Raw genomic sequence first — 72,089 nt, 5'->3', positions numbered from 1 at the left:
CGCTCCCTTAACAAAATTACTGCTAAATATCAGTATCCGTTACCCCTGATTTCTGACTTACTTTCTAGAGTTGAAGGTGCTTGCTGGTTTACCAAGCTTGACCTCAGGGGGGCGTATAATCTTATTCGCATTAAGCATGGGGATGAATGGAAGACAGCGTTTAATACTCCGGAGGGACATTTTGAGTACCTGGTGATGCCTTTTGGGCTCACTAACGCCCCTTCTGTCTTCCAGTGCTTCATGAATGATATTTTCCGGGACCTTGTGGATAAGTTTCTGATCATCTATTTGGATGATATTTTGATCTTTTCCAGGGATTGGGACTCTCATGTGGAACATGTTCAGACTGTGTTCCGGATTTTGAGGAAAAACTCCCTGTATGTTAAGGGATCGAAATGTCTTTTTGGTGTACAGAGGATTTCATTTTTGGGATTTATTTTGTCTCCGTCAACTATTGAAATGGACCCAGCCAAGGTACAGGCCATTTATGATTGGGTGCAGCCCACTTCTTTGAAGGCTCTCCAGAAGTTTTTGGGTTTTGCTAACTTTTATCGTAAGTTTATAGCCAATTTTTCTGTTATTGCCAAACCATTGACTGATTTAACTAAGAAGGGTGCTGATTTGCTGAATTGGTCTCCAGAGGCTGTTTCTTCTTTTCAGAAGCTGAAGCGGAGGTTCACTTCTTCTCTGGTTTTGCGACAACCCGATGTCTCACTTCCATTCCAGGTGGAGGTGGATGCTTCAGAGACTGGTGCAGGAGCTGTTTTGTCCCAAAAAGATCCTGTAACATCTAAAATGAACCCCTGTGCCTTCTTTTCCCGAAAGTTCTCTCCTTCGGAACGCAACTATGATGTGGGGACTCGAGAATTGTTGGCCATGAAGTGGGCATTTGAGGAGTGGAGACATTGGTTGGAGGGAGCTAGACATCAAGTTGTGGTCCTCACTGACCACAAGAATTTGATCTACCTTGAGTCGGCTAAATGCTTGAATTCCAGACAGGCCAGGTGGGCCTTGTTTTTCACACGTTTTGATTTTGTGGTCTCCTTTCTTCCGGGCACTAAGAACGTTAAGGCTGATGCCCTCTGTAGGAGTTTTTTGGCCGATTCTCCTATTGTGACCAAGCCTGCTACCATCTTAGGTGAGGGGGTGGTTCTTTCTGCCATCTCGCCTGATTTGAGATGTGCTATGGAGAAGTTTCAGGAGGATAAGCCTGAGCGTTGTCCCAGTGGTAGGTTATATGTTCCTGACCAGTGGAGGAGGAAAGTGATGTCTGAGGTTCATTGCTCCGCGTTGGCTGGTCATCCAGTTATTTTTGGTACTAGAGATTTAGTGAGTCGGTCTTTTTGGTGGCCTGCCTTGTCTCGTGATGTCAGAAATTTTGTGCAGTCCTGTGGGACTTGCTCCCGAACTAAGCCTTGTTCTCGTTCTAGTGGGTTGTTGATGCCTTTGCTGGTGCCCAGGAGGTCATGGACCCATATTTCAATGGATTTTATTTCTGATCTGCCTGTCTCTCAGAGGATGACTGCTATCTGGGAGATTTGTGATAGATTCTCTAAGATGGTCCATCTTGTACCACTCCCTAAGTTGCCATCTTCCTCAGAGTTGGTGCCCTTGTTTTTGCAACAGGTGGTTCGCTTGCACGGGATTCCTGAGAACATTGTATCGGACAGAGGAGTTCAGTTTGTCTCTAGATTCTGGAGGACCTTTTGTTCCAAGTTGGGAATTGAGTTGTCCTTCTCCTCTGCATTTCACCCTCAGACCAATGGGCAGACGGAGAGAACAAACCAGACTTTGGAGGCTTATTTGAGATGTTTTATATCTGCTGATCAGCATGATTGGGTCTCATTTTTACCCTTGGCCGAATTTGCTTTAAATAATAGAGCTAGTTCTGCCACTTTGATGTCACCCTTTTTCTGTAACTTTGGGTTTCATCCTCAATTTTCTTCAGGGCAGGTGGAGTCTTCTGCCTGTCCAGGGGTTGACACTGTGGTGGAAAGAATGCAGCAGATTTGGGACCAAGTGGTGGATAAGTTGTCTCTTTCCCAGGAAATGGCCCAGCGGTTTTCTAACCGGCATAGGACCATTGGTCCTCGGTTTAAGGTGGGTGATATGGTCTGGTTGTCATCAAAGAATATCTCTATGAAAGTGGCTTCTCCAAAGTTTAAACCTAGATTCATTGGACCTTACAAGATTTTGGAGATTATTAACCCCTTCACCCCCAAGGGTGGTTTGCACGTTCATGACCGGGCCAATTTTTACAATTCTGACCACTGTACCTTTATGAGGTCATAACTCTGGAACGCTTCCATTGATCCCGGTGATTCTGACAATGTTTTCTCGTGACATATTGTACTTCATGTTAGTGGTAAAATTTCATTTAAATAACTTGCGTTTATTTGTGAAAAAAATGGAAATTTGGCAAAAATTTTGAAAGTTTCGCAATTTTCCAACTTTGAATTTTTATGCCCTTAAATCACAGAGATACGGCACACAAAAAACTTGATAAGTAACATTTCCCACATGTTTACTTTACATCAGCACAATTTTGGAACCAAAATTTTTTTTTGTTAGGAAGTTATAAGGGTTAAAAGTTGACCAGCGATTTCTCATTTTTACAACACCATTTTATTTTTAGGACCACATCACATTTGAAGCCACTTTGAGGGGTCTATATGATAGAAAATACCCAAAAGTGACACCATTCTAAAAACTGAACCCCTTAAGGTGCTCAAAACCACATTCAAGAAGTTTATTAACCCATTAGGTGCATCACAGGAATTTTTTTGAATATTTAAAAAGAAATGAACATCTAACTTTTTTTCACAAAAAAAATACTTCAGGTTCAATTTTTTTTATTTTACCATGGGTAACAGGAGAAATTGGACTGCAAAAGTTATTGTGAAATTTGTCCTGAGTAGGCTGATACCTGATTTGTGGGGGGAACGACTGTTTCGGCGCATGGCAGAGCTCAGAATGGAAGGAGCGCCGTTTGACTTTTTCAATGCAAAATTGGCTGGAATTCAGATCGGACGCCATGTCACGTTTGGAGAGTCCCTGATGTACCTAAACAGTGGAAACCCCCTACAAGTGACCCCATTTTGGAAACTAGACCCCCCAAGGAACTTATCTAGATATGTGGTGAGAACTTTGAACCCACAAGGGCTTTACAGAAGTTTATAACGTACAGCGGTACAATTAAAAAATCATATTTTTTCCACAAAAATGATCTTTTCACCCCAATTTTTATTTTCCCAAGGGTAACAGGACCCTAAAAGTTATTGTGCAATTTGTCCTGAGTACGCTGATACCCCACATGTGGGGGTAAACCACTATTTGGGCACATGGCAGAGCTCGGAAGGGAAGCAGCGCCATTTGACGTTTTTGGCTGGAATTGAGATCGGACACCATATCGCGTTTGGAAAACTCCTGATGTACCAAAACAGTGGAAACCCCCCACAAATGACACCATTTTGGAAACTAGACCCCCTAAGGAACTTATCTAGATGTGTGGTGAGCACTTTGACCCCCCCAGTGCTTCACAGAAGTTTATAATGCCCGGGCGTGAAAATAAATAATTTGTATTTTTTCCACAAACATGATCTTTTAGTCACCATTTTTTTATTTTTCCAAGGGTACCAGGAGAAATTGGACCCCGAAAGTTGTTGTCCAATTTGTCCTGAGTATGCTAATACCCCATATGTGGGAGAAAACTACTGTATGGGCACACGTCGGGGCTCGGAAGGGAAGTAGTGACGTTTTGGAATGCAGACTTTGATGGAATGGTCTGCGGGTGTCATGTTGCCTTTGGAGAGCCCCTAATGTACCTAAACAGTGGAAACCCCCCACAAATGACACCATTTTGTAAACTAGACCCCCCAAGGAACTTATCTAGATGTGTGGTGAGCACTTTGAACCCCCCAGTGCTTCACAGAAGTTTATAACGCCCGGGCGTGAAAATAAAAAATTCGTATTTTTTCCACAAACATGATCTTTTAGTCACCATTTTTTTATTTTCCCAAGGGTACCAGGAGAAATTGTACCCCAAAAGTTGTTGTCCAATTTGTTCTGAGTATGCTGATACCCCATATGTGGGTGAAAACTACTGTATGGGCACACGTCGGGGCTCGGAAGGGAAGTAGTGACGTTTTGGTATGCAGACTTTGATGGAATGGTCTGCGAGTGTCATGTTGCCTTTGGAGAGCCCCTAATGTACCTAAACAGTGGAAACCCCCCACAAATGACCCCATTTTGAAAACTAGACCCACTAAGGAACTTATCTAGATGTGAGGTGAGCACTTTGAACCCCCAAGGGCTTCACAGAAGTTTATAATGCCAGGGCATGAAAATAAAAAAATCGTATTTTTTCCAGAAACATGATCAATTAGTCCCCAATTTTTTCATTTTCCCAAGGGTAACAGGAGAAATTGGACCCCAAAAGTTGTTGTCCAATTTGGCCTGAGTACGCTGACACCCCATATGTGGGAGAAAACTACTGTATGGACACACGTCGGGGCTCGGAAGGGAAGCAGTGACGTTTTGGAATGCAGACTTTGATGGAATGGTCTGCGGGTGTCATGTGCGTTTGGAGAGCCCCTGATGTACCTAAACTATTGAAACTCCCCACAAGTGACCCCATTTTGGACACTAGACCCCCCACGGAACTTATCTAAATGTGTGGTGAGCACTTTGAACCCCCAAGTGCTTCACAGAAGTTTATAACACTCGGATGTGAAAATAAAAAAATCATTTTTTTCCACAAAAATGATATTTTTGCCCCCAATTTTTTATTTTCCTAAGGGTAACAGGAGAAATTGGACCCCAAAAATTGTTTTGCAATTTGTCCTGAGTAGGCTGATACCCTACATGTGGGGGTAAAACACTGTTTGGGCGCATGGCAGAGCTTGGAAGGGAAGGAGCACCATTTGACTTTTTCAACTCAGAATTGGCTGGAATTGAGATCAGACGCCATGTTGCATTTGGAGAGCCCCTGATGTGCCCAAACAGTGGAAACCCCCAATTATAACTCCAACCCTAACCCCAACACACCCCTAACCCTAATCTGAGCCCTAACCCTAGCCCTAACCCTAGCCCTAGCCCTAACCCTAACCCTAGCCCTAACCCTAGCCCTAACCCTAGCCCTAACCCTAGCCCTAACCCCAGCCCTAACCCTAAGGCTGTGTGCACACGCTGCGGATTTTGCTGCGGTTCCGCAGCGGTTTTGGCTGCTGCGGACCCCAGTACCATGATTCCCTATGGGAATCAAAAACCGCAGTGCAGACGGTGCGGAATTTTCCACGCGGATTATCTGCGGTTTTCAATCCGCAGAAAGAATTGACATGTCAATTCTTTCTGCGTATTCTCCTGCGGTTTGCCATCTCCTCTAATGAGGAGATGAAAAACCGCAGGACAAAACCGCAGAGCAATCTGCAGGTAAAACCGCAGGTCTTTTGACCTGCGGTTTCACCTGCGGATTTTACAAAATCCGCGCTGATGAATCCGCACCTAATCCGCAGCGTGTGCACACAGCCTTACCCTAACGGGAAAATGGAGATAAATACTTTTTTTTTAGTTTTATTATTTTTCCCTAACTAAGGGGGTGATAACGGGGGGTTTGATTTACTATTTATGTTGGTTTTTATGTTTGGCGGCTGTCACACGCTAAAAGACGCTTTTTATCGTAAAATAGTTTTTGCATCACCACATATTGAGAGCTATAATTTTTCCGTATTTTGACACACCGAGTCATGTGAGGTCTTATTTTTTGCGGGACGAGTTGACGTTTTTATTGGTACCATTTTCGGGCACGTGACATTTTTTGATCGCTTTTTATTCCTATTTTTGGGACGCAGAATGAACAAAAACCAGCGTTTCATGAATTTCTTTTGGGGGGGTGCGTTTACACCGTTCCGCGTGCGGTAAAATTGATAAAGCGGTTTTATTCTTCGGGTCAGTACGGTTACAGCAATACCTCATTTAGGTCGTTTTTTTATATTTTTGTCGGTTTTATGCAATGAAAACTATTTTATATAAAAAATAATTATTTTTGCATCGCTTTATTCTGTGAGCTATAACTTTTTTATTTTTTCGCTGATGATGCTGTGTGGTGGCTCATTTTTTGTGGGACAAGATGACGTTTTCAGCGGTACCATGGATATTTATATGCGTCTTTTTGATCGCGCGTTATTACACTTTTTGTTTGGCGGTATGATAATAAATCATTATTTTTTGCTTCGTTTTTTATTTTTATTTTTTAAGGGGTTCGCTAAAAGGGTTAACTAATGGGACAGTTTTATAGGGCGGGTCATTACGGACGCGGCGATACCTAATATGTGTACTTTTATTGTTTTTTTTTTTATTATTTTCAAAAAATGAATTTATTGGGGAATATTTTTTTTTTTTTTTACTAATTTATTTGGCGATTTTTTAAAATTTATTTTTACATTTTTTTTTAATTTTTTTTTTACTTTATTACATAGTCCCAGGAGGGACATCACTGTCCTGTGACAGATCGCTGATCTGTCACATCACAGATCACTGTGACAGATCAGCAATCTGTCACAGGCATTGAAGCAGACTTCCTCTTGCCTGCGCTTTGCAGGCACTGAGGAAGCCAGCTTCCTCAGGTCCCCGAAGGCCCCCGTCGCCATCTTGGATTCGGGGGCCTGGAGGATAGGAGCCCCCCGCAGCAGCGCTGCACATTGCGCTGCCGTGGGGGGCTCAGGGAAGCATGGAGGGAGCCCCCTCCCTGCCGATGCTTCCCTTTAACTCCGGGTACACCGCGATCATGTTTGATCGCGGTGTGCAAGGGGTTAACGTGTCGGGGGCGGTCCGTGACCGCCCCTGACACATAGTGCCGGGTGTCAGCTGTGATAATCAGCTGACACCCGGCCGCGATCAGCGGCGCTCACCACGTGGGCGCCGCTGATCGCGGTAGACGTACTATCCCGTCCACGGTCATACGGGCCCGGGTACCGTGGACGGGATAGTACGTCGGATGTCAGGAAGGGGTTAATCGGTCTCTTTTCGGTTGGCTCTTCCTGTCACATTTAAGATTCATAATGTGTTTCATAAGTCCTTGTTGAAGAGGTTTGTTGAACCAGTGGTTCCTATGGCGGCACCTCCTGACCCTGTGTTGGTTGAAGGTAACATGGAATATGAGGTAGAGAAGATACTGGATTCCCGTCTGGCTAGACGGAGACTCCAGTATTTGGTTAAGTGGAAGGGTTATGGTCAAGAGGATAATTCCTGGGTCTCTGCCTCTGATATTCATGCCGAAAGATTGGCGCGTGCTTTTCATCAGGCTCATCCTGATCGGCCTGGTGGCTTGGATGAGGGTTCGGTGATCCCTCCTCAAGGGGGAGGTACCGTTGTGAGCTCATCTGTTCATTCATCTTTTGTGTCCGAGGATCTCCCTCTTCTGGTGAAGGAAGGTAGTGAGGATGATTTGGATGAAAGAAACCAAACACCTGATCAGGTGGATCGTGACTGGGTAACGGGAACTACAGACTGGATATAAGGCAGCCGACGCCCTTCTGAGTCACTGGTGATTTCTCTGCTGGATTCTTGGAGACCAGTCTGATTCCTGCTTCCCAAAGATAAGTTTTTGCTCTGCTATTTTACTTATTAGTTTTGGTTTTGTTTACCTTGTTTTTTGAGTTCAGCCATCCCCGGCCGGGGGTGTGCTGGATTCTTTTTCCTTGATCAGTGTTCTCTTTTGCTCTGCTTCCAGAATATTCTGAGTGCTGATATAGGGTTTGAAGTCTAGTGACTTGGGTCCTTTTTGCTTATCAGTTGTGTTGGTAGTATTTTTTGGCAGGGTTTTCTCGGATTGCAGACAGCAGCTTTTCTGTCCTGTCCTTTTTAGTTAGCTTGGGCCCCATCGTTTGCTCAACCTATCTTTCTATCTGTGTTAGTGTTTTCTTCTTGCTTCACCGGCATTATATGTTGGGGGCTGCCTATTGCTTTGGGATCTGCTCTGGGGCAGTCAGTTTTTCTCTTTTCTCTCTTTAGGCTTGTGTAGATCTCCGGCTGTGTCGAGGTGTCTAGGATCACCGTAGTAACACTCCACGGCTACTGCTAGTTGTGTAATAGGATCAGGGGTCTGCATTCCGCTAGTTTCCAACCTCTCTGATTTTCTGGGCTGAGCTTGTGTTTTGTTTTTTTCCTCCTCGGTGACTCAATCATAACATAGATCTGAGAGGGAGCAAGAAGGAGGAACTTCAGTGTGACACAGTACTGGATGTACCTCAAGTAAGCGCTAGGAAGGAGACTACACAACCTATCTGTATAGAGAGATTCCTGAGTTGCTTCCAGGCTAATCAACTCCTGTGCCATCTGTAATCTGGACCCTGGACTGCACTTACAAAGTAAAGGTAAAGAAACTACATCCCGCTGTGTCCTTGACTTCTTTCTGCAACTTCTCCAGCACTGCTACATCTCTGTGCCGGACACTGCACCCTCTTCCCCAACACCGATCTACACTGCCCTGGGACTACAGCCCTGCCTGTGGAGGGCTACACCATCATTGTGTGGTGCCCCTGAGGGTTAAGTCACCACAGAGGTACTGCACCTCCTCCTGAGGTGTGGTACCCCACCATTCAGGTAAGGTGGAGACACCTGACCACACTCCAACACCTGCATCCCACACAACATAGTAGTGTAGCAAAGCACCCTTTGGTGGCTCCCTGCTTGGAACACAAAGTGTGCTGGGAGGCGGGTGGAGTTTAGTCTGCACTAAAAGAGCGGGAAGAGGATAGGATTTAGTCAGTTGGTCACAGGAGTCTGACAGAGTCAGAGGAAGAGTGAAGATCCCCTGAGCGGGATGGATGAAGGAGGTGCTGCAGCCAACCTCAGTGACCTGGGTCCGCTGGCACGGGAAAGGAACTTTGATAGAAAGCCTGACTCTCCATAAGAATGAAAGGATTAGTACGGAAAATGAGGAGAAGAAGAGAACTAAGGATCAGGGTTGGAGGAGAACCCTTCCCAAGTTCTAAGCGCAAGGCCGGGGTCCGGTCCCCGAGGTTGTATGGATACTAATGGTCCTGCAGCAGACACCGGAGGAATAGAAGTTGTCACCACTTTATTCCCACACAAGACTTGGGGGCACAACAGCAACGTGAGTGAGTCAGAACTGGTAGTAAGGAGTCCCCGAAGCAGGCTACAGCTGTCTGCCGTACAAGTAGAGTTAATAGGAACATCTGAATGGAGGAACTCCAGTGTAACTCAGTACTGAGTACTTCACTAAAGGCGCTAAGAGGGAGACATTCAGAAAAGGCACATATGTTGGCAGAGTGTTGGAAAGGAGTACTTCATCTTGCCTGGAGGTTGGCTGAGCTCCTGACCCGGAGGACACGGCACGGATGCGGGCTCTTGTGCCACAACAGACTGTGAGTAAAGCTATGGAACTACATGCCCTGGTGTCCTCCACTTATTCTTGCGTCAACCTGCTCGGCACTGCTACATCCCCTGCGCCCGACACTACACCATCAAAGTGTCACTTCACCTACTCTGGCCTTGGACGAAAGCCCTGCCTGTGGAGGGCTATAATATCATTGCCGCACCACACCATCTGTCCCAGATGATCTGTCTGCAGCGTCGGCTTCACACCTTCATTGCCGAACACCACAGGTGGCGTCACAACTCATTCATTCTAATCATCATAAGCACACTGAACATTCCCCCTTTTACAATGGGCGCCCAGGGCTACGGGCCGGATTCGAGCTGCCGTGACATCTCCCATTGAAGCTTATTGGGCCCGGTACCGAGTACCCCACGGCCCTGGGAGGGCGACCCAATTGCTGCACCACACCATCTGTCCCAGAGGATCTGTCTGCAGCATCGGCTTAACATCTTCATTGCCAAATACCACAGGTGGTGTCACGAATCACTCATAAACTTTATTCCACCACTCAACCCCTTTTACATGGGCGCCCAGGGCCACAGACCGAGTCATTGCTGCTGTGACATCTCCCTCTGAGAGAGACCGGCCCGGTACCGAGTACCCCACAGCCCTGGGAGGGCGACCCATTTACATAGTTCAATAATACAAGAAAATACAAGGTGGCCCATGGAAAAGTAGGCGGCCTCCAGTACCAGTACCATGCTCTTTGGAGGAAGCCGATGCCCCTTGTTCTCTGTCTGGTGATGTAGTATCACCCTGTGGGCAGCATTACAGCCTCATTTTGCCATCAGAGGCAATTTACCAACAAGTACCAAAGAATAAAACCACCAACTAAACGTTGTATTCCCAGTCTGGTTCTGAAATGTTGTCAATCCAACTGTCGGCAACATGAAGACAACAAGCTTCCATCGGTCAGGAAGTCATGCATAAGATTCAGCAGCAGATTGTGAGAAGCCCCCAAAAATCAACTCGAAGATGGTCTCAGCAAGTTGATGTATCGCGAAAAATGTGTCACCCAAACTGTGCTGGATAATATGTGGAAGAAGTGAAAGAGGCCATAATTCAAATGCCTAAATTACTCTACGTGGCTGCTGACTATGGTTTCTGATGGACATTTGGACACATTGCTGTACTTCATGAAGAATGAAGCTTGGTTCCATTTATCAGGTCATGTTAATTCCCAGAATACTTGATATTGGTCCACTGAGGGACCCCATTTGACTCACTAAACACCACTTCATGACCAGAAAATTAGCAATTGGTGTGCAGTGCCAGGAATACAAAAAGTGGGCCCAATTTTCTTAAAATCAACTGTGCGGTTTACCTGGACTTCTTTGAACAGTTTTTCGAGATACTAACAGGAGAAAAAATGTCCTGCTTTTTCCAACAAGATGGGGCAACATAACATACCTTACGTGACTCACTGATACCGGTTTATGAACTGTTTTCGGAGGAGTGAAGTGTGAGCAGGGAATTTTGGACACCACGTTCCTGAGGCTTGTCCACATGCAATTTTTTTTATCTCTGGGGAAATTTAAAACAGAAAGTGTACATCAACATTTCACACACCCTGGATCAACTCAAGGGAAACATCACAAACACTATCCGCAGCATCAAGGGCCCCAAGCTGCATGCACATCAAAAAGGGACCACTTTAAGCATCTGTTGTGACTTGTGGGTAAGTGAATAAATACTATTGCTGGAGGCAGGATACTTTTCAATGGGCCACCCTGTATAAGAAACTCTGTAGTTCATCTTATGAGAGAAATATGCTTTTTTCTCCACTTGTGAGTCTCTTCTACCACCTACTGAATTGATCATTCCTGTTGAAATGCAACTAAGGCCTCCTTCACACATCCATGTCTTCAGTACGTGTGGTATTCGTTTTTTTCAGATACCACATGTACCCATTTTAACTTATGGGGCTGCTCACATGTCCATGCTTTTACACATTGTGTGTCTGTGCAAAATACGGAGACATGTCCGCTATCTTACGGTAGCACTGATAACGAGGGCCAATACCAATCTATTGGTCCTTGAAAAACATGTACAGCACACGGTTGCTAATGCAAAAATTCGGAGAAGCGTAATTTATTTCTTTATCCATACCGGAACAACATTTATGACACACTGTTGGAATAATGCTTATTAATGTATATATTGCATCAACTACGGTTTACTACTGTTTAATAGTGAATGAGTTTCTGTCTCGTCTCCAGCAATATTGTTATATTGACAGTAAAGCACTATTAAAAAAAAAAGAAAACAGGAAGTTCCTGCTCACTGTGTGTGTGTAGCTGGAGCACATTTTACTTTCACTTTGCAATCTGACAGACAAACATGATGAGATCCTAAGCTATCAGAAATACCAGTTGTAAGCTGTGTTATCTTTATTCTTGAATAAATATATATCCACTTTTGAACGGCTGAACAATACAGAGATTAATCCGCTACTAACAGGTTATGGGTCCAGAAACCTAAAGACTCAGAGAACAGCCCAGAAGAGAGAGAACAACAGTGAAGAAGAAACAAAGATTGCCACCAGCAGCAAGTCTGTGACGTTCACAGTGTCAAATCTTGCAGCGACAACTGGAATTCTCTGCAGATATATGGAAAAACTGAGACTGTAATGCCGTTAAGAGACTTCTTCGATATTTGAAAGAGACTCAAGACATAAATTTAAGGATATATCTGTAGCAGGAGATCTAAAACTTACAGACTCTGTGGATGTAGACTGGGCTGATGACTTAAGTTGACTGTAAATTGACAAGCGGCTACTTGTTCAAGCTTGGAAAAAGTTCCATTTCTTGGTCTAGCAGAAAACAGGTGGCAGTATCCTTGTCATCTACAGAAAAGGGGGAGACAGGGCGCTTCCAATGCGTAGGTCTGTATGGAAAGTAGATGAGTGCACAGCAAGTGTTAGGCTCACCTGATAGGGTTGTGAGAGTCACAACACCTATAATCGCATAAAACAGCTGCAGCAGTCTGCACGATGTCCAAGGACGTGGTACAAAGAGAAGGCTGGTAGTGCAATAAGAGACTGCGCTGCTGTGGTAGAATTCAAGGTATCTTTATTGCCAACGCGTTTCCTGAGCCAGTCCCAGCTCACTTCATCAGGGCATGTTACAGAAGTTCATTGCAGGGGTATATATACACAAAAAAAAAAGGGGGAGGCGCCAAGAATAGTGAGGTGACACGTCAGCATGGATACATATACATGAATCATACAAAACAATAAAATTTTATTACAACCATATTAAAAACGATGTTTAAAATGCCATAAAAAGAGTGTTGGTATAAAAAACATGATTAAAAAATAAAAAGACACGGGGGGGATCACGAGGTAAAAGATTAAAAAATGGCTCTCGAGTCCTGGATTAGAACTTGCCTCATAGGATATAACTCATGGTATTAGTCCACTATGCTACATGTGAAACTGGAAAGTAAGGAGAAAATGGTTAAAATCATGTGTAAATAGCTAAAACTAGTCTCAAATATCTTTTTTCTAGGTGGAGAAAAGAGAAGAACAACAAGAAGAAACTCTCTGGAATAGGTGATATAAAAATGGTTAAAAATTGAGTGTTAAGACATAATAAAAAAAAAAATAAATAAATAAATACAAAATTTTAAAAAAATAATAAAAATTAAAAAAAAAAATTCATGGGTGAAAAAAAAATGCATAAAAAATTTTTTTCTTTAAAAAAACGAAGATAATGATATAAAGGAAATGAAAGGATAAGATATTAAAACACAGGGTCAAAATAAAATCAATAAAAAACATCATTGATGCTATTAAGACCATTGGGCTCAATAGATTTGAGTTTGTAGATCCAAAAAACTTCCTTTCTGCATAGTGATTGAAACCTATTGGGGATGTGGTCTGGTATGTGATCAATGGGATAAATGGTGGCTTTACTGAAATCTCTGGAGTGACGTCACAATATCAAAACAGGCTTCCAAAAACATGGACTTTCACGACACTTTGACACCACACACTCCAGAGATTTCAGTAAAGCCACCATTTATCCCATTGATCACATACCAGACCACATCCCCAATAGGTTTCAATCACTATGCAGAAAGGAAGTTTTTTGGATCTACAAACTCAAATCTATTGAGCCCAATGGTCTTAATATCATCAATAATGTTTTTTATTGATTTTATTTTGACCCTGCGTTTTAATATCTTATCCTTTCATTTCCTTTATATCATCATCTTCGTTTTTTAAAGAAAAAAATTTTTATGCATTTTTTTTTTCACCCATGAATTTTTTTTTTAAATTTTTTTATTTTTTTTAAATTTTTTATTTTATTCTTTTTTTTTATTTTTATTATGTCTTATCACTCAATTTTTAACCATTTTTATATCACCTATTCCAGAGAGTTTCTTCTTGTTGTTCTTCTCTTTTCTCCACCTAGAAAAAAGATATTTGAGACTAGTTTTAGCTATTTACACATGATTTTAACCATTTTCTCCTTACTTTCCAGTTTCACATGTAGCATAGTGGACTAATACCATGAGTTTTCTCTTCTGAGGCAAGTTCTAATCCACCCCAGGACTCAAGAGCCATTTTTTAATCTTTTACCTCGTGATCCCCCCCGTGTCTTTTTATTTTTTAATCACGTTTTTTATACCAACACTCTTTTTATGGCATTTTAAACATCGTTTTTAATATGGTTGTAATAAAGTTTTATTGTTTTGTATGATTCATGTATATGTATCCATGCTGATGTGTCACCTCACTATTCTTGGCGCCTCCCCCTTTTTTTTTTGTGTATATATACCCCTGCAATGAACTTCTGTAACATGCCCTGATGAAGTGAGCTGGGACTGGCTCAGGAAACGCGTTGGCAATAAAGATATCTTGAATTCTACCACAGCAGCGCAGTCTCTTATTGCACTACCAGCCTTCTCTTTGTGTCATCTACAGAAGCAGAGTATGTGTCTGCAGCCCACACAACTCAAGGGGTCATTTGGTTTAACGAATTGTTAGGTGAACTTGGTAAGCCATCCACAAAACCAAAGGTGATTTATGAAGACAACCAATGATGCATTAAACTTGTAAGCAGTGAGAAGATCAATGCGAGATCCAAACACATTGTCATTACACATCATCTCCTGCATGGCATAATTCAGTTTGTTTATTGCGACACTGACCAGATAATAGCTGATGTTATGGCAAAGCAACTACCAAGAGCCAAATTTAAAGAATTAAAAAGCACTACGGAACAAACAGGATAAGTAATTGTTGAATGGAGGGTGTTGTAATCATATTATTGAATATAATACATCAACTACTATTTACAGTCATATGTTAAAGTTTGGGCACCCCTATTAATGTTAACCTTTTTTCTTTATAACAATTTTGGTTTTTGCAACAGCTATTTCAGTTTCATATATCTAATAACTGATGGACTCAGTTATATTTCTGGATTCAAATGAGGTTTATTGTACTAGCAGAAAATGTACAATCTGCATTTTAACAAAATTTGACCAGTGCAAAAGTATGGGCACCTCAACATAAAAGTGACATTAATATTTCGTAGATCCTCGTTTTGCAAAAATAACAGCCTCTAGTCGCTTACCGTAGCTATTAATGAGTTCCTGGATCCTGGATGAAGGTATTTGTGACCATTCCTGTTTACAAAACAATTCCAGTTCAGTTAAGTTTGATGGTCGCCGATCATGGACAGCCCGCTTCAAATCATCCCACAGATGTTCAATGATATTCAGGTCTGGGGACTGGGATGGCCATTCCAGAACATTGTAATTGTTCCTCTGCATGAATGCCTGTGTAGATTTGGAGCGGTGTTTTGGATCATTGTCTTGCTGAAATATCTATCCCCTGCGTAACTTCAACTTCGTCACTGATTCTTGCACATTATTGTCAAGAATCTACTGATACTGAGTTGAATCCATGCGACCCTCAACTTTAACAAGATTCCCGGTGCTGGCATTGGCCACACAGCCCCAAAGCATGATGGAACCTCCACCAAATTTTACTGTGGGTAGCAAGTGTTTTTCTTGGAATGCTGTGTTTTTTTAGCCTCCATGCATAACGCCTTTTTGTATGACCAAACAACTCAATCTTTGTTTCATCAGTCCACAGGACCTTCTTCCAAAATGTAACTGGCTTGCCCAAATGTGCTTTTGCATACCTCAGGCGACTCTGTTTGTGGCGTGCTTGCAGAAACGGCTTCTTTCGCATCACTCTCCCTTACAGCTTCTCCTTGTGCAAAGTGCGCTGTATTGTTGACCGATGCACAGTGACACCATCTGCAGCAAGATGATGCTGCAGGTCTTTGGAGGTGGTCTGTGGATTGTGCTTGACTGTTCTCACCATTCTTCTTCTCTGCCTTTCTGATATTTTTCTTGGCCTGCCACTTCTGGGCTTAACAAGAACTGTACCTGTGTTCTTCCATTTCCTTACTATGTTCCTCACAGTGGAAACTGACAGGTTAAATCTCTGAGACAACTTTTTGTATCCTTCCCCTGAAAAGCTATGTTAAGTAATCTTTGTTTTTGGATCATTTGAGAGTTGTTTTGAGGAGCCCATGATGCCACTCTTCATAGGAGAATCAAATAGGAGAACTACTTGCAAGTGGCCACCTTAAATACCTTTTCTCATGATTTGATACACCTGGCTATGAAGTTCAAAGCTTACAAAACCAATTTAGTGCTTCAGGAAGTCAGTAAAAAGTAGTTAGGAGTGTTCAAATCAAGAAATATTAATGTCACTTTTATGTTGAGGTGCCCATACTTTTGCACCGGTCAAATTTTGTTAAAATGCAGATTGCACATTTTCTGTTAGTACAATAAACCTCATTTGAATCCAGAAATATAACTGAGTCCATCAGTTATTAGATATATGAAACTGAAATAACTGAAATAGCTGTTGCAAAAACCAAAATTGTTATAAAGAAAAAAGGTTAACATTAATAGGGGTGCCAAAACTTTAACATATGACTGTACTACTTTTTAATAGTGGATGAGTTTCTGTCTCCAGCAATAGTGTTATATTGACAGTAAAGCACTGTTAGAAAAAAACCCAGGAAGTTCCTGTTCACTGTGTGTGTAGCTGGAGCATACTTTTACTTTCACTTTGCAAGCTGACAGATAAAATGCTAAGATCTTAAGCTATAAGAAATACCAGTTGTAAGCTGTGTTTTCTTTTTTCTGGAATAAACATATATTTACTGTTGAATGACTGGCAGGACAAAGATTAATTCACTGCCAACTCACACTGATGGTAAAAATGGACACACTGATTGACAACAGTGAGGACAGTGGTATTGTTTTTTTACGTACGGTACGTGTTTTATACTGACGTGGGAAGGAGGTCTAATATCCATCTTGTTCAAGAATAGACTGACTCAAAGAGGGATCAGTTTACAGCTTATTTGAAGAGGTGGTCCCATTATTGCTTTTCAGGAGCATACTGCTCCTCAGTTTCCCAGTTTCCTGCTTGCTAGGGGGAGGTGAGCACCTGCATAATTGACAATTCAGATTAGCAGAATTATTAAGCTGCCAGACGAAACTGTGTTCTTCTGATGATGCTGTATGAAGCAGCTTTACCTTTGAGACATTGACGGAGTGCAACAGAACTGAAGCTGGTGGGGATCCAAAAGTGCGTTCCAGCAATCTTAGTCAGCTTCAGTGCAGATCTTACAAGCTCAATAGAAATTAGATAAATTAGCTTGTAAGGACTGTGCATATCCGGCCACTGCTGCAATTCAAAGAGATGGGGTGGAGAGTGGTTAAAAAATAAATTGGAAAGTTGTTTGTTATTTGAGATGAAAATTACCCTATGTTTTTGAAGAAAAGTAGAGGCAGAGAGGAGGAAGAAAGAGATAGGTTAGATGAAGGGGAAGGAGTAGCAGTATGAGGCTGAGACAGACAAACACAGGCAGCCCTGCTTTCTAGTAAGTGTTTTAGCTCACCTAAGTATTTTATTTACTGTACAGCTACACTGCTCAATACTGCTATATAAGAAGAATATAAGAATCCCTGCAATTGGGAAACACTGGACTAACTGATTGCAATATTAAAGGGGTTGTCAAATCTACATTTCTCATAAAGATTGACAGTTCAGCCCAGAGTCATTGTCATGCCATTGGTCTGAACTGTGGGCTGTCTCATGCTGCAAGCAGAGAACTAAGCTGTAAAATTAGAAATCCCTCCATTCCTGGGAAAGGAAAATATTTTTAATAAGAGGTCAATTGCAAAGGTGAATTCTTTTTACAGATACTTTAGAATGCTATCCATTTAAAAAGCCGAAGCAACCCCCTTTAAAGAGAACTTAACAGCTTAGCTTTGCATGTTAAAGTAAAAGCATGGTCGTATTGGTGCCGTTAAACAGATTCAGTAGGTACCTTTAGTGAAAAAATCTTTGTGGTGGTTCTTTAAATCCGAATTTGAAGATTTGGTGTAATAAGCTTTAGGTGCATAGAGGAGGTGGGACTGTGAGTAGTGTCTTGTATCATCTTTAATATTAGCCCTTTTAGAGATCATTTCATCTTCAACTTGCTTAACTGTTCACAATAACAGAAATTTTGATCAGGGGTGTCCAAACTTTTTCATGCCACTGTACAGCGGGAACGTTTCATAGGTTACATTTTCAAAAGCCCCCTTAAGCTTCTGTTGGCTTTCCTAAGCGTCATATATGTTGACCCATGTGTTTTAAATCCTGCCAAAAAGGACATTCTTCCGATGTCTTTGTGATCAGATATGCAATTCCTGTGATAAACCATCACCCGGGCCATTTGCTTATGTCGGACAGTCCTTTGTGCAGCTGTCCTCGAGCTAATGCTCTTGACTTCAGTCACTGCCTTGAAGTCTTGATTTCCACACTCACAGCTTCATCAATCAAATCAAGTCTCACATTTATAAAACAAAAGTATTATTGGAGTGATACATATATAAGCCAGCCAAAAATATGATGATTCACTAGAGAAGGACCTCATGGTCGGAAGAATAGAAGGAACAAGGCGAAGAGGAAGACCGGCAACCCAATGGCTTGATACTATCATGATAATGGTGGAGAAGACCATGGTGGATCTATCTAGGCTTGCGCAAGATCTATCTTCCTACAGAGCACTCATCCATCAAGTCACCATGGCTCAAGATCAAGCTGAAGGCCATTCAATAATATCTGTATTATGATTGCCCATACATGTAGCTGTTAGGCTGCGGCATTTCCCGCACAAGCTGAGAACCATCCTCCAATTGTCAAAGTTTTACTATACGACTAGGCGAAGAAAAAAGAGGGAAATTTGTCATTCCACTACACCAGATTTATAGCATCAAAGACTTGCAAAATTTGCTCAAAAATTGTGCGACCTTTGTCTCTGTGCACCTGCATGTCTACTTATATAGGTTTTCTAGTTTCAGTAAAGGGGGCTTTACACATAGCGAAATCGCTAGCGATATCGCTAAAGCGTCACCGATTTTGTGGCGCAACAGCAATATTGCTACATGAGACACTTACCTCCAACCGGCCCCCCCGCTGGATATCGCTGATCGCGCACGAACGTCCTGGGCCATTTCTTCCTTGTTGGCATCTCGCTGGTGCCGACTAGCAACGCATGGACGCAGGCGGAAGTCGTCATCATCGCTGCGGTGTGACAGGTAAGAGCGACCGCCGAGCATTGCTGGATCGCTGCTGCGTTGCTGGTGAGATCTGCCTGTTTGGCAGCTTACTAGCGACCATTTAGCGATGCACCAGCGATTCTGACCGGGTCGTATCGTTTTTGAGATCGCTGGTGCATCGCTAAATGTAACGGAGCCCTTAGACTCTCTCCCCTGGCTGCAGTTTGTTTAAAAAAAGGCAAAAAAACTGACTGTGGTCTACTCAATCTCCGCAGTCTAATGCCGAATCTCTGCTGCTGCTCTTGGGGGTTTGTCACGTCAACAGCGCTGCAACCAATCATTGCGCTCAGCGGTTCAACGTGCGTAAATGGCACAAATCTCTTAGAGCTGTTGAGCTCATTTGTTAGCTTTGCCGCTGTCAAAGAGACATCAGCACTGCAGACAAAGACAGACACTCGTGGCCTCAGTGGAGGTTCAGCACCGGATCTTGGGAGGGTGAGCGAAGCACAGTTGTTTATATCAAACATTACCTGGAGATAAAGGTTTTATGAAACCAGAAAATTCCTTTCAGTAGACCTGCTCAGTACAGCTATGCTCAATGGGATATAATAGTAAGCAAATTAGCAGTCTCCAGGGGAAAGAAACTGTCTGACAGCTGGGACTCATTGGAGTCATGATAATGAATAATATAAAGAGATGGTGAACAATACCAAAGAAAAAGAGAAGAACCACATACCGGAGGCAAATTGTTTCAAAAAAGTATATTGCACACCACCACAGATAAGTAGACCTTGTGACCAATTACTAATAATGTCTGCTTGAACAGAGTCACTAATTAAACAGCTGCAAAAGGAGATAGTAACAAGATGTCATGGTGGAAATAACAATATAACAATAATTGCCTCAGGTCTGATGGTGCCACGGCCTCTACGCGCGTTTCGGCTGCGTGTGCCTTCGCCCCCGGAATTTGCCTCCGGTCTGTGGTGCTTCACTTTTTCTTAGTTATTGTTCACCATCTCTTTATATTATTCATTATCATGATTTTAATTGTTATTATCAATTAAAAATATGTGTTTTATTGATTTTAGTTCTCGTGTGCCAAGTTTTTCTATAGGGTACAACTACTTCAGACGTACATACTGTTAAATCTCTACAGGCCTGGAGTAAATTTGAGCCAAAAATGTAGCAACTTTTTAAAAAAAAATTTGCACTTATTAAATTAATTGAAATAAACATCTGGAAACTCCAAAATTTGCCCGCATTGCTGAACATAAAAATAACAAAAACTGGCGAACACATATAAAACAGACTTTAAAAAGGCGCAAACTGAAAGCAGTTTAAAGCACAAATAATAAAAAAAAAGCAGACGGAAAAACACCAAAAACTACACAAAAAGAAAATGTGATGCAATAATGTATAGGGCCGATTGTCTCCACTTCTCAGCGGATAGAATCACTAGCAATGCACCAGTGCAGCCTGTCGATCTAAGCAAATTTATTAACTGGAATGGTGAGAAATGGAAACACAAATTAAATCAGAAAGTTGCAGAACTTTTCAAAATTTAGTAATAAAAATTTGAATAATAGAAAAAGCCTTCAACATCGCTAGGAACATCCCTCCAGACTAGCGATGAGCGAATGTGCTGGGATAAGGTGTTATCTGAGCATGAACGGGTACTACCTGAGTGACTTCGGCGTAGTTGAAAAATATTTGACTCCCCGCAGCTGTTCGACAGGTGCATGGATTGTTAGGCAAGCCCTGCATGGGTTTCGCCTGTTGAACAGCCGCGAGACACGAAGCCGCGGGGAATCGAACATATTTTTCGAGCCACTTGGTTCGATAACACCTTATCACTACTCCAGACCCTAATCACTTCCTTGCGATGCGCTATTTTATGGTAATACGTCTGAAAAGGTCAAAGAATGAGAATGACCTTGTCGGCATTTAAATATGACTTCCTGTTAAATGAAATAAAATGCTTTGGGTCTTTGTAGGGGAACTGTTCGGCATTCCTTGTTCCCCAGCAATGACGGTGTTAAGCAGTTTAACCTTGGCCAGGCATGTCCCTTTGATGTCTATTGATGTCCTGCATTTCAGGGATGTGAGGGGACTAGGCTTGTAATCCCCTTTACAGATCAATGAGTCATCCAGCTGCCATCCAAAATACAGTATATGTGCACCACATAGGAGGATGAAGTGTTTTCTTCCCAAGAGGGTCTCGGGTCTGGTGGTCAGATCCTCTATGCTCCCATAGGTAAGCTAAGTATATGGCTTTATCGCCTCTATAGGCTGTCATTTCTTGCATGCTGGTAACGATGCCTCCTATAAATGTATTCCCTACGGTATATCATATGTTCATCCTTCTGTATGGAGACGATTTTATCACTAACATGTTGCGAAGGTCACAAAAATGTGCACGTTTCATCCTTTTTTTGCATGTATTTGCTAGTTCGTGACTTATTTTACCATCTAGTTGTTTTACATCCACTTATTGGAAGATTTTCATTCAGCATGGGTTGGATGGAAACAGAAACCCATTTATATATAGACACATGCAACTATATCAGTCCATGTTCAGGTCATGTCCATTGTTCGATATAGCAAAGCCGAAGGTGCTTTTTGTGGTCTTACATAGGACTGCACTTGAATAGATTGCCTTAGGCTGTTTTTCCATGATGTGTATTTGGTGAGTTTTTGGTGTTGCTGAGGTTCACACGTTGCATTTTATTTTTCCGTAAGAAACTTGAATCAAAAAAGCAATTTTTTTTCGAGTTTCTATTGCGTTTTTATTTTTTCCTGTGTTTTTTTTTTGTCGCGGTACATTTGTCTCTTGTACATGCTGATAAAGTTTAGTGCCTAAAAAAAAAAATTTGAATCTTCTTCATTAGGTTTTGGCACCCAAAACGCAGCAAAAAACTGATACCTGCTTTTTTCAGCATTTTTTTCATTGCTTTCAATGGGTGAAAAACAATGAAAAAAAAAACACTGAAAGAAACGACGTGCTGCATTTTGCCAAAACCAAAGTATTGCACAAAAGAGTGAGGACAAAAAAAAACATGTGGACAAAAAAAACGTGTGTGCACGAGATTTCTGAAATCTCATAGACTTCGCTGGTACTGTAAAGCCCAGCTGAAAATGTATATAAAAAAATGCTGAAAAAAACGCAACGTGTAAACATAGCCTTATTGGGGAATTTTAGATTACTTTCGTGTTTAAAACACATGTTTCAAAATACATTAAAAAACACTAAAAAAAAAAAAAAATTTTATTTTTTAGCTGCATTTTTATTGCGCTTTTGATGCTCAGGTTTTGGTCTTTTTGGTATCTGCTTTGTTTTCAATGCTTCATTGTATTTGGCTTTGAAAAAACTTTATTGATAGTCATGTGCAGATTACATGCATTTTTTTACCCGTGGATTTTCCGCATCTAACAAAATTCTATGACGAAAATACACACATAAGGGTATGTGCACACATATGCGTTTTTTTCACATTTTTTCACGGTTTTACCAAATAAAATGCTTAAAAGAAGCATCCCATTCATTTTAATGAATTCCGCACCTTTTGTGCATATTGATGCGTTTTTTTCCGTGAAAAAAACGCATTGCGGAAAAAAACGCAGCATGCTCATTAATTTCGTGGAAAATTCTGCATTTCTTGCTATTTTCTATGAGGCTAGGATCGCTCCGGAAAAAAAACGCATTAAAAACGCGTATTTTTTGCGCAAAAATCACGCAGAAAAAAACGCGCGTTTTCTGGGAAGGAGTCAGGTTTTCATGCAGAAATTTTCTGCCCACGTCTGCACATAGCCTAAAAATCAGAGTACCCCCATGAAAAGTTGACATTTTGCAGATTTAAAACATTGACTGTGTAAAAAAATGAAGCCCAGTGGGCAGAAGATTTCTATAAATCCCATCCACTTTCCTGAACTCTAAGGCCTCTTTCACACATCCGTTTTGCACCGTCAGGCGAGATCCGGCTTTTTTTTGTAAAACCAGATCCAGCGAAATGCAATGCCGGATCCGGTTTTTCCCCATTGACTTGTATTAGCGCCGGATGGCATTGCGGTTCGTCCGTTTTTTGCCGGATCCGGCTATTTGTCTCATTCCGGCGTCTAGAAAAAAACGGCTACTGTAACGTTTTTTGTCTCCAGCGAAAAAGCCGGAAGCGCCTGATCCGACGCTTCCGGCTTTTTGCCACAATGAAAGTCTATGGGAGATGGAATGCGCCGGATCCAGAAAAAGACGGATCCAGCCACCAGATCCGTTTTTTTAAGTCTGCGCATGCTCAGATCCAATTGGCCAGCCCCCAGGAAACAGATATAACCTGCTAGACGGATCCGGCAGAAAAACGGATCCGTTTCTACAGTTCTCCAAAATTTACGCCGGATCCGTTTTTTCTAAAAATAGCCGGATCCTGCCTGACGGCAAAAAACTGATGTGTGAAAGTAGCCTAAGACGCTGCATTTTTTGTGCAGTGAAAATACGGAGTTTCAAAAACTCATCGTGGGAACTTAACCTTGCATCTCACTTATCATGACAGAGGCATCCTAGATATTCATGGGGTTTTCCACATTTTAAAATTTTATTATTTGTTGTATTGTAAGGTTAGCTTCCCACAATCAACTTTTGGTGCATTTTTGACGCTGCGTATTTTTGCCGCTTCAAATGCAGCATCAATGTCAATTTCTCTTGTGGGTACGCCGAGTTTTCTGTGAAGATTCTCCATATAGACTTGGATTTGATGCGAAAATTCCTCAGGTAAAAAACGAACATGCGTTTTAAGTACGTTTTTTAATAAACAAGCAATCCCTGAATGTGTTGTGGCTTTCGAACAGCTGTGTGTCATGCAGCCGCGGGGACTGGAGCATAATATTCGAGCACGCCGAAGACACTCAGTTAGCCCCCGAGGGTGCTCAGATAACGCCTTATCCCGACACGTTTGCTCATCAATACACGTAGGCTCAACATTGATGATTCATTAATCAACGCAAAGAAGTTCAAAACAGACAGACAAGAGTTACAATCTCCCCATCAGAAGGAGCTCACTGACGGATTCTTAATTAAAGGGCTTTGCACCTTTTAGAAAAGCGATCCTCGAATATTTCCAAACGTTTGCTTCATATAAAATAACAAAGCCAGATCACTGCTGCAACCAGTCACTGAGCTCAGCGGCTTTGCCGGTAAAGACAGGAAAATTAGCTGAGCTCAGTGATTGGCTGCAGCGGTGAAGCACGCTGTAGTTGTGATATCACCGCCACAGCCTGAACACAGACACCAAAGCAGTGGTCACTGGCTTTCTTATTTTACATGACTTCAAGCATTTGGGGACCACTTTATTCAAACAGTAAGACCCGCTTAAGCCTATGTTCACACTGGAATTTTACATTCCTTTTGTCTGTTCCAGTTTTAAGAACAGACAGACAGAATTATGTTGGTAAATGCACTTGTGTGTTTCTTGACACGCGCATTTTCCAATTTGTGGCAGTGGGAAACTGCTGGACTACATTTGCACTAGTTCTGATAGAACTCGCTTACTATCTGCATTAACAATGATGCTCCGGTCAATACAGTAAATCTGGGTTGGATACAATGTGCCTTGATGTTACCAAGGGGAATTAGTGCTTATTCATAGGAATGAGGGTTTTTATAATGCTATGTTCACAAAGTGCATTTTTTCACCTGTTTTTTTTTTTGAGCATGTACTCTTTGAAAAACTGAAAAAGTTTTTTTAAAAAAGCTTTAAACACTCTTTTATTCGTTTCTATGTCAAAACAACTTGCTGCCTTTGATCGTCTTTTAACCACTTCAAGTTTCCATAAATGCCAAGGATTTAAAAAAAAAATTCACGTGACCACTGTTCAGGCGGTTTCTGCTGTTATGAAGTCACTCCATACTTTAGTCTATGGTGTTATTCATACATCTTTTTTTGTGGACTATGTGTCTACCAAAAAAAAAAAATCATGTAGACATGTCCGTTTTTGATCAGTCGTAGATGAAAATTGCCCACACAGATTAAAATCACAGATAGCACATGGATGACATCCTTGTGTTGTCAGTGATTAACACTGCCGTGAATAAGAGAAGCTTTGTAATTTATTGATTTTTTTCGTACTTGAAAATCACTGATAACACACTAATGTTAAAAACTGACACAATGACCAAACACTGATGAAAATCAGATAAAAAAAAACACTGATGACACTCAGGGTCTGTGCACACATTGCGGATTCTGCTGCGGATCTGCAGCGGATTTGGCCCTGCGGATCCGCTGCAGATTCTCCTGTGTTGTACAGTACCATTAAAGTCAATCTGAAATGGAAAACGCTGTGCACATGCTGCGGAAAACTCCACAGCATAAACGCTGCGGGTTCATTTCTGCAGCATGTAAATTCTTTGTGTGGATTACGCAGCGTTTTACATCTGCTCCATTATAGGAATCCGCAGGAGGAATTCGCACAAAATCTGCAGAAAATCCGCAGTAAATCTGCACTAAATCTGCAGGTAAAACGCAGGTCATTTTACCTGCGGATTCAGCCAAATCCACACAAAAAAATCCGCAGCCAAATCTACAACGTGTGCACATACCTTCAGACTGATTTTTGCATACATAAAAAAATCACTGCCGTCTGAATGAGGCCCAATTTGGGGTAGTTCACATATCCATGCTTTTTCCAGTCAGGGTGTATGCAAAAAAAAAAACCCCAAACATGTCAATTTTTTTTTATTATTACAGCCTCAAATCAAACTTGCCCTTTTCAATTAATGAGTCCGTGAAAAAAAAAAAAAACACAGCACGTGTTGTAACTTTTTTTTTTAATAAATGGGTAGGAAAAGTTTTTTTTTTTTCAACATGAGAAAACTGACAAATAGATCAAAAATGTTTGAAAATGGCGGTGGTCCATTTTTCTCACATGCACAAAAAACCCACCCCCAAAACAAATGTCTGAATGAGGCATAAGGCTGTGTGCACACGCTGCGGATTAGGTGCGGATTCATCCGCGCGGATTTTGTAAAATCCGCAGGTGAAACCGCAGGTCAAAAGACCTGCGGTTTTACCTGCGGATTGCTCTGCGGTTTTTCATCTCCTCAATAGAGGAGATGGCAAACCGCAGGAGAATCCGCAGAAAGAATTGACATGTCAATTCTTTCTGCGGATTGAAAACCGCAGATAATCCGCGCGGAAAATTCCGCACCGTCTGCACTGCGGTTTTTGATTCCCATAGGGAATCATTGTACTGTACACCGCAGCAAAAACTGCTGCGGGTCCGCAGCGGCCAAAACCGCTGCGGAACCGCAGCAAAATCCGCAGCGTGTGCACACAGCCTAAGGGTTTTTCTGAGGACTCTAAATACACCCCTATTTCCCAGGCTGATCACCAGTGACCTGCTCCATACAGACTTTGAGCTCTCCTACTACAACTCTCATATACAGGTCTCCAGGTGCAGCTCTTAATCACTGTGATAGACCTAATATCCGATATGGACTTTAGTTTGAGGAACCTTCACTAATCTTCACCATTCAGACCCCAGGCCATATTCCAGCTTTTCAAAAATACTGGTTAGGGAATCTGGCATTTTCTCCATTCACAAACATAAGACAGGGTTCTAGGTGGCCCAACTGTCTTTCCTGCAGCACATTATTGTGTCCATCTCATGCCAAGCTTTTGTTTCAGGTCTGTAATTTGAAGTAAATGGATGGAGTGAGAACAAAGATGCACAATATGCTGCTGATAGCGGCCATTCTGGTTATGGTTACTGTGGATGAGGTGATACCGCAATCCAGACGTGGGAATAAAGGCAGTTCAAGAAACTCACTTCAGGGTAGAGAAGTTCTTCAACTGGGTATTGAGGCGCAGTCCATTTCTGTTCCTCGGATGTCTTCAATGAATGTCTCCTTACTGGAACAGACTTTGGTTCCAACAAGAAGCTCAATGTTTGATTCATGGACTGAGCAGAAAGTCTCAGATGATATGAGACTGTATCTTCTGAAGAACACCCAGGTGACCTGCAATGATGGAACCACAGCAGGGTAAGCACACTGACAGACCATCAGACCAAGTAGATGTTCAAGATAACTTCTCTTCTGCCTTTTGCACTCACAGGTATTACATACGAGAAGCCAAAACCAGCAAGCGATGGATAATCTTTCTTGAAGGTAATAATGATTCTATTTTACAGCCCAACCGATCACCTTCTTATTTTCTCTCTTAATGGTTAAGCCTGAAAAATGGCTGGGGTCTTCTCTTCTAAGTAGCTGCAATAGGTAATCCTATGTTGGACATAAGATCTTCTATCTTTCTTTCCAGGAGGGTGGTGTTGTTACAGCAAGGAGACCTGTGATATCCGATATAAGAATACTAAGCGCCTAATGAGCTCCTCCAACTGGTCAAAAAGCAGAAGAGGTAACCTTGACTCCTTTAAAGGGTTTTTTTTCTTTCTTGAACAGATCTTTATATTCTATTTACAGGATTAGGCCAGTTTCACAAGACCTTACGTGCATGGATGGCAATCTTTTGACTGGCCATGGATCTAGCCCAACTCAATAGGCTGTTGACTTTGGGTCAGGAGACTCCTGACCAGTCTGAATTATGACCATGAATTTCAGAAAAAAATATCTGGTCGCTAGGACCCTCATGAGTACTAGATGTCTCAAGAACCTGTACATCTGCTGTGAGGAATTATTTAAATGGAGCCTGCAAGATGCCACTCTATCCAAGTGTATGGGAATTCTTGAGAAAACCAGATACCACGGTCCCCTAGACCTTCAATGCAGTGGCAGGATGCCTACTTGACCTTATGGAGTGGGGGAGGCTTGTTATAATGGTTCTGAATGGCGTGAGGTGCAGTGATCAGACACTTGTTATCTATTCAATACCTACCACAGTCTATGGAGCTGTTCACCTGACCAGTATTTTCCTTACACCGAGTGATCTGTATAAAATCATGGAGTCATTTTTCGATATTGACCTGAGTGTCCAATCAAAATCGTCAATACAGGTCTGTGAATGTAAAAACACTGGACAGAATTTTGGATTAATCCTGAATGATAAAAGGTGGAGAATTTTATTTATTTTTTTACATCTGAATGAGGCCTGAGGGGGAACTTATCAATACAGCTAACCAGGTTTATGCCATCAAAAAGAAATCGCCAGATTTTGTGACTCTTTGCAATTACTGAATTACTGCCAGGAGGGTCAAACCCCAAATTTACTGTGATGTTACTCAGAAAACTGGTTCAACTAGCTTTTCTCTTCTGGTGGAGTAGCTATGAGGGAACGTGCTTGGATAAGGTGTTATCCGAGCATGCTCGGGTGCTATCCGAGTGTCTTCTGTGTGCTCGAAAAATATTGGCGTCCCCATGGCTGCACGTCTTGCGGCTGTTCGATAGGCAATCCCTGCAAGTGTCGCGGCTAACAGCTGCAGGGACTCAAACAAATTTTTTGAGCACGTCAAGGACACTCGGGTAGCACCCAAGCATGTTTAAATACGACCTTATCCAAGCACATTCACTCATCACTACTAAATTGACAATCAAAAGATTCACCTACTGTATTTAGGTGTGTGCCGCTTATTAAATTTGATGCCCCTTACTCAGGCAGACTTTCCTACAAGACTGATGTAAGATATACCAGTCTTGATGGACTGTTCTCCTGTCTTTCTAGGTTGGAACCATGTAGCAGTAGATAATCCATATGCCACCTTCACATGGTGCCTCCATAATGCATCAAATTATGGAAATCTTCTTTAGTGGCAATTAAATACAGCATCTCCAAAACCGGTATATGAAATTTGGTTACTATGCGTGTAGTATGGGCATAGGCGAGGGGGTCTGTCATTGAAGTGCCAAGGTCTTTAGGCATAAAAATAGTTGTGTTTTTTTTTTTTTTTTTTTTTTTTTTTGTGTAAAATATATACTTTATAATTTGACAGGTTTTCTTTAAACCATGTCTCCATCTACACCGTGTATCTGACTTGATAATGTGATCTATATGATGTAGTCTTTGCAGCAGGACACTTACTCTGCTCACGTCCTCTTGTTTTCGGCAGGTATAGGAATTTTATCTCCCCGACAGGATGAGAATCCGCATTGGTGGAATCTAAATGCCGTGTAAGTTTTCTTATAAACCAGAACATTATACAAGACCATGCCCAATTATACATGAGGTTGGTGGAGGTTTTGCCCATGGCAACCTACCAGGTCCCATTGACACAGTTGATTTGCAATTTATCAACTTCTGTGGTTTTTTTTTTTTTTTCTTTTTTCTTCTTTGCACCTGTTTTATTATCAATCCATTGGTAAATGGAATCTAAAATCAATTGATTACTATCATATTGAGTGATCTCAGAAAAGTACCAAAAGTGCTGGCATCCTTTACGCCACAAGCGCTGCTCCAGTCCTATTGGGTCACGTTGAGTATATGGTGAATTTTTTTACCTCAGTGTTTTTAAGTCAAAACCAGGAGATGGTGATAAATCCAGAAGTGGTGACGTGCTACTATTATACTTTTCCTCTGATTGTCCTGGTTTTGGCTTATAAATACTGAGGTAAAATACTGACCAAGTACTGAATGTGTGAATGTGGTCTTAATGACTTTGGTGTATCATACTCTAACAAGCCCTTCAATAAGGCCAGCGTGCACAACACCAGTTTTACTTGATCTGTCCCAAAGTTGTTTTTTTTTTTTAACACTAAAAATTGTGAGTTTTTATTTGTGCACTGTTCAGCACCATCTGTCAGAGTGCAGAGGTTATGACTATCATTACACAGCGACAGTAGGGGGTGGTTTACCTGTGTATATCGTGCATGTAAAACTCGGCACACACGCAAGACAGGTTGACATGTAGTGGATTCCAAAGACACACTGCGGATCAGATTATGCAGTTTAAAACAAAAAAATAAAGCTAAAACTCCGCAAAAACAATGAACAAGGCAGATTGCTATTGACTATCTTGGTGCAAACACCTGTGGAAACCATTCATGGAAAAAAGGCTTGGTCACATGCAGAGTTTTCCATTCATATTTTATTGTTAAAAAAAAAAAAAAAAAAATTAAAAAAATCACAAACTTGAATGGGGACTTGTCACTGCGATAGCAATCTTGCCATGTTTTCTGCAGGTTGAGTGCAATCTCTAAACCTACTCTTGGGTAATACACACTATAAAACACTCATCTCAAATCAGGATAATCCCAGTGTTATGTCTTATCCAAAGATTTGGGTCCTGAGGTCCAAGCATCATAGACACCCCCCCCCCCCCCCCAAAAAAAAAAAGTGTAGGCAAACCAAAGGGTCCAGGGACATTTGCAAATGGGTAGTATTGCTCATAGAATGAACGTACACACTTGGTCAAAATTGTTGGTACCCCTCGTTTAATGACAGAAAAACCCACAATGGTCACAAAAATAACTTGAATCTGACAAAAGTAGTAAAAAATCTATGACAATGAACAAATGAAAGTCAGACATTGCTTTTCAACCATGCTTCCACAGAATTTATAAAAAAAAAAAAATTCATGAAATAGGCCTGGACAGAAATGATGGTGCCTCTGAAAATAATGTGACAAAAGGGACATGCTAATTAGTGGACACGCCTTGATTTAACATCACAGGTGTCTACAATCTTGGAATCAGTGAGTGGGCCTGTATAGAGGCTACAGATACTCACTGTGCTGTTTGGTGACATGGTGTGTATCACACTCAACATGGACCAGAGGAAGCTAAGGAAAGAGTTGTCTCAGGAGATTAGAAAGAAAATTATAGACAAACATGTTAAAGGTAAAAGTAATAAGACCATCTCCAAGCAGCGTGATGTTCCTGTGACTACAGTTGCACATATTATTCAGAAATTTAAGCTCCATGGGACTGTAGCCAACTTCCCTGGATGTGGCCATAGGAGGAAAATTGATGACAAATCAAAGAGACGGATAATAGGAATTGTAACAAAAAACCCAGAAAAAACTTCTAAACAGATTAAGGCTAAGAAATGGCTAGAGCTGAGCCACCCCACCCTACCAAAGGAGGCATAGGTGGAGGCCAGCATGACAGGGGGGTGGTCAGGAACACAAGGGGAGTACCCAGGAGGAGGGGAGTCGGGAGTATATAGTGGAGGGGCGGGGGTGTCCCCCCTCCTCTTTGGATCCGGCTCCCCAGCAAGAAGCAGTCACCACAGACAGCGAGTCCACTTACCATGGCCAAGGTGGAGCGGCTCCTGGAGCAGTTGCGGGAAGCGGCGTGGTCGCAGCCCCCAGGCTGGCTGGCATCACAGGTGGCGGTGATTGTGCCAGGCACCTCCGGGCAGTCGGCTTCAGGAGCGGTGAGAGAGCAGCGTTACAAGCGGGGGTGAGGCCTCCCGAGCGGCTCTCACCCGATTCAGCTCCCAGGGCCTTGCAGCGCCGCAGGAGCCCCTCCCAGGACCCTCCAGGCCGGGCGCTGCGTTCTGCTCCCACCGCTGCAACCCAGCCTGGGAGGAATCCGTAGGCCAGGCGAGGGCCCGCGGTGGTGACAAGGCCGCAGCCTAGATCCAGGTGGGGGGGCGGACCTGTCAAGCGCTGGGCGGCGGCAGGCACCAGGGACAGCGGAGGATCGCGGCGGGAGGATCGCAGCGGTAGCATCCACGCCACGCGGCCTGCCTCCCCCTCAAGCAGGGGGGACCATCGGCCTGCAGCCTGGCAGGGCTGCCATCACCATCCCCTAGCAGTGGGGGGACATCGGGTGCGGCGGGGGGCTGCGGCCAGGGGGCCCCGGATCGGCGGTCCGCTTCAGTGACTGCGTCAGGAGGACGCTACAGCAGCAGGGTTGTGGCCTGCTCCCCTGCAGGGCCGGCACCAAGGAAGCCCATAGACGGAGGTGATGGGCTCTTTCCGGGTGGCCTGGAGGCGCAGCGGGGGGCCATACATGTTTCCCTGCTGGATCTAGGCACGGCAGCAGGCACTCGACGCATGGTGTCCCGGCCGGCATCCGTATCCGAGCTCCCGCCATCGGGGTCCCCCGGGGGGCTCAGTCACTCCCATCCGGCTCCTCCCGTGGGAAGTCCCAGAGGTCGACAGCAAGCTGGTGAAGTTGCACCTGCGGATCGAGGTTTTCCAGCTGGAGGGCACACAGCCCCCTCGCAGCCTGGTGAGTATGGTTCTGTGTCCCCTGTTTGTCATCCCATTGTGACATCATCTTGGTAAGGCAGGGGGCCGCTGGCAGAATCCCTCGGTGTCAGTGGGGGGTTGGGGTTCGGTGGCGTAGCCGCAGTCGGCGGTGTCAGCGACGTGCTTGCGGACATGCGTAATTTTGGTGTCCCGTCTGGAGCGGGGTCTCGTCTCTCCTTCACCAGTAGCGGCTTGGGTAGGGGTACAAGCTGGGAGTCCTGCGGGGCAGAGCGGGTCGGAGAAGGAAAAATGTCGTGTGCATTTGGACGACAGGGCACATGGGGAGGTGTACGTTTGTTTTGAAGGCCAGTTGGGGGCTCACTTAAAGAAGGAAGTAAAGGAGTGCATTTGGAAGGACGAGTACGTGGAAATATTTTCCTTGTTGCCACTAGACAAATTTAATTTGGATAAGGGGAAGAATGATAGTAAAAAGGAGGATGAAGAAAAGTGCAGGTGGCGTTTGATTTTCTCCCCCCCCCCCCCCCCCCCCAAACGTTTGTTAATTGGCAACAAGCATTCGCTATCTTGGCGGGCGTCAATGGGGAAAAGTCCCCCGACAATTGCTCGGCGTTATTTTGTTACTTTGATGCCATCGGGGAGGCCTATAGGGTTTACGGGGGGCGGGCTTGGTTGTGTTACGACGAGCAATTCCGGCAGAGGAAGGCTGTCCGTCCGGGTATCCTCTGGGACCAGAAGGATATCGGGTTGTGGATGCGGCTCATGGCTCAAAATAAGTTTGGGAGCTCCTTTCACGGGGGGGCTCGGAGTACCAGCCAGAGTAGCAGCAGTTCCGGTGTCTCAGGCAGAGGCGGGCAAGGTCAATCGGAGAGTCATAAGTTGGGGGTGTGCTGGCAGTTCAACGACGGCCAGTGTAAGTCCGGGCAACTGCAAATTCAAACGTCTTTGCTCTAACTGCAATAGCACTTCGCATGGAGCCGCAAAGTGTTTCAAGAAAGGGAAGCCCAGGACCAACGGTAGTAATTCCCAAGGGGGAGACTCCAGTGAAGCTGGAAAGGATGGGCCCTTATCTAAATAGATATGGGGACCGGGAGAAGGTGGCGTTGCTGTGCGCGGGTTTTAAAGACTGTTTTGTTATTCCTCACCCCCTTTTGCAATTCCGCGGGTTTTAAAAAATCTGCTGGGTAAGGAGGTTTCGTTGGGCCGTATGGCTGGCCCCTTCGTTTCTCCCCCATTTTCGGATTTGGTGGTTTCCCCTCTGGGAGTGGTTCCAAAGAAAGAGCTGAATAAGTTTCAGCTTATTCAGCATTTGTCATACCCGCGCGGGGGGTTAACGGCTGTATTGATCCAGAGATCTATTCGGTGGTTTACTCCTCCTTTTGATGACGCAGCACGGTGGGTACGGAAATGTGGTTGGGGGGCCCTCATGGCTAAAACGGACGTTGAATCTGCATTTCGTTTGCTGCCGGTCCACCCGGATAGCATGAAGTTGCTACTGGGAAGGCATGTTTTTTGTGGACCGGTGTCTACCCATGGGATGTTCGCTGTCCTGTGCATATTTTGAAGCCTTCAGTTCCTTTTTGGAGTGGGTCTGCGTGATGTTTCCGGTTTCGATTCTGTCATTCAAGACTTAGATGACTTTTTGTGTGTTGGCCCGGCGGGTTCTTCGCGTTGAGAGAATGTTACAGGCCATGGAGTGGGTGGCGGAGCGTTTTGGAGTTCCACTCACGCCTGAAAAAACCGAAGGCCCCAGTACGTGCTTGTTTTTTTTTGGGGAATTGTCACTGACACGGTGAGTTGGGAGTTCCGGCTGCCGGAGGATAAGTTGGCCAATATGTAGGCGGAGGTGGTCCGAGCGCGCCGTGTTAAAAAAAATAAAAATAAAAAAAATTTGATCTCCAGTCTTTGTTGGAGAAGCTCAACTTTGCATGTCGGGTCATGCCGATGGGGCAAGTTTTTTTCACGTCATCTGGCAAGTGCGACTGCAGGGATTCGAGCCCCGCATCATTTCATCAGATTGTCGGCGGAACTCAGGGCAGATTTGGTGATTTGGGAGTCTTTTCTGGAAGGGTACAATGGCCGTTCGTTGGTGATGGAAGAGGTGTTCAGCAGCGACGCGTTGGAGTTGTTCACGGACGCAGCTGGCTGTGTCGGAATTGGGGCTTATTTTCGGGGGTAGTGGTGCGCGTCCTGGTGGCCTAATGAGTGGGTTACGGACGGCTTGGTACACAACATCACTTTGTTGGAGATCTTTCCGATTCTCGTAGCCGTACATCTGTGGGGACGGGAGTTTTGGTATCTGCGCGTGCGTTTTAATTGCAATAACATGGGCGTGGTGTGTGTGTGTGTGTGATCAATGGTCTTGCGGCACATTTATCGTAACACCCCAGTCGTTCGGGTGTTGCAACAGTTGGTCTTACTATGTTTGGATCTGAATGCGCATGTGACCGCGACACATGTTCCAGGTGTCAAGAACGATATCGCTGACTCTTTCTCATTCACAGTGGGATCGGTTCTGCTCTTTGGCGCCAGAGGCAGAGATCATGGGTTTAGCTCGTCCGGAGAAGCTGTGGAAAGTGGCTTACGGGCCGCAGAGTCGTTGATTGAGTCGTCGTTAGCTCCAAAAACTTGGGAGGCATATCGAGCTGTATGGAGCAAATGGGAGGAGCATCTGGTGGCCGTCGGGCCAGGGCTGGATCAGGAGGGAATTTTGTTGTCTTGGTTGGGGCGCGGGGCCTCCGAGGGTTGGTCTGGTGCGAAAGCCTTGAAGTCGTTGGAAATTTGGTTTTGGAGACTGTCTAGGGTCTCCTTAGTTCAAAGGAATGCTGGGGGTGATCTGGTGAAAGGTGGATGGGGAGTTTCCGACAGAAGTGGGCGGATCCCCAAGTAGATTAGTGGACAATATATATCAGTGTTGGTGCTCCCGAGCCAGTGGGGTAACGGCTGGGAGCAATCATGATGAGTTTGTCCACAGCATTTTGGGCTTCTTCACCAAGATCTTGGGGCTTCAAGGACTCCTTCTCAGTGTTCAAGTTATTGTATGTGATTTATGATTCACTGTTTGTTTAGTATTTAATAAAGGCTGCTGTGGCCATAACATTCCAAAAGAAATCCCTGGTCTCCGTGTTTTTGGTATGGGTAATGGAGGTGACGCAGGGGGAGGCTAGGAGATGCTGTGATGCCAGTTTTCCCCTCAGGTAACAACTTGACACTACCAACGTCATGTGCCCACGTAGTGTTTTTCATGCAGAATATTCCTGAGCGGAAACGCACATCCTCTTCCCGGGAAAACGCATGTGTTTTTTATGAAGTGCTTTTGTAAGCGTTTTAGCATGCGTTTTCCTATGCGTTTTTGCAATTCAATTGAATGTATGCAGAAACGCGTGCAAAATTAATGAACATGCTGCATTTTTTCCGCCTAGCGTTTCCGCAGGGGAAAAAAATGCACCATTAGCACATGTGCGGATTCCATTATGTTTCCATGGGATGCTTTTCCGCAGCAGAAACGCGCATCTAAAAGCGCTGCGGAAACACTTAAACGCAACGTGGGCAGACAGCCTAAAGGTGAAGTTCAAGCTCAAGGAACATCAATGTCAGATCGCACCATCCATCGCTCTGAGCCAAAGTGGACTTCATGGGAGATGACCAAGGAGGACACCATTGTTGAAAATAAATCATAAAAAAGCCAGACTGGAATTTGCCATGTTGACAAGCTTCTGGGAGAATATCCTATGGACAAATGAGACTAAAATGGAACTTTTTGGCAAGGCACATGAGCTCTATGTTCACAGATGGAAAAGTGAAGCATAACAAGAAAAGAACACTGTCCCTACTGTGAAACCTTGAGGAGGCTCTGTTATGTTCTGGGGCTGCTTTGTTGCATCTGACACAGGGTGTCTAGAATCTGTGCAGGGTACAATGAAATCTCAAGACTATCAAGGGATTCTAGAGAGAAATGTGCTGCCTAGTGTCAGGAAGCTTGGTCTCCGTCTCAGGTCATGGGTCTTGCAACAGGATAAAGACCCAAAACCAGGGCTTTTTTTTTTTTTTTTGTAAAAAAGAATTGCCGGTACGCAATATTTGCCCCCGACCTCTTATGTGCAGCCCCCGTCCTCCTTCATACTCGCCCTGCTATGCTGTTGCTGAACGTCCCTGAATCCTCCGTTGTCCAGCGCTGACAGCTTCTTCCTGCCTTCAGCGGTCACATGGTACTACTCATTAAGCTCGTGAATATGCTTCCACGCCCATGGACATCCATATTCATGAGCTTAATGAGCGGTACCATGTGACCGCTGAAGGCAGGAAGAAGGAGGATGCAGGGGACGTTCAGGGAGGCACGGGAGGGGTGAGTATGACTTCCCAGCCACCAGCTCCTGCCGCCGCTCCCCCTCCCCCGCTGAAGCACCTTCAGATTTCCGGTACGCCGTACCGGTGCAAAAAAAGCACTGCCCAAAACACCCAAGTATGGCTGAGGAAAACATTTGGACTGTTCTGAAGTGGCCTTCTATGAGCCCTGACCTAAATCCTATTGAGCACCTTTGGAAAAAGCTGAAACATGCCATCTGGAAAAGGCAATCTTCAAACACGAGACAACCGGAGCAGTTTGCTGTTGAGGAATGGGCCAAAATACCTGTCAAGAGGTGCAGAAGTCTCATTGACAGTTACAGAAATCGATTGTGTGGCGTCCTGTGTCTTTGCCGCCACAAAATGGTCAAATATGTACTGTTTTGTGTCTTGTAAGTGATGGTAGTTATGCTTTCTCTGCTGAGACAACTGCACACATAATTTTACCCCACTCCCTTACTTGCCAGAAGCTTAGAGCTTTGGAGACAGAGGGGAGGAGTTAGTTGTTTGTTCTGTGAAGAAGGCGGTGACAAGATGGAGAATGTTCTGGAAGCAGTGACATATGCTCTCCCCAGGAACAATGCTGAGGAGAAACAGGGCTTCAGCCCCAGGCCATCTTTGCTTTTAGCGTTGGATGGTAAGCTGAGACTGTGTGGGTTTATACAACCAACAGTGAAGTGTCTTTTCCCAGGAGAACTACAGCAACAGAGAATCAGTGAGGGATTGTGCAAGAAGAAACTTGTGCTTCACACAGGATTCAAGCTGCGAGTTGCCAGGGGAGAAAACACAGTGAGTAAGTGGCTGGAAGTTTCAAACTCTGGGAAACCTTTGTCCCTGAAGGGATTAGAACAGCAGGAAGTTTACACTGAGTCACAGTTGAGAAAGAGAACTCCCATTGTGCAGAGCAGACTAAACCTGGTGACTAGAGTTGAGCGACTTTTGCTTTTTTAGGGCCGCGTTTCGTTTCGTGAAACCCGACTTTTCCAAAAGTCGGGTCGAGCAAGATCGTCCGATTATAGGGAAAAGTCGGGGTCGTCCCGAAACACGAAACCCAATGTAAGTCAATGGGGAATAAAAGTCGGCAGTGAGAGGAGGACAGGAAACACACCTACAGTGCCCATTTGAATGCCAAAAGCATCAATTCTTCTTACTTAAGCTTGTCAACCTTAATTAACTTCATAATACAAGTTACGCACTGAAAAATGGGGGTTATTTGGCTAAATTTGTGGGGGGAGGGCTGGCTGCAGGTTTTCATGTGCCCTGGGCGAAAGAGCGCCCCTTTAACACATACCACAACTCATCATGCTCCGATACGGCAGATAAATAGCGGCATAGTACAATGAAAAATACCTCACTTTTTACATCTCATGACGAGGCCCATCTATTTCTCCATACAGAATCATTGGTCCCATATAATGTTTGAAACAGTATATGATGAGCTCCACATAATGCTACAGTATATGTTGGTCCCCATGGATGAAGCTCCACTGTCTTATGGGCCCAAATAATGCTCCAAACATAATGGGCCCCATTTCTAATGCTCTAGTGTATAATGGGCCCTGTAAATGCTGCTCCAGTGTCTGATGTCCACCTTTGGAATGTTCCAGTGTATGGTGGGCCCCATCTATCATTCTCCAGAGTATAGTGCTCCCCAAAAATTGCTGTCCCAACATAGAAAACAATCAAATAAGTCTCCTCGCTAGGGAATCCCTGTACTTGTCTGGACAGGTGCTGTAGCTTGCTTAACAGCTCGCCAGCCGTTCTCAAACCCAGTATGGATTGCACGTGATTGCACAAAGGTTAGAAAGGGTACCGTATCCCTGGATAACATGTATGGATCGCGTACACATTCAAAATATGTCTATACAGCATGAGGCAGGCTCAGACTGTGTTAGGCCCAGTATGGATTGCACGTCATTGCACAAAGGTTAGAAGGGGTACCGTATCCCCGGATAACATGTATGGATAGCGTACACATTCAAAATATGTCTATACAGCATGAGGCAGGCTCAGACGGTGTTAGGCCCAGTATGGATTGCACGTCATTGCACAAAGGTTAGAAGGGGTACCGTATCCCCGGATAACATGTATGGATAGCGTACACATTCAAAATATATGTCTATACATCAGGAGGCAGGCTCAGACGGTGTCAGGCACAGTATGGATTTGACGGCCCAGATTACACAGCGGAGGAGCAGGGAGAGGTAAAGACTGCAAATGCTGGGGCCCTGGCCAAGCAAGGGGGGCACACTCGTGGGCGTCGGTACTGGCACTGGGCCCCTCATAGTACAGCGGTGTGTCTGACGGCGGGTGTGCACCACCACCGTCAGACACTTGATTGCACTATGAGGGACCCTGTGCCAGTGCCCGCGCCCAAGAGTCGGCCTACCCACCTGTCCAGGGCAACGGCACTTGCACGGTGTCGTGCGCTAGGTGGTGACCCCGGCCATGGGGTGGAGGCAGCACAGTTAGGGAGTTTTAGAAAGTGGCATATGTTGATGTTGGACATTCAACTGATGCAAAAGGCGAAATAGGTGAAGTACCAGGAAGAGGTGGACCAAAGCAAGCCATTTTTCTGTCACCCTGTGTCATCAGGGGAAGGTGGGACAAAATCCTTGGAAACCCATGCGTGGTTCATTTTAATGAAGGTTAGATCATCCACATTTTGGGTTGACAGACGGGTCCTTTTTTCTGTCAGGATTGATCCAGCTGCACTGAAGACTCTTTCCGATAGCACACTTGCAGCTGGGCAAGCGAGCTCCTGTAAGGCATATTGGGCCAATTCAGGCCAGGTGTCCAGTTTAGCGGCCCAATAGTCAAAGGGGAATGACCTGTGTGGGAGAACATCGATATGGGAGGAAAAGTAGTTTGTAACCATAGTTGACAACTGCTGTCTCCTGTCACTTTCCATCGATGCAGTATTACCAGTTGTGTGAGCGGTATTTGAAAAATCAGTCCACAACATTGTCATGAAACCCCTGTCTCCAACGCCACTTCTGCTGTGTGCACCACGAACACCTCTGCCAAGCTGCCCCCGGCCCGTATGGCTCGTGTGAGAACCATCACCGCTGCTGTGTGCTGGGAATGCCTCAAGCAACCGATTTACCAGAGTTGCTTGTTTATTAGCCAATATTAGGTCAAGGTTCTCCTGTGGCATGATGTTTTGTAATTTGCCTTTATAGCGTGGATCCAGGATGCTGGCCAACCAGTAGTCGTCATCGTTCATCATTTTGGCAATGCGGGGGTCCCTTTTTAGGATCCGCAAGGCATAATCTGACATGTGGGCCAATGTTCCCGGTGTCAATGATGCACTGCGAGTGCTGGGTGGAGGAGCACTTTCTGGCAAATCCACATCCCTCCAGTCACGCACAAACCCTGTACCAGACCTTGTCACGCCAACATTTTCACTTGCCCCACGAGATGCATCCTCCTCCCCTAAGTAATCATCCCCATCATCATCATCCTCCTCCTCCTCTTCTTCCTCCACCTCGTCCAGGAGAGGTCCCTGAGCAGACAATGGCTGAATGTCATCAAGGATTCCCTCCTCCTCTTCCTCCTCATCAACATTGGCTGCAGACGCCTGCTCCTTAAGGTGCGTCAAAGTTTGCATGAGCAGACGCATAAGTGGGATGCTCATGCTTAGGATGGCGTCGTCTGCGCTTACCAGCCGTGTGCATTCCTCAAAACACTGAAGGACTTTACAAAGGTCTTTCAGCTTCGACCACTGCACACCTGTCAACTCCATGTCTGCTCTCAAAGTGCCTGGCCGTGTATCCTCCCACAAATGCATTATGGCCTGCCTCTGCTCGCACAGCCGCTCCACCATGTGCAGGGTGGAGTTCCACCTTGTTGCAATGTCGATAATGAGGCGGTGGTTGGGAAGGTGGAGCAATCGCTGCAGCTTCTGCATACGAACGGAGTGTACAGGCGACCGGCGGATGTGCGCGCACAGTCTTCGCACCTTCTGGAGCAGGGCTGTTAACTCCGGATAATTTTTGAGGAAGCACTGCACCACCAGGTTCAAGGTGTGAGCCAAGCAAGGTATGTGGCTGAGTTTTGAAAGGGCTATGGCTGCCACAAAATTACGGCCGTTATCACTAACTACCTTGCCTGCCTCAAGATGTACACTGCCCAGCCATGACTCAGTTTGTCGCTTCAAGTACTCGGCCAGCACCTCGGCGGTGTCTGTCGCCCAAACACATCATCTGCAACACAGCCTGCTGACGCTTTCCACTAGCTGCTCGATAGGGGGACACATCGTGTGCAACAGTGGCAGCTGCAGATGGAGTGCTCGTACGACTGCCCTCTGTGGACGAGCTGTCGCTTCTGGAGGAGGAGGGTCGAACGACTACAGCCCACTGTTTCCTAGACCGTGGGCTAGGCAGCACTGTCCCACCACCGCTCTCCCCTGTGGACCCTGCATCCACCACATTAACCCAGTGCGCAGTGATGGACACGTAACGGCCCTGGCCATGCCGACTGGACCATGCATCAGTTGTGAGGTGCACCTTTCCGCTCACTGACTGCTTGAGTGCATGGACAATGCGGTCTTTCACATGATGGTGGAGGGCTGGGATGGCTTTGCGAGAGAAGTGGCGACTGGGTAGGTCATAGCGTGGTACTGCATAGGCCATGAGTTCGCGGAAAGCTGTGCTTTCCACCAACCGAAAGGGCATCATCTCAAACGAGATTAGTTTGGCAATGTGGGCGTTCAAACCCAGTGTACGCGGATGAGAGACTGAGTACTTTCTTGACCTACTCATAGTGTCTGGGAGGGTGAGCTGGACTTGAGAGCTGCATATGGTGGAAGTAGCGGTGGACAGGGCGGACTGAGAGAGGGTTGATGATGGTGATGGAGTTGGTGTTCTTTTTGATGGCCTAGAATCAGTCTTTCATTGATATAACAGTGGGATTCCCTGACTGCTGTGGCCTTGCAATGACACCTCAACATTTGCTGCTGTGCTTACAGTGGGGGAAACAATATAGCGTTGCTGACTACCTTCGTTGTGATCAGTTGCACATGTGGCACTTGAGGTTTGGTGTTGTGTCCACGCTTGCAAGTGCATGCTGGTTAAATGTCTAAGCATGCAACTGGTATTCAAATTTTTCAGATTTTTCCCTCGGCTAAAGGTCTTTGCGCACTTCTTACAGATAACCTTGGCCTGATCATGAGGATTTTGTTCAAAAAACTGCCACACTGCACTCTTCCTACTTTGGCAGACATTTTGCGGCCTAGCACGCTGTGATCTTTTGACCCTCTGGACAAGCTGTCCAGCAACTCTTTTGATGTTTGGAACCTGTCTTTGGAGTGCTCCGGGCCTGCCAGATAACAGCTGTTGCGATGTCGATGTCTGGTGTGGATGCTCCTCATCTGAGCTATTGGAAGCAGCACCCTCTTCCCCCAATGGATGCCAATCTGGGTCAACAACTGGGTCATCCATCACCTCTTCTATGTCATGTGCACCTTTCTGTGTCACCGTGTATGGTGGTATAGTGTGCGGGAAGGGGCACCTGAGTCTCATCAGGGTCAAAATCTGGCTCTGTACACTGCGAGGACAATGTAGTGCTCTGAGTGAATGTACCAGCAGAATCATCCATCAGCGGCTGTGCATCAGTGCACTCCATGTCAGATTCATCTTGGCCTGGGTAATTCACCATTTCACTTGATAATCCAGGCATGGTATGTGAAAACAGCTCCATGGAGTAATCAGTAGTATGGCCTGCGTCATCCTTCAATCTTGGTTGGGGTGAAGGACACAAGGAAAGGTGTGGTTCATGAACATGAGCCTCCAATGACGACTCAGTGCTTTTACTTTTTACAACTGAAGAAGAGGAGGCGATAGAGCTGGAGGCTGAGTCAGCAATGTAAGACAAAACTTTTTCCTGATGCTCTGCCTTTAAAAGCGGTTTGCTAACTCCTAGAAAACTAAGCGTTCGAGGCCTTTATGTAGACAGACGATGACGCAGGGTCAGCACCTCCTGCATTTGGTCCTATTTTGCTCTTGCCACTACCATCAGATCCACCACCAACACCATCATTACCAGCTGCCAACCCCCGCCCAATTCCACGGCCTCTTCCACCAGCCTTCCTCATTTTTGGTAGAAATGTAGACAAAATCCAACAAACTATATAGTAATGTAAAACAAGGTACAAGGTGTCTATAGGACAGGGGAGATTTTGAATCTCTGCGTACACTTTTGGACAGTGGACACTTGTGGATTGTGTGCGGCCCACTGATATCTGAGCGCTATGTGACACGCTCGATGGCACAGCTGCCTGTGACCAAAGTGACGACAGGATAAGGGAGATTGGATTGCTTTTAAAAAAGCAGTTTGCGGAGCAGTGGGTAAACAGCAATGCCAGCGTGTCAGGAAGCCTTAGAAGGCAGCCCAACAACAAACACCACTGATACACCACAATATAGCCTCCCCTTGTACTGCACACACAGTGACTTGTGTGTTGTGCGGGCCAAATCGCTAGCAGCAGAAGCAGTTTTTTTTGTCTTCTTCCCTGCCTAATGCTCTCCCTACAGAATCAGCAGCAACCTCTCCCTATACTAAGATTGGCAGAAGTAAGATGGCGGTCGGCGTGCACGCCCTTTTATACCCCCTGTGACGCCCACCAAAGCAAGCCAATCACTTGCATGCCCTTCTGAAAGATGGTGGTGACCCGTGCCTATGTCATCACATTGCCCACAGTGTCCGTGGATCCTGATTGGCTGAAAAAGAGCGCAAAACAAACTTTTGAAACGCGACTTTGGCGCGTAAGTCGCCGACCTCGTGGCCGACCTCATCCTAGGGTCGGGTTTCGTTTCATGAAACCCGACTTTGCCAAAAGTCGGCGACTTTTGAATTTTTTCGACCCGTTTCGCTCAACTCTACTGGTGACTTGTATTTTATCCTCTGAACTGCATCTGGACTTCAGTAAATGATAGTGACTTTCCTTGTCTCCTGCCTTGTTACTCTGTGCCATCTACATCCATCACAATCTCTGGGGGGTCAGCCCAAGTTGGAGGGGGTTAAAGACCTGCACTGCCATCACCATCTACCTCCCAGAGATCATCTGCAGTGCCGGCTTTCTTACAGTCGAACATTCCAACTGGCGTCACAAACTTTTTCATACTTCTTTTTTATTTTTTTTTTAACCCCAATTCACTGTCCTCGGAGCACAGGCACCGGGCACGGCTGCCAACCCCATGACCTCCTGAATCCAACGCTGCCCAGCAACCTGAGTACCCCACTCTGGGTGATACAATTGCATGAGTTTTATTTTTTAAATTCTGTGGAAGCATAGTTGAAAAGCAATGTCTGACTTTCACTTGTTCGTTTTCATATATTTTTTATTTACCATATTACTTTTGTCAGTTTCAAGTTATTTCTGTGACCATTGTGGGTTTTTCTGTCATGAAACGAGGGGTACCAACAATTTTGACCGTGTGTGTGTGTATATGGCTGCCACATCGGCTCTGCTGTTGTATTAAGCTATTGTCTATTGGAGCAGGTTGAAATGATATTATTATTTATTTTATTTATTTATTTTTTTTTTTGTATGAGATCCGTACTGAACCCTGAAGAAACAATAATAAAAAAGCACCAGTGTGCATGGGGACTTAGGATTGTTGGCCACACAAGGTTGCCTTATGCATTGGAGAATAAAAAAAAAACAAAAAAAAAAAAACGGTATATTATAGATTAAATGTCAGACGGGTCAGATCAAATCTGTCTCCGTGGTGGTCTAGCATTGCGTTGCCATTATGCCCCTTGTAACCCTCCCAGGCTAACAAACTTTAGAATGTGTTATAGTGTTCAGTGCAGTCAAACTAATTGTTTTATTCTCTCTCCTACAGCTTTGTGCCATATTGCTCCAGTGATGTTTGGAGTGGAAACATCTCCAGATCCCGGACTGGTATGGGTTTTTTTTTTTTTTTTTTCTTCCTTAGATGTCACTTTAAAAATATCCCGTCATTAACACATTATTATGACAGATCTCAAAATCTTGCTTAGACTTGCATTAATGTAACTACCATGGATTGAAGTTTGAGCGGCCCATGTACCAACCGCTCATCCCCACCCACACATACTTCTCCTTCCTGAACAGGGACATTTTAGGTTTTATCATACATGTGTTATTAATGTGTCTATAATTTTCGCGTTCAGATATTTAAATGATTTATGCCTGGTTTTTCACAACACATAGGGCTTAACTTTTGTAACTTCTATATTCCTTCTATTTTTTTTTTTATATCAGAAGAAAAAGTACTGAAAAATATGAAGTGAATGTGTGTATGCAATATTATTTGATATATATTACTGTGCCCCCAGTAAGTCTTAAAATGCTCTCCCACCTCTCCTTGCCCTACTTCAAAGATGTTTTAACATATCACTATAATATATATGTTTATGATATAGTTGGTCTCTCCTACAAGGGAATTTCTGCCTCCTGACTGCATAGCAGTGCTGACTGTTTCCTAGGTGTGGAGGAAGAGGCACTGTCAGTGCTTTCTAAATCTGTTTGCGTAGCTCTAGTTCAGTGCTGTACATACAGAGATCGAGGAGGTAAACATGGTAATAAACCATGCTTATTTTCTCTCTGGGAAGTCTGGGTGTGTAACTGGCTTCCCTCCCTCTCACAGTTGGCAAAGCTGCTTAGACTGCACTGGCTGTTTCTTTTTTTTTTTTCTTATAACATCAGTGCAGAGATAAGAGTGGACTGCCTCTACATTTAGTCTGAGTGGAGCCCAATGGACCTAAAGTGTCAATTGGGTTAGTTGGACACCACTGATCCATGACTGCTAGAATTCCTTTCTTCTGCCTCTGTGACTCAACAGGAAAAAGTCACAACTCCGATCTGAACCTAAAGTTTCTTTTATTTTCTACAGACTATGCATTTATGGGCTCAGCGATTATACAGGAGGTGGTTCGTGAGTTAGTCCCGAAGGGCATTAAACAGGCAAAAAGTGTCATTCTGGCAGGTTCCAGGTATATTCCTCGTTATTTGTTTTCTATTGTCCTCTTCTTATTTACAATGCGGCGCTATCTGGTGGTGATGGTCCATAGACAACACCTATCTGCGTGTGATCACCTGCAGTAAATGTGTAGTCTGGAACAAAAGATCTGAATTTAGGCTTAATTCCTAGATGTTGGATTTGAGTACATGGCCTATCTGTGTTTCCATGGAGAGAATGTGTACCATTCTAGTCTATGGCTGTGTATTGGTCGGTTTTGTCCCCCCCCCTTCCTCAGAACATTAGGGTATGTGCACATGCTAAATACTTGGTATTTATTAATTTTTTTTTTTTGTAGATTTCCCCCACTCTGTAGTATGAGTTAAATCTGCAGCAAAAAACGCTGAAAGAATTGACATGTCGAAGATTTAAAACTTGATTTGAGTATTGTAGAGGCTCTTCACCACGTGTTTTTTTTTTTTTTTTTATCTTTGACACTCCTTTACCCCATCATGAAATAAAGGCAGACCTGACTGTTGGATTAAATTGGCTAAGTCGACCTCTATTATAAGAAACATAACAATAAATAACTTTTGGTTGAAGGAGATTCTTGGAGCCCCAGCCACGACCACCTGCTTGAGGGCACCTTCTCCATGCCACCGACTCTCCAGGGATCCCACCTTGAAGCGTCATAAACTCTGCCAGGTCATTGCCAAATCCTAAACCTCATTTTGGAGGGTGCCTTCTGCTTGATGCACAAGCCCCCCCCCCCCCCCCACCACCACCACAATTTTCCACCAATTCCAAGAACCCCTTCACACCACCAAGCTAAAATGACACCAATACTACCTATGCTCTTTATTCCAGCATAAACCAAAACACAAAGGCCAAGGTGGGCGAGACCTATTGTGGTTTTGCCTCCATAAGCCCTTCCCTTCCTTTTATATGTATGCACTGCACATGTCGTGTCCCTCCCTTTGATGTGGGCTCTGGTGCTAAGGCCACATCTTTCCTGGCACATGTCAGCTGTTTTGAACATCTGACATGTGCCTCTAACAGCCACAGGTGGAATCGCGATCCACCTGCGGCTGTTAACCCGCTAAATGTCTGTCAATCTGACAGCGGCATTTAATGTGACTGCGTCGGAAGCGTGTCACTAATCCTGCCCATCGGTGTCACATGACCGCAGGTCGACTTTGGGTTGGCATGACAACCCAGGGTCTGCAGGAGACTCTTGTGGTTGTCATTGTTATGAGCGCCGACCGCTGGGCATAGCAAGTGAGCATTTCTGCTACACACAAGCGAACTGATAATCCCCTATGTGTAGCAGAGGCAATCGGACAACTGCAGCTTATAGTCTCCCATGGAGACTATTGAAGCAAGTGAAAAGTGTTTAAAAAAAAAAATAAATATAAAGGTTCAAATCACTCCCCCATTCACAGTATTCAAAATAAAACACTAAAAAATAATAAATGGTACACACATTTGGTATTGCCATGTTCAGAATCGCACGCTCTATCAAGCTATAAACAGAATTAATCCAATTGGTAAATGGTGTAGTGAAAAAAAGTAAACACCAGAATTACTTTTTTTTTTGGTGCTGCAATATTGCATTAAAATGTAATAATGGGCAAACAAAAGATCGTATCCACATCAAAATGGTATAATTAAAAACGTCAGCTTGGCACGCAAAAAACAAGCCCTCGCCCACCCCAAGATCGCGAAAAATGGAGACGCTATGGGTCTCGAGGAAAACTGCGCAACTTTTTTTTTTTTTTGGCTGAAGTTACCAGCCATCTCTGCACTGGCAGGTTTCCTAGGTAAGAAGTGCACATTTGCTGTACAGCTTGCATGCGATGCTCTGAGAAGGGATGGTACCGACCAGCCTCAATGCCCTTGTGCTCCTCCAATGCTGCACTGTCAAAACTGGCTCTGCTAGCCGCATCAGAGCTCTTGCCCTTTGTCTGATAAATGGGGGGGGGGGCCGCCCCTATGACCCAACGGTCTGTAGTGCATACCAATAACCTACACTGCAGACAGTGTGCGGAGACTCTCCCCAAAAGTTTTGAGACTTGAGTTGAACTTTCTTTTATTAAATGTAAAAAGGAAAAATGTGCAGCCTGATGGCAGCTTTTCAGTTTACCGCCTACACTGCTAGTTATCCATTAAGCAGAAAATGATGACTTTCTCAGGTCAGCCTTGGCATCCAGATATTGTCCCTTCAATGCATCCATCTACTTAAGTGACAGGCGGATGGATGGATGTTAGATGGTTTTGATTATACCCAGCAGCTGCGTTGTTGACATAAAGGGGCAAACCTTCCACTGATTTGCATAAATCTACTTCGAAGAGCTTCAAGGAACATGAGGGAATGAAGTAGATTGCAATTCCCTCAAGTAATATAATTTGATCTCATTGGGTAAAAAAAAAACAATTTTAATTTTGTATGTGGGAAACTGTCAGCATATTTCATTAATTGTGCTATGATCGTATGTAAACCCTTACAATGAAAAGGGCAAAATGTGCTGAGGATTCGCACTTTGCTGCAACAAAATCCTCAGCGTAAACCAGAAAAGTCCAATGGAGGCGAACAATAAAGATCTTCTAGCTGCAGAAGAGAATCGCGTTATCACTAGAAGGGTGCAGTCAAATTGCCATATAAATCGGAACTCTCTGCTCGGACTGGCCGGTGGCTCTCCTGACACAAATGTGACCACTTCATGTATTTCTATGCAGCTGTCAAGCTCTGCTCAGGAGAGCCGCCGGCCGGTTTAAACACCCGACTGCGCCTTGAAAGCGGGACAAGGGTAACTGTTCACATGCAACTTAGAAGGCAGAATTGCCCTCGGCTACCTCACAAGATGAGCAGTGTTCTCAATGGCACATAGTAGGTGGAGGACTTTGTATAGATGTTACATTGGACCATCAGGTATACCACCTGGCTCTGGTTGGCAACCTAGCCCCTTAACTACTCTGGTTTCAAAACCCCTTACGGTATGATCACATATTCAGTATTTGCAGAAAAATCTGCTGCAAATACTGATGTGTTGGCAGGAAAAGTGCAACATAAAATACTTGTGGTTTTCCCACTCTACTATGGGTAAAAATGCTGAAATTCACGTGGTGCAGTTTAAATCTGCAAGGAAAAAAATAAGCAACGTGTGTCTGAGACTTCAGGAATCTCACTCGCTTACCTAGTACTAGGAAATCCTGCAAGTTTTGTGCCCAAACCACAGAAAAACACAAACCTATCGTGTGCACAGACCCTTACCTTCCATTATTCTGTCTTGGTTTTTTTTTTTTTTTTTCACAGATCAATTGACTTTGTGACTTTTGATTCATGACTTCAAGCTAGATAGTCACTGTTTTTTCAATGTGCTCTAAAATAAATCTCACATGTTGGGAGAGGTCTTCATGCCAATAAACTCTAGGGGAAAGGTAGAGATGGAACATGTGTAAGGAGGAAGTCCGGGCTGTGGGTGCTGACAGAGCACCGGGTCTGGAACTGCTGGGGCCGCGCCTCTTGTTTCAGGGGGGAAGAAAATTGAGGACTGAGGACCCAAGACTTGTAGAGAGGGGGTGTAGTAAGCCAGGGAGAGAAGGGGTTGTTGTGCGGGAAGAGGGCAGACCCTTAGCGTTAATCCACGCGGCAGTAAGTACACGAGTGTAGAGAAGACCGGGCAGGGGATCGTTGTGAGACTCCCGATTGCAGAGTACGCCGAGCGGGGGATTGTTGGGCAAGACTCCTGACGGCCGAGTACGCCAAGCGGGAGATTGTTGTGAAGAACTCCCAGCTGCAGAGCAGTGTGATGGACTAGGGGCTCAATGGGGTCAAACCAGTGAGCGCCTGTTGCCGCTAGAAGAGGAAAGACTAATCAGTTAGGCGGGGAAGCCTGATGATTTCAGCACCGGCCTCAGCCGGCATCCAACGTTTACCCCTGAGCATGTGACGAGCGTCAGACTCACGATAAGTGGAACTGAAATGCTCAAACTGTCGCCTTAAGTTACTCAGTTCTTTTGTGATTTCTAGCTTAAATCTGGAGTAACCCTATGTTGCTCCCTGCCAGGAGACTTCTCCCTGTAATTGTTATATTAAACCACTGTTACCACTGTTAACGCTTGCTCTGTGAATCTGTCGCTGCATCCGATTACCTGCTTTACACATGTGAAACACTGACATCTGAATGAGGCTTAAGGGTGCATTCATGTGATCATATAGCGGCAGTATTTAATGGGTGGTGCTGCTGTGACTTCCAGGCCTTCTGCAAGTCTACTGACCCAAATAAACAGTCTGATATATGCCAATGAAGCTAACGTGTCAAGCTCCGGCTGTGGATTTCTGCCTTAACGTGGATCATTAAAATAAGGCCCCTGTATGGTTGAGTGCCTGCCCCCTGTGACGCATGATTTTTATGTCACTGCAATTAAGTTAATAGATTCTCGAGCTTGTCATGCTTTGTCTTCCTTCATGTTTTAGCGCTGGAGGTACTGGAGTCTTAATTAACATAGACAGGGTGGCTTCCTTAGTAGAAGAGTTGACCGCTGATACTGTGCAGGTCCGAGGCCTGGTGGATTCTGGATGGTTCCTCGAAAGTAAACAAGGAAAATCTGATTGTATGGATGGAGTTTCTTGTGCACTGACTGACGCCATTAAGAAAGGCTTGAAGTAAGTGACAAAAAAAATTAAGAACCCACTAATTGTGTCTGACACTATCCATGGGCATGAGCTGACCATATATACTACCAGGTCCACCATTGCAAAGTACTACAAACCTTGATAAACTCTCCACAAAATTCATTTTAAATGATTGTAGGGTTCTGAACGTTGGGACGTCCAATTTTTTTGAGAATATAGGTGTTGGCGTAGTGGTGGCATGCATGACCACCTTTCCATTCCCTGCTAGTTTAAGCAGAGAAAGATGAATTGACAATCTCATAGATGTGAATTGAGTGGTCATAATGCAACATATGACAAGGGACTATGCCCCCCCCATTCTTGTGATGCTTAATGTCCTAAGTGTTGGGCTATTCTTTTGCTTACTCCGATGTCCTATTTCTGCCTGTACTTGTATTCTACAAAGTCATTATATGTATATAACACATATTTCACATACTGTGTCTTTGCAGACTTTGGAATGGAGCGCTCCCAGAGAGATGCCGGCAGCAATATAAAAAGGAAGATGAGTGGCAGTGCTTCTATGGCCCCAAGTCATACACATCAATGAAAAGTAAGCGTCATGGAATATTCTCAATATGAGCACACAGAAGGTTCCTATTATGGGATCATCTCCCTTATGCCAATAATGAGGGTTAGTTGGTACACCCACTAAATGTCCCCATGTCAAATGGTATATCAGAACCACTATTTTGTCAAGTCTGATAGACTTACATGACTATCTATCATCAAGTTCTTTGTCCTAGACCAGTGATACTGCTATTTATGGCAGTCGTAAGTCTGAAGAGGACACAGATTGTCGTAAAACTGGCAATAAAGTGATAACTGGGATCTAACTGAATTTAAAAAAGCAATATCTCCAAGTTAAATGTAATTATTAAATTTTGTCTTCTGCTTCAGATTTAATGGGATATATACGACCATCTGTATGTTTTGGGTGGAGAACTTAATAGCATTGAGTATTGTAGTGGAGCATTTCCAGCTTTTCTCCAATATAATTTACTTATTTCTGGCCAGCACTGAGTGAACTGTGGTCATATAGTCTACAAGGGTACCAATTGTGGAGAAGGAACATGGGCAACGTTTTTGTCTGTGTAACTGGATTATATGAAGTCACTCTTCCCACACAGTGGACACCTCCCCAGTACATTTACAGGAGCTTGTGGGTCGCCCTCCCAGGGCTGCGGGGTACTCGGTACCGGGCCGGTATCGGTGGGAAGTGTCACAGCAGCGGTGACCTGGACCTTGGCCCTGGGCGCTCAATGAATAGGAAGATGTTGTGAATGGTGGAATGTAGTTAGAGGAATAGTTCGTGACGCCACCTGTGGTGTTCAGCAAGGGAGGTGTTAAGCCGACGCTGCAGACGGATCCTCTGGGACAGATGGTGTGGTGCAGCAAGGATGGTATAGCGCTCCACAGGCAGGGCTGTTGTCCCAGGGCAGTGTAGATGTGGAGACACTTAGATGGTGTAGTGTCCGGCGCAGGGGGTGTAGCAGTGCCAGGTGAACGGACGCAGGAAGGAATGGAGGACGCCAGGGCATGTAGTTCCAAAGCTTTACTCAGTCTGTAGTGCCTGCTTCTGTGCCGTGTCCTCCGGGTCATGGAGTCAGTCAACCTCCAGGCAAGATGGAATGCTCCCTTCCACACTCCGCCAACTTATGTGCCTTTCCTGAATGTCTCCTCTATAGCGCCTTTGAGTGTGAAGATCTCCTAGTACTGAGTTACACTGGAGTTCCTCCTGACAGATGTTCCCAAGAGCTCTACTTGTACGGCAGACAGCTGTAGCCTGCTTCGGGGACTCTCTACTCCTAAGTCCCAGCTCCGTGTTGCTGTTGTGCCCTCAAGTCTTAGATGGGAATAGTGCATTTACAGCCCACTACTCCACCGGTGTCTGCTGCAGAACAATTAGTGTCCATACAGCCTCGGAGACCGGGCCCCGGCCTTGCGCTTAGAACTTCTAGGCAGGGTTCTTCCTCTAACCCACGTCCTCTGTGTTCCCTTTTACTCATACGTTCCGTACTTGTCTTTCTCTCATATGGAAGCTCGGGCTTCAGTTCAACGTCGTTCTCCTTCTTTCCTTTCCTGTGCCAGCTGGCTCAGATCACTGAGGCAGCTGCAGCACTCCTTCCTCTTCCAGGGATCCCCACTCCTCTCCGAGTGGCATCCTCTGTCAGCCTCACTCGCTGACTGACCTGTAATCCTAAACCATCCCGCTCTTTTGTGTTCTAAACTCCACCCACCTCCCAGCACGTTTAGTCTTCCAAGCAGGGAACCACCAAAGGTGCTCTGCCTCTCTCTAGGCAAAGAGCTGCAATGTGGCTTTGCTGAACTACTCGATTGTGTGGGGTGCGAGTGTTGTAGCGTGGTCAGGAGCCTCCAACTTACCTGGATGGTGGGGCACCACACCTTAGGAGAAGGTGCAGTACCTCTGTGGCGACTGAGCCTCAGGGGCGCCACACTTGTATGACCTCCCATAAATCCGTAAGTATTACTATGGAGCTGGCTCCCTGCTCAACACCCTTTTTTGCAGATATAAGTTCCATTCTTCTGGAAAGACTTTCTATAAGACTTTCTATAAGATTTTGGAGGTGCCTGCTGGAATTTTTGCCCATTCATCTAGAAAAGCATTTGTGAGGTCAGACCATGTTGGATGAGAGGGTCTGGCTCTGTCTCCATTCACTAGACTCTAATTCTAAAGGTGTTTATTGACGTTAGGGCTCCATGGGGGTTCAGTCATGTTTAAACTCATCCAATTGGGCCTTTCTAGACCCAAAACTAGTTCCTCTCAGAGCTAGTGCTTCCTCAATCTGTTCACACAAAGTTGGAAGCTACAGTAGATCCAGTTAAAGGAAATCTTGAGACTTTACCATACAAGACATTTTGCACAGTCAACTGAGGCCAACATCTGAATGTGATCAGACAGGTGACTATCTCCAGGGATTTGCCCAATCCAGACTTGTCAATCAGATGGCAGATAAACGTCTGACATTTGGCATTGTGCTTGGCTATGTAAGTGTGGCGCTCCTGAGGGTTCTGTCACCACAGAGGTACTGCACCTCCTCCTGAGGTGTAGTATCCCACACTCCAGGTAAGATGGTAACACCTGACCAGCCTCCAACACCTGCATCCCACATAAACACAGTAGTGTAACAGAGCAACCTTCATGGCTCCCTGCTTGGAACACTAAGGCTGTGTGCACACGCTGCGGATTTTGCTGCGGTTCCGCAGCGGTTTTGGCCGCTGCGGACCCGCAGCAGTTTTTGCTGCGGTGTACAGTACCATGATTCCCTATGGGAATCAAAAACCGCAGTGCAGACGGTGCGGAATTTTCCGCGCGGATTATCTGCGGTTTTCAATCCGCAGAAAGAATTGACATGTCAATTCTTTCTGCGGATTCTCCTGCGGTTTGCCATCTCCTCCATTGAGGAGATGAAAAACCGCAGGGCAAAACCGCAGAGCAATCCGCAGGTAAAACCGCAAGTCTTTTGACCTGCGGTTTCACCTGCGGATTTTACAAAATCCGCGCGGATGAATCCGCACATAATCCGCAGCATGTGCACACAGCCAAAGAATGCTGGGAGGTGGGTGGAGCTTAGACTGCACAAGAGAGCCAGAGAATATTAGGAAAAGGTCAGTCTGTGAGAGAAGATCCCCTTAGAGGGATGGAATGAAGGAGGTGCTGCAGCAGACTTCAGTGACCTGGAGCTGCTGGCACAGGAAAGAGCAATAGAAAACCTGATTCTCAGAAGGAAGGAAGTTTAGTACAGAACATAAGGAGAAGAGAACTAAGGACTAGGGTCGGAGCAGAACCCTTCCTGAAGTTTGAAGCGCATGGCTGGGGTCCGGTCCCCGAGGCTGTTTGTGAAACTAATGTTCCAGCAGCAGACACCGGAGGAATAGGAGCTGTGACCACTCTATTCCCACAAAAGACTCGAAGACACGGTGGCAACCTATGTGTGAGCTGGGACATGATGGATGGAGTCCCCGAAGCAGGCTACAGTCACTTGTCATGCGAGTAGAGTTCAAAGGAACATCTGAAAGGAGGAACTTGGGTTTAACACACAACTACAAGTACTTCAGTATAAGAGCTAGAAAGGAGATGTTCAGAACAGGCACACGAAAGGGAGAGCTGGAAAAGTTAATTCCATCTGCCTGGGAGTTGGCTGAGCCCCTGATCTGGAGACCGCGGCATTGAAGCAGGCACCTGTCTGTGCCAGGAACGTGAGTAAAAGACCTGGAACTGCATTCTTCTGTCTCATTGCCTTCTTCCTACGCCAACCCACTCAGCACTGCTACATCTGTGCCTAACACTGCACCATCTACTTCTCACTTATTTGCCAACCTCATCTACTCTGCCCTGGGACTACAGCCCTACCTGTGGAGGGCTACAACATCATTGCTGCACCACACCATCTGTCTCAGAGAGGCAACCCTGCAGCGCTGGTCAAACTGACCAGAAACCACATGTGGCGTCACGAATCATCTTAATAACTTTATCCCCATCACTCTACCCCTTTTACATTGACCGCCTGAGGCCACGGACCGTGTCCCTGCCACTGTGACATCTCCCATTGTAATCAACGGGCCCAGCACCGAGTACCCCATGGCCTCTGGGGGCGAGTCATAAGGCTTGTAAGCAGCTGCTCAGCAATAGAAACCCATGTCATGAAGCTCTTGTTGCAGTTTTTGTACTGATGTTAATGCCAGAGGTGTTTTCAACTCTACAGTTATGGGGTCATTTGTGACTTTTCTGCCTTCTGCTTCTCAGCACTTGGTGACCCATATTATGGTTGACTTGCTTCACTGACTAGCAAGGGGCTGGACGTTTCACCACATATTGTATACAGCCTTGTAAAAAAGGAACAGTAAAAGTAATAACTTTTTATTCATCCCCGTATACACTTTTTTTTTCCTTCCTTGTTCTTGTCTTTGTTTCAGTCTTCGTTGTTTGTTTTTCAGCCCCTATCTTTGTGGTTCAATGGCTCTATGATGTTGAACAGCTAAGAATAGAAAATATCCAGACGGACTTCCAGTTCATGACAGCAAATCAGTGGAACAGCATACAGGGCGTTGGAAGAGAGTTTAAGAAATCCCTGCGTGAAGTCCCGTAAGAGATAAACTTGTTTCTGGATCAAAGAACTGGAAGAGGCTTCATTGGCACTTGGCCATAGTGACACATGTCACCGGTCTGTGCCGGGAGACAGATCTATTACATATCAAGAGGGAAAAGTCCTTAAAATACTGAACGCAATCCATCCACCTCTGTATAAAACCACCTAAAATGATAGAGGCGCCCCCTAGTGGCAACTCTATCTGTCTGTATTTCTGCAGCTCGCATGAAGTCTATGCTGTAGGTTGCAGGCAGAGCCAGGCTTCTGTAATGTTTCTTTGATGGCTATGTACAGTATGTGGTTAGGAGCTCTCCATCAGAAAAACTGCACTCTGCCACTATAAAGAATCTTATATTTAAATAGATTGGTGCAGAATTTTGAGCCAAAAAATTGAAAGGTAAAATTGGATGTTCCCTTTTACCGGATTTCTGAGATTGGGAAAACATGGCGGCTCCTTAGGTGAAGCAGCACCACTGTAGTCAGTGGGTTGTGTAGTATGGCAGTTCAGTCTGAACTGACCCTGAGGAGAGGACCTAATGTCAGCTGAGAAAACACAGAACTGTCTATGCATTTAATAGAGACAACGGTGACGCTTCATGGTGGAGCTGATGGATCTTGGCAGACCCAAATCAGTTCAGCCAGCGATGTCCAATGGAGGCCCCTTTTAGGCTATGTTCACACCTTGTTTTTGTTGCTTTTTTTTATGCACATTTTAAGCTGCGTTTTTCAGTAACTGCAAAGTCTGAGATTTCAGAAATCTCGTGCGCACACATTGCTTTTATATTCCTGACTGTTTTGGAAAATGGCTGTGTTTTTGGAAACTGCAGCATGTCCCTACTTCCAGCATTTTTTCACCCCCTAGAAAACAATGGGTAAGTCCAAAAATGTAGTAAAAACGCAGGTATCAGTTTTTGCTGCGTTTTTGGTGCCAAAAACATTAACCCCTTTCCGACATCAGGCGTAATCTTATCCCGATGTCGGACTCCCTACCTATGATGAGGGCTCCAGCGGTGAGCCCACATCTTTCCCGGCACATGTCAGCTGTTTAAACAGCTGACATGTGCCTCTAACAGCTGCAGGTGGGATAGCGATCCACCCACGGCTATTAACCCATTAAATGCCGCTGTTAAACTCCAGCAGTGGCATTTAACATGCGCTTCCAGCAATCGTGGAATCCCGTCACGTGATCGTGGGTCACCGATGGGTTCGCATGACAACCAGAGGTCTCCTGGAGACCTCTATGGTTGTCAGTGTCGGATTGCTATGAGCGACGCCCCGTGGTAGGGGCTCATAGCAAGTGAGGTATTCTGCTACATACAGACGAACTGATCATCGCCTCTATGTAGCAGAGCCGATCGGGTTATGGCAGTTTCTAGTCTCCCATGGAGATTATTGAAGCATGCAAAAAGTGAAGAAATAAATAGTTTTTAAAAATATATTTTCAAATCACACCCCATTTCGCCCATATAAAATGAAACGATAAAAAAAAATCAAGTATACACAAATTAGGTATCGCTGCGTTAAGAATCGCTCGATCTATCAATATATAAATAGATTAACCTGAACGCTATAATGAACGGTGTAATGAGAGTCAAAACGCAAAAATTACTTTTTTTTTTTTTTTTTTTTTGGTTGCCACAACATTGCATTAAAATGCAATAACGGGTGATCAAAAGAACGTATCTGCACCAAAGTGGTATCATTACAAACATCAGCTCGGCACGCAAAAAAATAGGCCCTCACCCAACCGAGATCACGAAAAATGGAGACGCTAAGGGGTGTGTGTTTAATAAAAAAAAAAAAAAAAAGAAAAAAAGTGTTTGGGTTTTTTTCACCACTTAGATAAAAAAGAACCTAGACATGTTTTGTGTCTATGAACTTGTAATGACCTGGAGAATCATAATGGCAGGTCAGTTTTAGTGTGTGATTGCACTTTTTTTTTTTTGCAATTTCACCGCACTTGGAATTTTTTTTTTCCCGTTTTTTCGCGGGAATGGTGTTGTTCAAAAGTACAACTCGTCCCGCAAAAAACAAGCCCCCAAATGGCCATATTAACGGAAAAATAAAGTTATGGCTCTGGGAAGGAGACCGAAAAATGCGAAACCAAAAATACCTCTGGTCGTTAAGGGGTTAAGAAAGTTGCATCATGACTTTTGTGGGGGGCACTAAACTTTATCAGCATGCCAAGGGACAACAAAAATGCTGGAATAAGAAGCGGCTTTAATTTTTTTCTTTCAAGTTTTGTCAGCAGAAAAAAAACACAGCAAAAACGCAACATGCATACATAGCCTTAGTTGTGCTATATTTTTTTTTTTCTTTCACTTTTTTTTTATACAGTCCCTTTTAAGTTTGGGTGGGATATATTTTAAATTTTTAAATAAAAGCTAAAACGCAAATGCTTATAGTAATGTGAAGTCAGGAGAATTACCCCACCATTGGTTATGAAGCAGAGAATTTTTTTTTTTTTGTTGCATTTAACTGTAATGTCTACACTTTTTTTTTTTAATATTTTTTCTTGTTATAGTATTGCATAACAGAGTACTGTTTATACACTCTTTTATCTCGTATATTACAGAGCAGTGTTTGCTCCCGCCTGTTTCTCCCACACACTTATCACAACAAGGTAAGGAGGAATGAAACTTTCAAAATCTATACATTGTTTTAAATGTGCAAGCTGTCTTGTCCTTTAAATTTTTTATTTTTTTTTTTTTTTTTTTTTTTGACTACCTTCTAATCCACATTCGTGTGCAAAAGTTTTGAGACTGACACTAATTTTGGTTTTCACAAAGTGCATGGTTTTTAGATCTCTGACAAATACATAGATTTTGTATAAATTTTATTTCCAGTGTTGACCCATATTCTTCAACACTTCTGCTCTTCACCCTGGCACATACTGGATATCAGCGCCTTGGCTAAATACTGACTGATGGCTAACGCCAAGCACTGGCTAGTCAAGAATGAGGCATCACAATTCTTTTTTTATTTATTTTTTTTTAATATTCATGTGGGTTGTCTTAGGCAAAATTGTGAGTGGATGAAAAGCAACCACACATGAATGGTCTCGTGGTCCTCTACTGCTTGCATGACTCAGGACTCGTGGTAGCGCTCATATTTTCTTCTTTGGCCAATCCTTCTTCCAGATGTCCCAAAAATTCTGAAGGAGGCTTTCTCAGAGAAAATAACTGCACCTCTGTTCTCTGCAGTCCAATCTCTGTACCTTCAGCGGAGTTATTTTCTCTGCAGAATCACCAATTTTTCACTGTTGTCAAGATGTCTCTCCCAGTAATATTGGCTGGATGTAAGATCTGTGTACCCAGGATGCTGATGTTTTCAATACAAATGGGTCTTCATCTTCACTTCTACTAACCAGCGTGTATACTGCAACTTCCTCTTCATGTGCTTAACTTTTTTTATCGACTGTTTTCTTAGCCCTCCTCATGATGCTTTCCCTGTATCCACTACAGATCTATGTACAACCTCATCAATCCCCCTCCTGTTATCTCTAACACAGAGAGAAGGAAGAGGGGTGCAAAGATGTCAGGAGAATGATCTCAGACCGTTTTTTTTTTTTTGTTTTGTTTTTTTTTATATCATTTCTTAACAATTATCTATATAAAAGACTGACACTCTGCAGTAGCAAAATTTTAGGACATTTTTAGTGTAGATTATCTAGAAAACTGTTTAACTTGGCATTTAGGAAGCAACTGAACAATAGAGACAACTTTGAAGGTATACAATTTTAGGGTGACCGGATCTCATATGGGGGGGGGGGGAAATGTCAGAATCTTGTTCGTCTGGACCCCACAAAACGATTCCCCTTTCCAGATATTGAGAGAGCCAAAATTTGAGCTCGATCAAACGACGTTAACCCGTGCCGCTCGTCGCTCAAAGTTTGAAAAAATCCAAATTGAGGTATTTTAAGATTTAGGTATTTTGCATAGTCTGTTAGACTATAAAGAATGTGACAACCATCAGAGCACGCTAACCTACATGAGTTGATAATTTTACATAGTTATCTAATCTATTCTAGAGCTTTTGTTAAAGTAGTTTTTGAAACGTCAGAATATAATGCTCGGCATTTGCTTACAACTTGCAGGACATATTGCTTTTGTTCTTCATCTTTTGTCAGAAGGTCGTTAAAGTCGGTTACTTCCTACCTCTTTTAATTTTTCTTTCCTAACTTTTGGATTTACAACCCTAGCGTGCTCTGATGGTTCATCTGTGCTACTGAGCAATTTATTAGCCATTAACAACTTTTCATTGTCTGTAATGGTGGGATCAAAAAACGATAATCCCACCAACTCTGCATTCAAATACCACAAATGGTTCGAAAATTTGGTCAGGGCTATTTCTGCAATGTTGTTGTCACATTCTTTATAGTCTAACAGACTATGCAAAATACCTAAATCTTAAAATACCTCAATTTGGATTTTTTCACACTTTGAGCGACGAGCGGCACGGGTTAACGTCGTTTGATCAAGCTCAAATTTTGGCTATCTCAATATCTGGAAAGGGGAATCGTTTTGTGGGGTCCAGACGGACAAAATTCCGAAATCGATTTTTTTTTTTTTTTTTTTTTTTTTTTTTTTTTTTTTTTTTTTTTTTTTTGCGGTCACCCTAGTATACATAGACTTTCTAAGTAGGTTCTCTTTTTTCCTTTTTCTTAGCAACTGGCTGAACTTCCAGGTGAAAGGAGTCACATTATCACGAGCTCTGCAGTGCTGGATAAAAAGCCTTCAGGACCGGAAGGGCCCGAAGACTTCGGTCCGTGGATGCCCCTTCCATTTAATCGATAACTGTCAATGGGCACACTGTAACCCCACATGCCCAGCCCTTCATGATCCAATAACTGGCCAAGAAGTGACCTTATTACAGCTGTTTCTCAGACTGAGCATTGCAAATCAAAGGAGAGGACAAGAGCCCAAAGGAGACATGACTCAACTATTGACGATGCTGAGGAATGGTGGTTAGCTGGGATATTGATGCTATTCCTATTTATAAAATCCAGTGAATAATCAAACCATCCGATTCAGAACATGCGCTCTATTTTTATTAGGAGCTATGGACAAAAGAATTTAGTGTTTTTTTTTTTTGTTTTTTTTTCTTGTTTTGTTTTTTTTTTAATTAGATTTACTATTGTCATAAAGTTTGAGCTGTAAAACATGTAGGACCCCATTTATCAAAGCTAAGAGAAAAACTGGCCTTGATTGCCTAGGATTCCATGGGCAGCTGAGTTCAGCTTTCATTTCTTATACTGCTCTGGCAAGATGAAAGCTGCGCTATGATTGGTTGCCATGGCCAACAAACATTGTGAGTGTTCTTTGTTTCTTTTTTAAATCTGCCTTTTTAGTGTTCATCATGTTAACATTTCCATCATAAAATTTCATATTTGTATATTGGGTTGTTCTATTCTACATCTTGCGTTCATTTTGTTTACTAGTAAACAAAAGATAGATGTCTGTAGGATGATCACCGATCCCTCCATGAGTCGAAATAAGAGTGATAACCTGGAATAAAAATTTATATCATTTTTATAAAACTGGGCACATGAAGTGTTTTTTCATATATCTAATGCTCTGGTCATATTCACATGTCAAACATTCACGGTTTGAGTTTGAACCCCAATGTCTGGACCGACCTTGTGTCTCCAGACCCAAACTTAACTATATGTCTATGAAGCTGTTGAGTTTGGGCCTGGAGACACGTGGCCTATCTAGACATTGCGGTAAAAACTCAGACTGTGAATGTTGGATGTGTGAAACCGGCCTATTAGGAAGGAAGGACTAAAACTATGGGCAATTTTAGAGGTGAGATATAAAAACAGGAACATATTCTATAAAGATCAAGGTTCTCCTAGCCTACTTCTCATTGTCTGCAAATACTACTTCGAAGAGCCTGGTGGGCCATAAAAAGAAATGCCACCTGGGAATTACAGAGCCCTATAAAATAACTATTTTTTTTTTTTTCATATATGACCAGGTGATCAATGGCACAACTTTAGGTAGACCCTGAGGTTGTCAGGATGTGTAGATGGCATTCCGGAAGAACCCCCAAGTTCTTGGCATTGGGTGATCTTTGGGATCTAAGATTGTGTTGCTCAGAAACTGAAGTTTTTGACCATGAATCAATAGTGAGCTTAAACTCAAAGAAACCATATGTGTCAGAAAGGCATAGTAGTTGACCTATGGCAGACTGACATTCTGGGTTGTCATTAGAATAACTGAGTTATGTTTTTGACAAAAATTGAAATATACCCAATTTTAATTATTACTTGTTAAAGTGAACCTGTCATGTTGAACATGCCATCTGACCTGCAGGCGGGATAGTATAGAGCAGGAGATGCTGAACAGATTGATAGACATTTTTGTGTACAAAAAATTTCAGTGAAACTTGTACTCATTGAAATCCCTGGTGTTTTGCATGCAGGAGTCCAGTGGCCGGTCCTACTCTGCATGTACAGGGTTGACTGCCAGTCACTAGTAGGACCAGCCACTGGACTCGTATGTATATAAACAGGGATTTCAATGAATAAACTACAGGTTATACCGAATCTTTTTGAGCAAACCAATATATCCTTATGCTTGGCTTCACCTTCTCTATACAGTGTTGTCCACAGATCGGACTGCATGTATAATGGACCAGATCTCTTTAAGGAGGCCATTTTGTACCAATGTCCTTACACAAATTTGGCATTGCAAAATGTATATAAAAATTCTTCACTTGACTAACTAGTAATACAAAGCCATTAGGTTAGTCTTGGTGCTTCTTTTCTGACACTTGTTGTGGGTAGTGAATGTCAGTGTAATGCTGACTCTGCTTATTTCACGAGGATTTTATTATTGCATATTCCTGAATCCTTTTATTTGGAAGATTTTAATTGTGATCTGATGGAACAAGCTCTAATTAACTGACAAACTGAATCAGATAAAGATAAGGAATGAAATGAAGGTTGTGTATTGATGGTTGTCACTGGTGTTTGCCTCTTGTATTAGGCTAGGTTCACATTTGCAGTTGAGTCCGCAGCGTATCGTCCGCAACCACAAATTCGTGCAAATGCATAAAACCGCTGCATCATCTTACACAAGATATCAAAGAACACTACTTTATGTGTTTGCTTATGTTTTTGCATGCGTTTGCGTTTTTTATGCGCATGCTTGCCATAGTGAAAGAATTTTCCAGGAGATTTTCTGGGACGCAGGCCATGCCCAATGGGCGTGTATCATGGGATTAGTTATATAGACCCTTGTAGAGCTGAAATCCTCAGATTTTGCTCCTATATCCTGCGTCAAGATGTATCTTCGCATGGAGAGTTTCTATTTTAATCTGGATTTGGATATCAACTTGTTTCTTGTCTTTGCTTGTGAGCAAGAACGACACAGATTGAGAAGATGGCGTCGGCGCTTTTGGCAACACCCCATTCTTGAAGTCTGGGATAGCCGTGGAGCCTACTGCTTCTTATTCAGTGAGCTCTGTGAAAACCCGGAGAAATATTTTGACTACATGAGGATGACGCGAGAGCTTCCGGGACACCCAACTCCGTAGAGTGATTCCTGCTGAGGAATGTCTGCTGGTGACACTAAGGTGCGTAATATTTAAAAATAAACACCTGCTGGGCTTTGAGGGACATTCTGTGTGAGGAATTTATCCCCCTACTCGCCACGGAAATCTGGCAGGAAACTGCAGTAAAATTCTGTGACATCTGTAATTTCCCCAACTGTTTAGGAGCAGTGAATGGAAAACATATTAGGATTACCAAACCGGCTCGAATTGATCCGAGTATTTTAATTATAAAAAATACTTCTATAGTGCTCATGGCTATTGCAGCTGCAGACTGTAGATTTCTTGCCGTAGACATTGGTTCTTTTGGCCATGGAAATGACTCCCAGACCTTTAAAAACTGACTTGGGCCAAAGGTTGTATAGTAATAATTGTAATTTCCCCTTCCCACGACCTCTTCCCAACACTCAAGGCCCGCCAATGCCATTTGTTGTGGTTGGTGATGAGTGCTTTCAGATGTGTGGAAACCTACTGAAACCACACTCAAGTCAGGACTTGAACCACACAAAACATTTTTAATTACAGACTGACCAGGGCACAAAGAACTGTTGAGTGTGCCTTTGGTATGCTTGTCTCGAAATGGCGCACTTTGGAAACAGCCATTAATCTCAAAATTGAGACAGTCGATGAGGTGGTCAAGGCGTGTGGTGTTCTCCACAACTACATAATGGCTAGGGCTATGTGCCCACGTAGTTTTTAGTGCTGTGGATTTTGTAAAATCCGCAGGTCAAAAGGCCTGCGGTTTTGCCCTGCGGTTTCTCACCTCACCATGGTGAAGGTAGGAAACCACAGCGGAATCCGCACAAAGAATTGACATGCGGATTGAAATCCACGCGCAAAAATCCGCAGCATGTCAACAGCGTTTTTTTATTTCCATAGGAAATAAATGTACTGTACAACACAGCAGAATCTGCTGCGGACCCGCAACAGAATCCACAGCGTGTGCACACACCCTAAAGAGTGACCAAACGTCGAACTTGATGAACTTGTTTGTAACCCGTTGCCAGATTACCATCATCCCTCTCTGAGGACAACAAGGGAGCTTGCCCAAATGAGGCATACATTTGTGGACTACTTTGTTTGAGATTGAATGTGTGGCATGGCAAGATGCAATGGTTTAGAATGTTCATGTAATTTTATGTAATGTTATAGATTTGTAATTTTAAAATGTACCTATAAAAAATTTTGTAAAACACCTGTCTAATTTGGTTATGTCACCCATGCTTTACACTTCACCTGTTCTATTTGTCAGTGCTATTGTATCTAACTTCTCATTGGCTCCATCGTCTCTTCAGTCTGCATTTCTATAGTCCAATAGATTAATGCACACTGAAGAGATGGAGCAAATCCACCTCAATCTTTATTCACCTGCCTGTGTGTCAACTAGTGCACTCAGGATGCAGAAAACACAGCATCCTGAGTGCAATAGTACTGACACCCGGGCAGGTGAGTATTGCTGACCTCTGACCCTTTGTGTTTTACCTTATTTTTTTGGGAAGATATTCAGTCCTCTTTGTGGTTTTGCCACCTCATAGCTCCATGACAGACAAGAGAGAAAATGAAGAGAAGATTGTGTTTGGAGCTATGAGGTGGAAAAACAGTGTGTGTAGACGGCGATATGTGTGACGGCGCACGGTGTATGTTGCCGGCGGCGAAAGAAACAAAGAACAAGCAGTGATAGGGGGGAAAAACAAGACAATTTTATTTACAAAAAAAATTTTTTACTTTTTACAAAATGAGGGGGAAATGTTAAGGACCAGGGGATGTAGAGATGGGAGGATTGGTTCGGGGTAGACAATGAAGGGGAAGGGCCTAATACTTGTGTGTGGGGTCTGGGAGATCAAGGATTGAAGTAGACACATTAGGAGTGGAAACATGGGATGGGAGAGACACATTAGAAGGGAGTGACAAATTGGACAACACAGATACATTGGGAGGTAAGGGTGGTGGAGGGAGCACAACAGTACTTTCATGCCTCTGTGCCCGTTTCTTCCGCTTGTGCTTTCCATTGGTTTGAGTTTTCCATCTACTTGGGAGAGGTGGGAACCAAAGGAGTGGTGGTGGAGGGCCATGCAGGAGCCAGACTCTGCGTGGCGGTGGACAGCTGTGCAGGAGCAGTACTGTGTGACGGTGGACAACCGAGCAGGACTCGGCGTGGTGGTGGTGTGGCTTTCAACAGCACCCAGCATGGTGGTGGCGCTGTAGTGGTGTGTGGCAGGACTGGGCATGGTGGTGGCCATACAGGGGTATGCAGCAGAACTCGGTAGAAAGGTAAACCATGTAAGTGGTGGCACTGCTGGAAATGCCACATGTGGCTGCGGGTATAACAGTCTGCTGCATAGCCTGAACGTAAGCAGCATTGCAGGCCTGCTTCACATTCAGCTGGACTTCAGGAGTAAGGTTTTCCGACATGCCCCATTCTATCGCCGAAAAAAAATGGTGTGCTGGTCTCTGGATGTCGGCTTCCAAACGGTCAAGGCGTTGGTGGACAGATTGGAAAAGTGTGTTAGACTAGATGGTGATTTGAACCATATCTACCAATGCCTTCTGGCCATTCTGGAAAACTGAGCTCAAGTGAAGAAACTCGGGCATGAATGTCCTGTCGACCCTCTGCTGCTGTTGGAAAGACCCAACAAAAAAGAGGCAAAGGAGGCCTGGGAGAGGGGATGACCTGAAGGACCAGCTGCCTTTCTCCAACAGGGCAGAGCAATGCGCCTGCACAGGAGCCACGACGGGAAGCAAAGAGGATGTCATTGTTAGAAAATGGGAGGTGCTGGACCCACACCGCCCCTGGTTGAGCATAATATAACTCATTTTTCTTATCTTTCAGGTTACATCAGGGGCTTTTCTACAGCGTTACAGAATGCTGTAGAGAAGCCCCTGATGGTGGTGCGGGCAGCTGATACTACTGCTAACGCATTAGGCACAATTACCTCCCTTTGGAAGTATCTGTGTGTGTGTGTGTGTGTGTGTAATACTTGTGGCATACATGTGTCGCATCAGTATCACACATATGGGCGTTGGAAGCAGCATTACTGTTAGCGCTGGTGCTGGGTGCTGAAGACAGCTCTCATTATTATCCCCTGCTCACGCTGCAATCAGTGCTAGCAGGGGAGAATGTTGAGTTGTATTCAACTGAACAGCGAGAGCAGGCGGCAGCTGATGGGAGTATTCATCAGCCGCCACCTGCGCTACAAATAAATTAAAAAAGAAAAAAATAGGGTTCCCCTGTATTTTTGTTAACCAGCCAGGCAAAACTGACAGCTGGGGGCTGCAACCCTCAGCTGTCATCTTTAGCAAAGCTGGTAAACAACAATAGTGGTCCCCAGGCTGTATTTTTAATCATTATTTAAATTAAAAAAATAAAAAGGTGTGGGGGTCTGTCTCATTTTTAACTACAAGCCAAGCTAAAGTAGACAGCTGGAGGCTGATATTCTCAGCCACCCTTACTCCCCGCTTAAAAATTGCAACCTCCAGCCGCCCAAAAATGGTGCATCTATTAGACTTTCATTAGATGCAGGTCAAAATAAGGCACATGCATTTCTGTAAAAAACTCATTAAAAAAAATGTAATCTGCACATGACTATCAGTAAAACTTCGTGAAACACAACACTCCGAAGCGGCTGTGTTTAACCCTTTAGTGACCGGGACAAATTTTTCAAATCTGACCAGTGTCACTTTGTGGTAATAATTCTGGAATGCTTCAATATATCTATTGATTCTGAGACTTTTTTTTTTTTTTTTTTTTTTTTTCATGACACATTGTACTTTATGACTGTGGTAAATTTGTTTATTTTCTGCGTTTATTTATAAAAAATAAAATTTTATAAAAATAGCAAATTTTGAACTTTTAAATGATTTTCCCTTTAACCCAGATAGTCACTACACATGGCATTAATAAATAACATTTCCCTCATGTCTGTTTTACATCAGCACTATTCGTAAAATGTTTTTTTTTGTTAGCATTTTAGGTTTAGAAATGTAGCAGTCATTTTTCAAGGAAATTTACTAAACTTTTTTTTTTTTTTTTTTTTTGCCACCAATTCAGTTTTGACATGACTTTGAGGGACCTAAATATTGGAAACCTCCCAACAGTGATACCGTTTTAAAAACCACACCTCAAAACATGCTTAAAATTGCTAAAAGGAACGGTAGTTTATTTACCCTGCAGGTGCTTTTCAGGAATTAATGCAAAGTGGCATAACAGGAATGAAGAAATTGATTTTTGTCTGAACAAGTCACTATAGCCGGCAGCCTATAAGGCTCTTATTTTGCTATGAACTGCCACGGCGAGCAGCTGGACTACATGAACAAGAACTCAGTGTGCTAATGGGGTAAATGAGTGAGCCCCCACACTCTGGTAACCGTTTATATGATGTAGTCATTATTAACAGCAGCATTTAAGGGGTTAAATGACTAGAGTCGGTACCACCGTTGATCATGGCTGATGCAGCGAGTTGTCAGCTATAATGGACAGCTGCCGTATTCTCACTCATCGGGGGGATACTAGTTTCTTATATCGCAGGTCAGTAAAAAGACATCTTGGTGGTTAAACATGACTGATCTACCAAAAACAGTCAAAAATTGCAGCAAAAAAAACAGGGGACACGCTATCCTATCAGATTCTGCACTGAGTGGGACAAGTTTTTTTTTTTTTTTTTTTTACTTTGCTACAAGTATTACGTTACAATTTTTAAGTGCAAGACATACACTAGAGATGTATCATTACTCCTCAAAGGCGTTATTTACCCTAATCAAGTAGATCACGTCTAAAGTGACAGGTAAAATGTCTATGACCTTTTAAAGGGAACTTGTCAGTAAAATTTCACATGCTGTAATCCCACCTCCCAGGTCCTTGACTGACATTCTGCTCTGCACTGACGCTGCAGGATGTTAATCATGGCTCTGGACCAGTCATGTACAGCACGTGATTGTTCGCAGCTCACTTCACGATGCCAAAACGAGCGGCTGCAGGGAGAATTCAACTTTGTTTCCTCCTTGCAGCCACTCTTCCTCTCAGACAGTTAGTCCAATTTATTCTTGGTTTACCTTCCATGAGAATCTCTAAAATTCTGTCTCCTCCTAACACGTACTGAAATTGTTGCAGCTCCCAGCCACATTCCAAAAACTGACACCAACCCCTGTATACAAAGAAAAAAAACAACCCACAAACTTTTGAACGCTATAGATATTTGTTCTAGGTGCTGGCTCAATGAACTTCAAATCTGTAAGCTTACATTCCCACGATGCGCTTTTGCTGAGTGTTTGACAGTGAGAATCTTTGCACCTATAGGGTTAGTTGTGTTTTTTTTTTTTTTTACTGTTTTTGTGTGCATTTTCTTTTTTTTTTTTTTGTTTTTTTTTTTTTTCCCCCCATTGGTATCATGATTTAAATTAAATGGCTTTTTTTTTTTTTTTTTTTATACTTTCTAGTATTTAGCTTTGCCAAAACTTTGAGATACAAATAAATATACGTTTATGCGTTTTTGATGCATTTGTGCAGTGGATACTCTCTAAAGACAAGTGCATTTTTAACCTGTGGATTTTCCACATCTAATGTAAGTCTATGGTGGAAAATCCACACCAAAAACTCAGCGCGCCGGCAAGAGAAATTGACATGTTGCAGATTTTAAAGCACTGCAGGTCAGTTTACGCGGAGTAAAATAAAAGCACAGTTGGCAGGAGATCTCTAGAAATCCCATCCACTTTGCTGATCCTGTAAGACACTGGGTCAAAAATGCACTTTAAGCTTATCGGGAGAGTTGTAGCAATTCAGTGTGTCCATCGTTGACTACCTTCCATGCAAATGTTCCTACTCGGTGGAAAATTAGTTGCGTTATCTGTAGAGCAGCACGGGCCATAGATCCATGGACTCCAGACCATATCTGCTCTAACTGCTATAGAGGACATCACGCAACAAATCCTCAGATTGAGTAGAGATCTAGCAGCTTGCATGGCATGTCTGGAATGTGAGCGCTCAGCAAACCCTGAATAATACTTATGTAGTGGCCTTACTGGCTTGGTGCAATATATCAATGGTGGAACACTTTCCCATGTTTCTCTGATGAGATCACAGCATGTGGAAAATTCTTGTTTCCAGGAACATGTGTTTGTGCAACATCTGTTTCACATCTGACAGTTCAAGATATGGAGATGAGAAGTGTGTGCCCACTAGGGTTGCTGACACGGAAACTAATTCAGTCATCCCTAAATACTTGTATTAAAAGGATAGGTTAGAAATATGATTGCTGGTAATCTGACCAATAGGCCTGCAATCCTGAAAACATGGGTCACGACGAATTTCATGGGAGTAGTGGTGGACACTATAGACTGAGCATTGATCTCATACAGTTTTGTGACTTGAAGCTCATGGGCCCCCAAATAATTAATAATAAGTCTTTTCATATAGGCCAAGGGTCTAATTGGGCCAATTAGGTTTCAGGGGTCGGGTGTATTTGCAACTTGTTGTATGTCCGCCACTCAGTGTATGGAGGCAGGGCAAAGTAACATGAATTCTTTGGAATCTTGAAGAGATTTTACTCAGGGCAACCATTAACCAGAATCTTTTACAGTCATGTGAGGTAACAGCTTCCAGGCGGAGGTTGATTATAAGGCTTTAATCAAGCTTCTTTTCATTAAACAGAAATGCTTCTCTTTATACAATGCTTCCAGCAAACAGATGTGAAAGTCTCTTCACAGACAATTTCTCTCCACAGAGTAGCACTATACATTCATCAGTGAGGTGGAGAGGGGGGATGAGTCCGGTGTCTGCTCTCTCGTTATTATCTTGATGCAACAGTGATAGCTCCTGGCTGTCCTGACTGCCACTATGTATCCAGCAGTCACTTCCCTGAAAGAACTAGTCTTGGCAACTTAATTTAGTCGAGTCTGACAGGACTTGGAGAGTTTCTCTGACATTGCTTCTTCCTGCAGGTCCTGGACACAACAAAAACAACAACTTTTCCAGTATCTCCTGGAGCTGTGCTAACCACTTGCTGTCTCCTGTAACCATTTTAACCCATCTCGTTGCTGGATGATTTTAAACAGTGCAGCTTCTCCTTGTCACTCACCCCTGCACCTACTGTCCTTATGTCCTTGGTCACACATGCACACTATTGCTTCCTTCACATAGTAAACTTTGGGATTGCTATTCTCCGAATAACTGGACGTCTCAAGGGTCTGTCCATCCGTGATCATACATCTACCATCTTTCATGTGAAAAACTCCTATAAATGTAAAATAGATGCAGTGCAGACAAAAATGGCATGGGGCTGCTGTGGAAGAACAATAGTTGTAGCCCTGGATCCTGAATAGTATATGGCACTAAAGATTTGAAGTACACTGGTCTGGCATCCTCCAGCTGCTTGGAAAAGCAAATCAATGGGCAGTTTTCCCTTCTGTGCCAGCAATTCTCTGTCCAGTATCCAGAGCGCCTCTACTGCTTATTAGGCCCCAGTGATGTCATGATATTGCATAACACCTAATCACTAGGCTCGCGCGATCTCATGATGTGCATCGTCAGGGGCCTGGTAAGCGGTAGAGAGGATTGCTGTCGCAGAAGTGATCGCTTCCATAGAGAACCAAACTGGACACAGGGCGAGGGTAGTTCTAATCTTTTTGCCCCTCTATAAATCACCCCATTTATCTGTAATAACTTACAAGTATATTTGACACATAAAATTGATTCCATCAATCCCTGTACAATCCAATTGTCCCGTCATTATGTACTGAGTCCACGTTCAGCTGCACTGGATGCACATATTGTAAGGCTGACTGTATCTAAATTTAACAGTGCATATTTAGGACATTTTCATGAGTGTGCTTGCCTTTTCATACCTCCTTCAAGGCACCTCTTTCTAGGGCCAGGACAAGGTATTATGCTGCCCTAGGCAGATGAATCTGATGGTGCTCTCTCCACCCCCACCCGATGAACCCAAATCACTAAGTAAAGAAATGTCAGAGACTAAAGTATAAGGAGCCCTAACATACAACAAGAGTCAATGTTCAGATTCATATGAATAATAGTTCATGTCCCTGGGCCTACGGAAATAATTTGTATGGCATAGTTAAGAATAAACACTGTGCCGTCACAATTTGGTTGACAATGAATGGTTGCATGTGGGGACATATATATGTGGGGCTGACTGTGGAGACATACGAGGGGCTGACTGTGGGGACATATATTTGTGGGTCTGGCTGTGGAGACATATATATGTGGGGCTGGCTGTGGGGGACATAATATTATATGGGAGACTGTGGGGAACATTATACTGGGAGCTGTGAGGGACATCTGTTGTGAATTCGCTTTCTGGCCTACCTCTGGTTACTAGTGACGGTAGTGGAGCTGGTTATATTGACAGAGGGGTCGTGAGTTCTCTTCCCGGGCTCCCTCTGGTGATTACTGGAGGTAATGGAGCTGATCTAATTAACAGAGGCTTGCCACCTGATAATTAGGATGACGATTGGAGATCTGGGGTTTCAGACTGGATTTAGGACAGCCCTAATCCCTTAGACTCCCTCTATCCCTGCTGGTGATTTTTTCCTGCCTCCTGAGGTCTTAGTTTCCAGCTCAGTCCCTGCATGCTCAGCTAAGTGTTCTTTTGCTATTGTTCAAATTTGATCTGGTTTTGTCTACTTCAGTTTTGTGTGGTCAGCCAGCTCCGGCTGGAGCTGTGCTGAATTTCCATCCTTATGTTACTGCTTGTGCCAGTTTGTTTTTGTCCCTTTATTAGATTGGCCTCTTTTTGCTCTGCTTTCAGAATATACCAGAGTGCTGATACAGTGGGCGAAGTCTAGTGACTTCAGTATTTTTCTATCAGATGTGTTGGGCATTTTTTGCAGGGTTTTTTGTGTGATTGCAGACAGTCTTTCCTTTCCTGTACTGTCTAGTTAGTGTAGGCCCCATCGTTTGTTCAGTCTATTTTCCTACCTGCGTTTGTGTTTTCATCTTGTCTCACTGACAATATATGTTTGGGGGCTATCTATTCCTTTGGGGTCTGCTCTGGGGCAGTTTAGGTTTCCCCTTTCTTGCTTTAGGCTTATTTAGTTCTCCGGCTGTGTCAAGGCATCTAGGATCATCGTAGGTACGCTCCACGTCTACTGCTAGTTGTGTGGATAGGATCAGAGGTCTGCAATCCGCTTAGTTACCAACCTCTCTGGTTTTCTGTGGCTTAGCTTGGTCTTGCTTTCCTCCTCAGTGACCCAATCATAACAGACATCATACTATATACGATATGTGGAGGGCATCATATTGTATATGAGGCTGTGGGAGACATCATACTGTATAGGATTATTTTTCTGCTATCCTTGGGGAACAAAGGCACAAGTTAATTAAACAATCCATGTTTGTTAACTTGGTGAATGCCTGCTGTCTACCT

The 72,089-nt window shown here is 43.9% G+C and overlaps 1 protein-coding gene across 1 annotated transcript; it reads left to right on the top strand.

The window, feature by feature from the left end:
• The first annotated feature begins 26,568 nt into the window (after window positions 1-26,568).
• On the top strand, window positions 26,569-60,694 carry LOC141047712 (palmitoleoyl-protein carboxylesterase notum2-like). The gene is made up of 11 exons (XM_073542951.1): window positions 26,569-27,017; window positions 27,091-27,143; window positions 27,295-27,390; window positions 29,036-29,096; window positions 44,272-44,330; window positions 45,304-45,403; window positions 49,847-50,035; window positions 50,497-50,597; window positions 55,004-55,151; window positions 57,731-57,778; window positions 59,823-60,694. Exons 1-11 carry the CDS (start codon window positions 26,680-26,682, stop codon window positions 60,124-60,126), a joined length of 1,497 nt encoding a protein of 498 aa, XP_073399052.1. The 5' UTR covers window positions 26,569-26,679; the 3' UTR covers window positions 60,127-60,694.
• The last annotated feature ends 11,395 nt before the right edge of the window (window positions 60,695-72,089 follow it).

This window comes from Dendrobates tinctorius, unplaced genomic scaffold (genome assembly GCF_039654945.1).
Source record: "Dendrobates tinctorius isolate UK_male_01 unplaced genomic scaffold, ASM3965494v1 ptg000129l, whole genome shotgun sequence".
NCBI lineage: Eukaryota > Metazoa > Chordata > Amphibia > Anura > Dendrobatidae > Dendrobates > Dendrobates tinctorius.
Note: the sequence above shows the minus strand (reverse complement) of the source record. Positions and strands in the feature narration are given on the sequence as shown.

What these genes read in the sequence shown, in the direction of transcription:
- LOC141047712 (XM_073542951.1), top strand. Translation starts at nt 26,680, where the DNA reads ATGGATGGAGTGAGAACAAAGATGCACAATATGCTGCTGATAGCGGCC. An exon ending in TGGTGGAATCTAAATGCCGT is followed by an intron (nt 29,097 to 44,271) that starts GTAAGTTTTCTT and finishes TCTCTCCTACAG; the next exon opens with CTTTGTGCCATATTGCTCCA. An exon ending in CACACACTTATCACAACAAG is followed by an intron (nt 57,779 to 59,822) that starts GTAAGGAGGAAT and finishes CCTTTTTCTTAG; the next exon opens with CAACTGGCTGAACTTCCAGG.